This window comes from Podarcis tiliguerta, assembly GCF_965153285.1.
Source record: "Podarcis tiliguerta genome assembly, chromosome: 14".
Classification (NCBI taxonomy): Eukaryota; Metazoa; Chordata; class Lepidosauria; order Squamata; family Lacertidae; genus Podarcis; species Podarcis tiliguerta.
The window spans coordinates 23,238,327-23,310,415 of record NC_139547.1 but is presented as its reverse complement, the minus strand read 5'-3'; the positions used below and the strand labels follow the sequence as shown (position 1 = coordinate 23,310,415).

The window sequence follows — 72,089 nt, the reverse complement described above, 5'->3', positions numbered from 1 at the left end:
TTAAAGTGGCATAGTACTGCTTTAAATGTATGGGGGAAATGGAGCAATTATGTTACCAGCCCTAAGGATTCAATCAAATAAGCACGGTGCACTCTGAGTTTTATTTGGTTTTTATAAATATGGCTGATTCATCATATGGCAAGAAAGGAGCTGTCATTTCTCAGCAAATGCAAGAATTCATTTACAGAAGCATGTATTTGTCTAAGAACATCTTTGCAATATTACCAAGAGATTCAGAACGGGGAAAGTAGGCCAGGAGGTTGAAAGAAGTTTTTGATTGACGTATGGGATCTCTCTCCCTCTCAGGTTAGTAATACTCTTCTAGTCAATTAATATTTTTTTAAAAAAAGTAAATCAAACAGTTCTTATTATGGAAGGAACAGATGGGGAGAGAGTGCCCTGTGACTTTGGTGAGGCTAAACAAAGATTTGCTTGATAGGCAACTGGGAGGAACTCCACAGAATCAGAAGGATCTCTAATTGTGTTGACATGAGTCATTCTGATAACATCTAAGAAGCCAGCCTTCCCCAACCTGGCTCCCTTTAGATGTTCTGGACTATATTTCCCATCAGCCCCATCCAGCACAGCCGTGGCAGCTGGGACTGTCAGGGTAGCTTCTCAGCCAGTAGTGTAGCAGCAAATTCAGAAATGCAGGGGCTCTTGGTGATAGTCACACCCAGCGGCAGAACATATGCTTGCGCTGCCCAGGGTGGGTGCACTCCTGAGTGTGGTGGGGTGTGGAGGGTGTCCTCCCAGGTGCTGGATAGCTGCTCGGGTGCATGGAGCAGAGTGCGCGCCCTACAGCTGGGAGCAGAGTGAGCCGCCGATGGTGGACATTTGGCGTGCTGCCTACCTGCGACTGCCAATGTCACCCCCTCAGCGAAGACACCTGGGGTGGTTCATCCTCACCACATCCTCCTTCCTCTGCCCCTGGTCACACCCATGCCCCCTCGCAGCCACATCCCTTCTAAGATTATACAACCACCTTACAATTATACAACAATTATACAACAGCAATCAGTGCAGATCTCAGTCTAGCTAGCTCTACTATTTTCTATGCACATACAAGAGCACATGATTTTGAGTGCTCGAGTATCTTCTCTTGGTGTGACTTAAGTTGTGCTTTCCGGGACGTTCCATTGCATGTAACAGAACTGTCAGACTCTTCTCTTGAAACGGAAGTGCCTTGTGTTTTCAGTGTCCCTGAATGATTTGTTTTAGAGCTTGCAAACAACTCCTTGGTGTTCTCCTACTCCTTTTCCAGAGTGAGCCTAGGAGTCAATCCTGAATGCCTAACTCAACTCCTTTCAATCTGATTGGCTCCAATCAATACAAAGGGTGAAAATACTCACTTTAAATGGCTAAAAAGCTCAGCTTTCATGCTGATTGAGCAGCTCTGGGATACTGGAGACTGAGACCTTCCTGTGGAAAGAGTAACGGGTCTCCAAAACTCCTCCTCAGTCTGTGACCCAAGACCATTACACCACCATAGAATCATGGGAATTGTAGTTTTGCTCTCACAGAGCGACAATTCCCATCACACTAAACAAACTACAATTTTCAGAATTCCTTGGGCGAAGCCATGCACTTTAAATGTGTGTGTTGAATGTAAACGTATGGCATGGATTTGTCCCCAAACATGTGGAGGGCACTAGGTTGGGGAAGGCTGCTCTGAGCAGTGGCCTTTCAACAGAACCCTCTACCTTCCTACTCAGAAGTAAGTCCTATTGAGTTCTATGGGGCTTATTCCCAAGTAAGAGGGTATAGGATTGTAGTCTTAAGCCTCTGAGGCCACCTTTTGGGACAAAACACTCTTAAAGCATAATACAACCATGTAAACCACAAAACTGAGGCAACATGACCTTACTTAAAATGTTTAAAATGGCAGAAGTCAAAGATAAGAAACATTTAAAAAAGAGAAGAGTCAGTATAATTATCACAAACCAGTGGCATAGCGTGGGTGGCCGGTGCTTGGGGCAGGCATATGTGTGCTGAGGGGGGCTATGGGTGTGCCGGGTGTGTTTGCCTCACCAGTCCAGCCCTCACTGATCCTACCTCCAGAGCCAAGCGGGGCTGCACTGTGCTGCCTGCCCTCCCACGCAGGGTGGAGCCAAGGTGGCCCTTGGTGGGTGAATCCCCCCAACACCCACAGAGAATCTCTGGGTCATGCCATGCTAGGGGTGCTTGCATGGGGGCACAAACCAGGCACCCCCACAAATTGTGCACCTGGGGTAAAGCCTTACTGCTCCCCCCCCCACTAAACCCCTGTCACAAACCACAGCAGTAAAGAAGTGCATTGGGGGAATATCTCTTAAAATTGCTACTTGGAACAGATACATCATGGGACCTTCTGCATGCAAAGCAGATTGAACTATGGTACTGGACGCCCCCCCACCTGACCCCAAATATGAGAAGTGTGAAGTGAATATGGAGGTTTCTTCACAGAAGAAAAATCTGATAATGAAAGTGAAATTAATTTTAGTTAGATGTGACAGTTTTGGGTAGGGGTTCACATATTCCAAATCAAGGCACTAGGAATTTATCAAACATTTACCTGAACTGAACATATACTAGTCTATAAATACTCTTTATTTGATAACTGTATGCATATACCCAGAACACTGTACAGTGGTACCTCGGGTTAAGAACTTAATTCGTTCCGGAGGTCTGTTCTTAACCTGAAACTGTTCTTAACCTGAGGCACCACTTTAGCTAATGGGGCCTCCCGCTACTGCCGCGCCACTGGAGCACAATTTCTGTTCTTATCCTGAAGCAAATTTCTTAACCCGAGGTACTATTTCTGGGTTAGTGGAGTCTGTAACCTGAAGCGTCTGTAACCTGAAGCGTATGTAACCCAAGGTACCACTGTAGTCGGAAGCAGTGTCTGGGCGGAAATTGGCAATGTCCAGGAAAATCCGGATGTGTGGCAAGCCACTGCAGCAGTGTTGTTTTTGCCGATTCCCCCCAAAATAGCTCAAAACCAGCTCAACAACTTTGGGCAAGACTAAAGAAAGCTCAACAACATTTGTGTCTGGATTTTCACTTTTTGAATTATGGCACCCTAGTTCTCCTAATGCGTGCACCTGCAGAAAGCTGGGGTTGTGCCCTGTTCTCCATTAAAGTGATGGTTTTCATGTTGGGAGTGGCATCTTTAATCCTGGGGATGGCTGAAGAGTCACCCTGGGACACAAAATTCCCCACCTCCCAAAGGTCCCACTAGTTCTGCTCAGAGTTTATTACCTGCCACAACACCTGGTATTCAAATCATCTTTAGTACTTCCTGTTTAACTCTTGCTTTTTTACATGTTCAAAGGACTCCTTGAATATGCACCCTTGATCTTGCCTGGGGATTTTTTGGTTTTTTTTTTTTACACAAGCCGTTCCAATTCAGCTCAGTTTAATAACACTTCACATGTATATCGGCATATTTCCTCTTCAAAGAGGCTCTGTATAAATACTGATTAATGTTCACAACACACCGTTTGCAGGAAGTGGAAGAACCTGTAGGCTGAGTGATAAGGGCACTTAACCAAACCATCAATGAAAAAAGAGGTGCAGGGCTGGAGTGTCCTTGAGCTCTGGTCTTCACACTTTCATGGATCCACCAGTAGTCCACCAACTACAAATAGCTATCAGTAGTGCAGGTCAACAACTAAGGACAGAGGAAAGGCAAATAAGATGCAATTATAGTTTCCTCTGTAGAGTCTGCCTGAACAGGCCAATGGTCCATCTAGTTCAGCATTTTTTCCCCTCACAGTGGCCACCCAGATGCCTCAAGCAGGACTCAAGCACAAGAGTACACTCCCCTCCTGTGGTTTCCAGCAACTGGTATTCAGAAGCATTACTGCATCTGAGTAAATCTCCAATGCTTGTGGGCTTTATTGAGCAGCTAGCTACATATAAAACCACACCTTCTTCTAACATGCTGTGTGTTGAGGAGTAGAGCCATCCAGCTAGCATGGATATAGTCAGGATTTATGTTGGGGTCTCAGTTATGTATATTTTATTGAGTTATATGCTGGGGGGGGCAGTTGCCCCCCCCGGCCACACCCAAGACTACAAACATATCACTTTTATCGTTCATTTATTTTGAGCAGGGGTAGCCAACATGGTGCCCCCACCAAAGTTGTTGGACTACAGCTCACATCATCCACTGGCTGTACTAGATGGGGGTTGATGGGGGTTGGAGTCCCGATAAATTTGGAGAGCACCACATTGGCTACTCCTGGTCTGCTTTGCTGAGCAGTTGTTCTCCAAGGGCCCAGGAGGAAACTCTTTCGTAGCTCTGTATCTCACATCTTGCAACTGGAATGGCTGAGGACCATCTACACACAATGTATGAAATCTACGATGATGTGCAGGGATTTCTCAGAAGACAAATTGCTATGAAAGGTGTTTCTTGAAGAGAATTTGAAAGCACTGCTTCACATTAATGGTTCATTTTAATTTCCAAGTAAATGAGTTCAGAACGCAGGTGTAAGGTGCTCACCTGTATGTCTACCTGGCTGGACCATCCCCTTAGGGGATGGAGAAAACATCCTTTTCATGTCCACCTCTTCCTTTCATTCTGAGAAGCCCAACAAATCATAACCAATTAGAGTCCTTTGTTATCAAGGCTGTCTATCCTTTGAAGAGATGAGCAAATGCCACCAGCAGCTAATTTTATACAAGCCGCCAAAGATCTGTCAAGTGTAAACCATCACATTCCTTTTCAAGCTGGGGTGGCCTTTTTAATTTGCCCAAAAGGCAAAATAAACCTTCTTAACAAACCTTCTGAAAAGGGAAAGGAACCTAGCCTTCCTCGCTAAGAAATCAGGCCCCTTTCTCTACAAGATTTCAGATTGTGAGGAGATCATAACTGGCCAAATAATTGTCAAAACACCAAAATGCAGGCTACTTTCATTGTTTGGCTAAGGGGGGGGGGAGAGACATAATATTTCAGGACTTGATTAAACTCATGTTAGTCACAGTCAGACTTGCAATTACTCAGCTATGGAAGTGCAATAGGACTCCTACTACAGATCTCAGGGATAGTAATCTTTGGAAAATAGCCATTGCAGATAAACCTACACATCAAATCCATGTCATCAAGGGATAAGTGACACTTTCCCCCCTTTCCTTTTGCGGAATGGGTTAGATTTGCTTTTTCACACTAATAAGGCTGATAACCCAGGAACACCTATGCCACAATTGGTGTGGGTGGGTGTGGGAGGGTGTGTGTGTTAATGATTAAAATGTAGGTGTAACAGCAGGGGTAAATCAGTGTGTGATTTAAGGGTTAATTATGTTATCAGTAAATCAGCTAAGAAGAGGGATGGTAAAGGTGGTTCTGGGGCTTCTGCAGCAGCCTGAGGATGCCAGGGGATGATGCTGGCCTTGGTTCAAGGCCGTTGCTACATCTTTATCCTAAACCAGGAGTCAGCAAACTTTTTCAGCAGGGGGCCAGTCCACTGTCCCTCAGACCTTGTGGGGGGCCGGACTATCTTTTGGGGGGGGAAATAAAAATGAACAAATTCTTATGCCCCACAAATAACCCAGAGATGCATTTTAAACAAAAGGACACATTCTACTCGTATAAAAACACACTGATTCCTGGACTGTTCGTGGGCCAGATTGAGAAGGCGATTGGGCCAGATCCAGCACCCGGGCCTTAATTTGCCTACCCATGTCCCAAACACTTCCAAGCAAGCAGAGCCAGTCTCAAAACCCAGATTAAGATGTGCAAGAGTAAGGGGGCAGAGAGAAGGCATGAAGCTCCTCTCTAGGTAGTAATGCATAGGGTAAAGTATGTGAGCCATGAAGGAGATATGGATGGAGGGGGATGGCTGTGGACCATACCTCTCTCTCTGATCCACCAGAGAGCTACTCCAAAGCCAGGCTACCAAGTCATTTCCATGACAAAATGTGTTTAAAGTGGGCAGCTATGTTTTTGCTTTTTGGAGATTTTGCTGCTTTACTTTTGTGTGTTTGTGTGTGTGTGTGTGTGTGTGTGTGTGCCTGTGCATATGGAGAGAGAGAGAGAGAGAGAGAGAGAGAGAGAGAGAGAGATTGTTTTGCTTATAAGGTAAATATAACAAAAAATTAATTGATCTCACTTTATTTCTAGTTCAGCCAGAAATAGTGATGACCTTCCTGCAAGTTGTCCATGACTATCATGAGATGAAGGTTTGAAGAAAAAGGAGGAGGACGAAAGGCTAAATAAAAGAATAATAGCAACAGCAACAACAACAGTACTTGACTCATTAACATTTGTACTTCAGCCTAGCACACAAGCATACTGTAAGTTGGACCAGATCCAGAAAGGGGCAAGAATAAGCACTTGTCAGAGCCTCAGGACCAGCCACCAAGCAATGGAGAGGGACTCTGGTGCCGGTCTAGGACTGCAGAAATCTATCTTCAGCACTCAGCAATGATGCTCATTAGGTGACACCTGGCAGATCACTTTCTTCCAGCCTATTCTACATCACAGGGTGGTTATGACAATAAAACAGAGGTGAGAACTGCATGTGCCACCTCAAGTTCATTTGAAGAAAGGCGGGATATAAGTACAGCCAAGAAATGGAGCATATGCAAAGACTGTAGTTTGTGAAGGTTGCTGAGAATTGTTAAAAGCTGTCAAATAAACCAAGGATGGTGCAATACCCTTACACAGTTCCCAGGATTCTTTAGGAGAACCCATGACTGCTCAGAGTGGTGTGATGCTACTTTAAATGTATAGTGCAGATGGAGCCAATATGCTACCAGCCCAAACCCCTTTGATTCCATCAAATAAACATACCACTCCATATAGTCACACTGTCTCCCAAAGAATCCTGGGAACTGTAGTTTGTTAAGGGTGCTGAGAGCTATTAGGAAACCCCTATTCCCCTTACAGTTACAGTTCCCAGAGTTCACTGGAAAGACAGATTGACTATTAAACTACTTTGGGAACTGTAGCTCTGTGTGTATGGAAATAGGGCCCACCTAACAGCTCGCAACACTTAAACTACAGTTCCCAGTATTCTTTTTTGGGTGGAAGCCATGATTGTTTAAAGTGATACACTGTTATTAATACACAGTGCAGATGGGACTATATGGGGCTATCGTCAGCTACATTATCAGAAGTGTTTTTAACAAGCATTAGTGGACAGCTAATACCCTATCAGCTTTTGCACTAATCTATTTCCCTCTACTCTTCTGACATAGTATGCTTGCTTTGGGAAGCTCTTTTGTTCTGGCCATCTAGGATACAGTGAACTTTTTTATTTTATTTTTGGAGGGGGGGGGGGAAGCATCCCAAGAGGTCTGGGCCTCTGTCAGCACACCTCTGTCCAATGCAGGCCGTGCATTGTGATGAGCGCCGCAGCCCAGCAGCTGAACAATATAAGTCTGTTGGACATTCCGTCTGGGCTGTCACGTTCAATTTGCACATGACCTCCTGGCCAAAAATCGGGAGAGAAGTGGTAGAATGCGGGACTGAAAGCTTATATTATTGCTTTGACAGCTTCAGTCATCTAGAAGTAATGCAAAATGCAATTTATATTTATACTCTCTGACCTTCTGCTCAGACAGGAAAACTATCTAATGATGGGCCACGGTAGCAAGGAATGAAACAGATCTCAATACGACTGGAATTTGTCTTCTTCCACCCCCCCACCCTCCCTTTCCAACAATTCAATAACAGTCAAAAGACAAATGAAACATGAAGAGAACCTTGGTTAGGTAGTGACACAATTATCTTATAGTGAGTAGGTTTGGGCTTTGAGCTTTAGTAAAGGTTGCTTTCTGTGGTTTTCTCTGCCACTCCTAAGACAAGCTTCCTGTTCCCACTAGTCCAAAGGGTTGCCTCCTTCAGAATATAATGCCAGACAGGGAACTGTTGACTCTGCAGATGTGGTTGGACTCCTGCAGCTAATAATGCCAGCCAGCATGACCAATGGCCAGGGAGGGTGGGAATGGTAGTCATGGGATGGTATTCATTCATGAATGCCATACCCATGAATATCATCCAAGGAGGAAAAAGCTGTCAATGGCTTCTAACCATGATGACCGTCTTCTGCTTCCATGCTCAGAGGCAGTAATGCTATTCAATACCTGTTACCGGAAACAGCAGGAGAAGAGAGTGCTTCTGTGCTTGGCTTCTACTTGAGGACTTTGCACAGGCATGTTGTTGGTCACTGTGAGAGCATGACGCTGGACTTGATGGGCCATTGGCCTGATCCAGCAGGCTATTCTTACGTAGTCCAGCAGCATCTAGAGATATGCTGATTGTGAAAAAGAATTGCCTGTTTGAGTCAGCCTCAAGAGACTCTACCCAACATTTGCTTTCTGCCAGCGCAAGGGCTCTAGTGATAGTGGATAGGTGCATGGGTGTAGCCAGGATCTATGTTGGGGGGGCATGACCCCCACCTGTCATCATCCTCTTGTCTGGCTCTGTCTAGATTCAGAATGAAAAGTCTCAACAACAGTTGCTTTAAATTACTATCTTTTGACCCCAAGCGCTCAGAAAAAGCTGTCATTTCCATTTCAAATATTCTGATTATTTCTACTGATAGTTAAGCATCTTTATTTATTTACTTGATTTAGGGGGCCAGCTGCCCCCTACCCCCTGGATAGGTGAGTTTTAATGTTGTGCAACAGAGAGATCCAAAGCAAGCATTGCACTAGCAGAAACATGTTGCGTAACGGATTGAACAATCAGTTATGCCACAAAGTTGCCAGCACCTTTCTTATACATGCTCTTGAACTTGATTCCACTGGTGGAAACATGTCACCAGTGGAACAAACATGCAGCTAAGTGACTAACTCGGTGCTACACAGGATACTGGCCAAGGTTCTTCTAACCCAGAACTTCCAATGGTAGCCAGCTGGATGCCCCTGGAAGCTCACAGACTTGAGGATGATGCAGTAGTGTTCCTACACTGTTTTCCCCTATACATCCTGCTTTTAGGGATACACTCCCTCTAACAATATGCTGTGAACCGCCCTGAGATCTTTGGGTATAGGGTGGTATACAAATTTAATGAAATAAATAAATAAAATAATAATGTAGGCACCGTTTGTGGCTCGTCATGACTAATATCCATTGACTGATTGGTTGTCCCTGTGACAAAAGGTTGCAGTGTATCCTCACCTCCTAAGAGCTACTCTCCTTTTGTGAGTTTGAGCCAGCCTTCCCCTGTCCCAGGATATTCCAGTCCATTCCCCAATCCCCTGCTTCAGGAATTCCATTTTACTTTTGCAACCGACACTCAGTATTTTATTTCTCTCTGAGATAGGTTTACTAATTCGGAGAGGAATAAAATTTGGGCCAGCTAGAACAGGCCTACTATTCCACCATATTCATAAGTTCAGGATTGGATGCTGACCTGGGAGAGGACATTCCCTTAGTTGTGGAACTCCTTCCCCACAGAGGTGCATCACTCTGTAGCTTCTATACCCTGGCTTTTGACCCTTGAGATGTAATTTTAGGACTCACCTTATTTCTGTGAGGGTAAGTTGTTTCCAGCTGGTTTTATTATTATGTTTCAATGCTGTAACCCACCTTGGAATCTTTGGATGAAGGGTGGGTAAACAGCAATTATACACCCCCACACATGTAGAGAAAGGGGAAGTGTTATGTATACATGTTTTTAAAAAACCACTCACCAGGAAGTTGTGGCAATGATTCTTCAAACACTGTTGCTGGAGCACTGTGGGGATGATCTATAGCAAACTGCAACTAGTAATGCATGAATCAGACTAGACTAGAGGTTGCCCCCGATGTCCCTCTTGCATCAACACCTAATATGCTCAGGAAGCTGTCAGTGCCCTGGCATGATCCACTCTTGATGCTGACTCTGGGCGCTCAGTGCTGGCATTCTAATAAGTCACAATTATACTGATACAGCATTACTCAGGAGGATAGTTGGAAATTAAGATGGTGACCCTCCAAATTTAAATGCCCCACAGTGCCTTAATGTGATGCCAAGGACTGTCCTCTGTAAGTAGGACACCTGACCACTTTAGTTGTGAAAACTGCATAGGAACATAGGAAGTTGCCTTATACCAAGTCGAACCCTTGGCTTATCTAGCTCAGCATTGTCTACACTGACTGCCAGCTGCTCTCCAGGGTTTTAGGATGAAGTCTCTCCCAGGGCTACCAGAAGATGCCAGGGATTGAACCTTCTGCATGCAAAGCACACTCTCTGCCACTGAGATGCATCTCTTCTCCAGGAGTGTTATTTATTGCCTGCCCCACCAGCAGCTAAGCTGATGTAAAAAAAAAATGGGGGGGGGGTCCACCCCAAGGCTAGGTTTATCCTCATTCCCCAGAGTGTGATACATCTCATTGTAGCAAGGAAGGCTGCAACCAGATGAGCTGTGTGCTTCCTCAGGCTGTGGTCCTGTTGCTGTCAACTATAGATGGGCATCTTGAAGCCACCACTCCACTCGGGCTCTAAGAGTGATACTATACACCTCTTCAAATAGAGGACACTTCTGTAAGTAGGACACTTGGCCACTTTCGTCATGAATATGGCTCTTGACATCTTAACTGGTGGTGTTTTGGTTGGAATCCCACTGTGAGGTCAATCCCTGGAATGAAGCCAAAGGTAAAAGGGGACTTATTCAAGGGGCCTGGCTCACTGCAGCAATGGATCCTTGTTGATCTGCTGCAAAGCAGTTGAGGCTAGTCCGTCAGGGCAAATGGGTTACTGCTCCACCAACTTCAGCCAGCCCTCAGCCAGCTCCTACTTGTCTGTACTCTTACTTGTATCTGGTCCTGGAAGTGGCACTGTCTGTCATCTTCCTCCTCCTCAGTCTCAGTGTTGTCCTTGTAGAACTCAGTAGAGAGGAGGGTGAAGGGGAAACTGGAATTGGTTGGTTCTGGCAGTCATTGACTCTGGCGCCCCCTGCAGTTGGCCTCCCTGCCTTCTGCTCTGCCAGTCCCAAATGGCACCGATCACCATGGTGCAAACCAGCCAGAGATATAACCAGAGATCCAAACCTACCTTGTGCTCACCTCTGATCTAGACTCTGAAACAAGAGTGTCCCATTATGTAGCTTGTTTGCCAGAAACTGAAGGAACCGCTTATACGGACAGCCACAAAGCTTGTCAATGTGAGGCAAATGGATAGTTCAGTTGGGGTAGAGTATGAGACTCTTAATCTTAGGGTTGTGGGTTTGAGCCCCACGTTGGGCAAAAGATTCCTGCATTGCAGGGGTTGGACAAGATGACCGCCGTGGTCCCTTCCAACTCTACAGTTCTATGATTCTATGAAACATGTGCAATGAGGCAGCTTCTGTGTAGAGCAGGGTTTCTCAAACTTGAGTCTCCAGCTGTTTTGGACTACAGTTCCCATCATCCCTGATCACTGGTCCTACTAGCTAGGGATGATGGGAGTTGTAGTCCAAAAACAGATGGAGACCCAAGTTTGGGAAACCCTGGTGAAGCAAAAGCCAGGAGATAAAATTCCTTGTGGGAGATATGATGATGGTGATGATATATCATATTTTGCAGTAGTAGTAGTAGTAGTAGTAATAATAATAATAATAATAATAATAATAATAATAATAGCAGCAACAACCCTGGGTAGAAGCACATATACACACATAATGGCAAAGCATTGAATAATTATTTCTTCCACGGTTATTAATCCACCCCTCTGCCCCCCAGCTGCCCTTATAATCCCCAAGCATGTGCTAGTGACATCACCCGGCCATCAGCTCCAAGTTCCTGTCCCCTGTAACTGTCATTAAGTGCTGCGAGCAAATGAAAAATGACTGGGAGACTCAGCGGCTCCCACCACTGACCTTGTGTATTATTAGAATGACCTCCCTTTGCTTTGACCATAGGAGGGAGAGAGAGTGAGAGCGAGAGCAAAGTCTTCCCTGATATCATTGCAGTGGCTGGGACTGAATCGAAGCTGTTTGCAAGGGGATGGTGATGGCAGAGAGAGGGGGCGGGGGCAGGGAGCAAAAGAGTAAGGAATGCCAAGTAAATGTTATGCAAAGCTGGGGGGGGGGGTCAATAAATACTTAATCAGAAGCGGAGTCTTTGGGGAGTTGCCCTTTTAGCAGATAGAAAATAACACAGGAGTGGGGCATAGAGAGGCCCAACATTTTGCCCTCTGACTCATGTTCGTAACAGAATCTTCCCCTGCTTTCTAAGGCAAAGATCAACAATCTTCTTAAGCCTGTGGGCACATCTGGATATTTGGATGAATGCTTTGGGTGCCCCCCTGCCCTGCTCAAGTCACATCTCTCCCCTGTGGATCTGTCCCCTCACCCCTGACACACAGAAAGGAGGATGCGTGCTCACTCTACCCCACATTTCCACAGGATATTGGTAAAAGCCGGATCCAGTGGAATTAATCTGTGTCATGGAAAGTACATAGAGCTGAAAGAGGAAGTGGGAAAGAGTGGCCCTCTTCTAACTTCCTCCTGTTCTGCATAGCAAGAGAACAGTGAGGGTGCTGGTGTCTTTGAGTCTTTGTGGGCACCAGGACAAGAACTGAAAGGCGTGATTATGTCATCGGAGGCCACACTGGCACCCCCAGTTCTAAGGAGTAGAACACCAGGGTTGGATGGGATAAGGGGTTGGCTTGTGGCAGAATTGGCAGCATCATCAACAGCATGATTTTCATTCCTTAAAAATTCTGCTTAGCCTCCAGGAATTCTTTAGCAAAATTCTCTTGCTGTGCTGTGCTTTTATGCATGATGGACTGTATGCATGATATGCCAGTCTGCATAATATGGTTACTGGGGGGCTGCCACTCTGAACTAGCCTAGGTTGCAAGGGTCTTTATTTGTATGCAGGGGCCCAGGTGCAGATTGAGAGATTTTCTCTATGCTATCACAAATGTCTACACATAGCTATTCTCCAGATACTTCTCTGCATTTTCTAGTGCTGGCTGACTACTCCATGGGAAAAAATGGAATACTTTCATTTAAACAGCAGAAGACATTTGGTGTCAAAATCTGATAGCTGCTGCACATTTGGCAGGACTTGGCAGCTACTAGCTAGCATGCAGTGACATTCAATTTCTGAGAACTTATGTCAACATTCCCCAACCTGGTGCTTTTGGGGTTGTTTCAGACTAGAACTCCTTTCTCTCCTGCAGCCTGTGTGCTATTGACATAGTATCATTATAGCGTTTTTCTTGGGGTGGTGGTTGTGGTTTCTAGTCTGGATGATGTCCAGGGATCACTTCCAGGCTTGTGAGTCTGTACCACAAAGGTTTAGAATCTAGTGGAAGATGACACTGTACCAGTCAGATCAGTTTCTTTATAAGATAGTGGCCTTGGCTGGTTTGTTAAGCACCAACATTCACATGTCCAAAGAGGTTTCCCTGTTGTCATGGAGACAAATAGGTGACTCTTTTCCTACCTCAAATGGCTGGATGCCAGCTTATCCTAGGATGGAATGGAGAACAATAGGCCAAGAAGTGCTGTGTATGAGAGACACAGAGAGAGGAGAGGGTGGGGTTGGTTGATGTTGGAAGCTGAAGACACAGAGGCTTTTCTTGCTATCTGCTGGATTTATAACTACAATTCAGGAATGTCCCTGGGCCAGGGATGCCAACTTGAATACAATATTGGGAGGGGGGCAGGTAAGCCCCGCCCCACATAATCGATCACAAGATGCAGTGCACACACACCATTTGTATGGCAATGCCCATCAACTGGGGGGCCAACCCCCTCAAATATTTTATTGGGTGGGGCAAAGCCCCCTCAGCCCCTAAGAGTTGGGTCCTATGATGGGAACTTAATGGGGAAGTAAGATCTGTGGCGTGTTAATGCTGCAAGTCCCTCCATCCTATTATCAGGTTGTATATATGTGTAAATAAAACTAGATAACCTAAAGACACCACAGTCTCCATTGACCTTCATTCCAAGGAAATGAAGCTCTTGATCATTGCAGGCATCCCTGAAGTCTCTCACTGCTCAGAGACTGGGATGCGCAGAATTTTAAGCTGCCTTAATGTGTATGTATGTTTTAAGTCATATACATGATTCAGTGTGCACAGTGCTTGGAGATTTTCAAATATAAAGCAGTTTTATAAATGTCCTAAATAAGTCCAACATACAAATGTTGGTGTGGTGCAGAGGATGGCGTCCACAGCATAGCTCGATAAACAACTCATGCAAATGCTTTTCCATGATTGGAGTATTGGATGTGCTGGAACATTGCCATGCAGACACAAATTTCTATTGCAATTTCTCTTTAAGCAAAATTGGCAATTCTTTGCCAGTCCTTTTGCCTGTTATTTACACACATACGCACAGTTAACAATGACAACAACACTGAAGACTGATTTAAGTGAGAGAGACACAGAGAATCTCAAAGCCTTGTCTTCCCATCAACTCCCTTGGTTGGAAAATAGATCTGATACTCTCTGGACTAACTCCTGGCCAGAAAAGGGGTCATTTTATTACAAGTTATGACAAGCTGCAGAGAGACGGGGAGAGAACTCAATAAGGAGCATCAGCAAGTGGAATAAAAAAAAAAAAGGAATGCTCTTGATGGTTTTGAAGGCAGACTGAAGATGACTTCAAATGATAGGTGTTAGCAGAAACCTTGATATAATCAACGGGGGGGATTTCAAACATGGCATCTTCAGGAAAGTGTTCCAGGAACGAGAGATGGAGTGCTGCTCACCAGTTGGATAGAGTGGATGCTTCTTCTCCTCCCCGCCACCAGCAAGTGCCTGAGCATGCTTCAGTATTAATGTGCCATCTCCTCTTCATAAAGGAGTGAGTTGCATGATTACAGAAGAGCCCTACAACTATGGGTGCCTCTCTCTTCTTGAAAGTGCCTTAGGAAATGACGGGGATGTTTGGGATTTTCTTAGCATCTCAGCTTTCAAATCATAACCACAACAGAGGATCTCTCTCCCTCCCTCCCTCCCTCCCTCCCTCTCTGTCACACACACACACAGAGAATTCATGAAGCAACAAGTACCATATGTAGGCACTAAGATGGTCCTTTTGTCCCCAGGGATCCATAAGGTTATTTTCAACTATGCACAGCAAATATTTTCATAAGGCAAACCTACACAACTTGTGTCCCACCAGGCTAAAGACACTGAGCTACATGCATTGTAGCCAGAGCTTTTTTAAAAAAGAAAAAAGGTGCCACTACTCACTATGAAGTTGTTACAGTACATGCCACACATTAAACATTTTGTGGGGGGAGTGCCGGTACTGAGCACCCTTGAGTACCCCCAGAAAAAAAAATCCACTGGTTGTAGCACTAAATTGAAGTCACTTTGTGCTATACTTTTTCTGCTGGCAAAATCTTTTACATCCATGGAAAGTTGTTGCACAAGGGAATGTGTAAACTGTTCCACAAGGCGTTTCCGCTGGTTCAACTATGGCACAGGATTCCTCTGTTGTGCAAAATTAAAATTCATCCATCTCCTAACTCATGGTCAGTCTGTCCTCATGCTAGCGGACAGAATTTTGGATACAGCCCCAGACGAGGGCTGTCTCGTTTAGCTACCTGAGGCGAAACTGCAAGGTGCCGCCCTCTGAACACACTGTGCACCACAGTGGCGTAGCGTGGGTTGTCAGCACCCAGGGCAAGGCAAGTAATTTGTGCCCCCTAACCCGTGGATTTGCGCCCCCTAACCCTAACCCCCAGATGTTGCGCCCGGTGCGGCCGGGCCCCCCTGCACCCCCCACGCTACGCCACTGGTGCACCATGCTTACCGGGGTCGTGTGGCTGAGGCTTCCAGCGAGATCCCGCGAGAGCCCTGTGTGATCGTGTGGAGCCCTCTTGTGACCTTCTCAAAACCCTGGTAAGCAAGGTGCTCTGCCTCGCTCACCGGGGTCTCTGGAAGGTCATGTGAGGCATCCAGGCGCCTCCTCAGCATCTTACGTGAACTTGGATGGTGCTGCAGCCACTTCTTGTGTCTCCAGTAGTAGGGGCAGTGGTGCTTGCCTCCAGTCAGTAGAGGGCAGGCTTGAGATTATCAGACAGTCAGGGAATGTACACTTTGTGGTTTTGCCACTAAATGCCTAAGCTCCACCCCATTTCCTCCTTTCTGCTCTCTTTCTCCTTTCTTGCATAAGGATACCGTGAATGTGGCTCCAGTAGAATCTGAAGCTGTCCTCCCCCCACGCCTTTACCAATGGAGCTCTGGTGTGTTATATTTTCCCCTTTAAAGCTCTGGGAGGGGGAATAGGGGTCCCCTAACAACTCTCAGCACTCTTAACAAACAGCAGCTCCCATAATTCTTTGGTAGATGCCAGGACTTTGATATCACATGGTGCATGGGTAGGCAAACTAAGGCCCGGGGCCCGGATCTGGCCCAATCGCCTTCTAAATTTGGCCCGCGGATGGTCCAGGAATCAGCTTTTTTTTACATGAGTAGAATGTGTCCTTTTATTTAAAATGCATCTCTGGGTTATTTGTGGGGCATAGGAATTCGTTCATTCCCCCCCCTTCAAAATATAGTCTGGCCCCCCACAAGGTCTGAGGGACAGTGGACCGGCCCCCTGCTGAAAAAGTTTGCTGACCCATGACATAGTGCATTAAATGTATGGTAGGAATGTGACCCAAAATACACCTTGTACCTAGAAAGCTAGAATGTTTGTGGGGAGGGTGTGTGAATTCTCTAGTATTCTCATTAATGTATTAGTTTTCTATGTTCAGGGTTTGTTAGTCCGGACTGAGTTCACGCTACACTTTCTCCTTGCTGGGATAGCCCAGTTGGTAGACAGTGGGACTTTTAATCTCGGTTATGGGTTTGAGCCCCATATTGGGGTAAAAGATTCCTGCATTGCAGAGAGTTGGACTAGAAAGATGACCCGTGTGGTCCCTTCTAACTCTATGCTTCTTTGATTCTATGATTCCCCATTCCCTGCCTCTGTGAGTGGTACAGTTCAGGAAGTGGGTCTTATTATTCTAAAGCAGCAGTTTTATAGACACCTGGGAGTAAGTCCCAGTGGACTGAGTGGGGTTATTTCTGAGTGGACTTGCCGAAGGTCCTGCTGTGAGCCTTCCACTGCTTTTGAAAGACATGGGTCAGGGCAATGATGGGGCATGTTTGATTCTGAGATCGAGCCCCACAGGAAAGTGTGGGAGGAATTTTGAGGGAACACACATGTTGTGTCCCTAGGAAGACTGTAGGAAGACAATGGCTTTGGCTGGCGATACCAGCTCCAAACAATCGAGCCTTTATCTCAGCAAAGATAGAATGGCATCATGCACATTCTTTAATGGAGACTAAAGGCATTCTTTCTAGCAGCTTGGGATGCTTTCTTCGAGTCATGAACTTTTCTGTATTTCAGCTGAAATGAGTGGATTCAAGTGCTTAGCCTGATGTTGACGGGGCATTATTCGTATTATTAGGTTGTATTAGGTTGTATTCAGCTTACTCAGAGTTGACCAGTTGAGAAGGAGAAGGAGAAGGAGAAGGAGAAGGAGAAGGAGAAGGAGAAGGAGAAGGAGAAGGAGAGGGCAAATTCCGAGGTCCCGGAATAATATTGCATTGTGTTCAGAGGATACTATTAAAATTGGTTGCCGCCCTGGTAAAACACAGCTGGATCGGTCCAGCATTCTCTTCTCACAGTGGCCACCAGGTGCATCTGGGAAGCCCGCAAACAGGACGTGAGCGCGGCAGCAACTCTCTCCACTAACGAGCCACGGCAACCGGGATACAGCCAGTGGCATAGCGTAGGGGGTGTGGGGGGGGCGGCCACACTGGGCGCAACATCTGGGGGGGTGCTCGCACTCGCAGCTCTCTGCCCCTACCTGGCCCACCCACGCGTTAGGGGGCGCAAATTACTTGCCTTGCCCGGGGTGCTGACAACCCACGCTATGCCCCTGGATACAGCGGCAGTTCTGAGCTACATGAATCGATTCCCTATAAGGCGGCTGATGGGCTGGTTTAGCGTAAAGCGGCTGGTTGTGTTCTAAATCAGCCTTCCGCATGCGAGTTGCTGTAGTCCAGAAGAAGAGGAAACTTGTAGGATCAGGCCAGTGGCCCATCTAGTCCAGCCAGCATTCCTGTTGTCACAATGGCCAACCAGATGGTTGCTGTAAGATACCCTCAAACTGAACCTGAGCCCAACAGATGTTGGAGGGTGAGCATAGCTGTCGAGGCTAGCAGCCATTGATTGCCACATATAAAGAGGCACAGTTCAATAGGTAAGCAAGTCACACTGAACTCCGTGGGTCTTACTTCTGAGTGTAGGCAATGATCAGGACTGCACTGGTAGAACCCCCCAGTCTGTAGGCACTGGTCATAGCATTTGCCCCTGCGCCCAACAAATCCTGAGCCCCCTTCTCACCACACACACGTCAATGCCATCTCAACAAAAGAAGACACCTCCTCCCAGAATAAAGTCACATTGCAAAGTTATTAAGAGACACCTCCCGGTTCCAAAGACGACCCTGGAACAGGGCGAAGGGAGGGGAGAGGCATGGATTCAACGGGCCAGAAGAGTCTGGGCAAACAAAAAGGGTTTTTGGGAGGGGGGGAGGGAAATCTATGGGGGAAAGCCGATAAGCCTGTCTGACTGTATACAATCGTCCCCCTTTTCTACAAAGTTGCGGAAGCGACACTCGGGCAGATGGTAATCTCAAAAGCAGATAGGGGGGCTCCGGCGAGGGGGGGGGGCGGCGGAGAGAGAGGCAGCGTCGCTCTTTGTCGAGGTCCCCTTGGCTGGCTAATCAGCTCCAGCGTCTGCGGCGGGTCCCTGAACCCTCCCGTCTGCTTTCGACGGCTTGAAGGCCTGGAAAAAACGCGGCACCTGAATTATTGAAGAGGAAGGCAGTTGACTTCTCACCCTCTCCTTCGCTTTCTCTCTCGGAATCCATCACCTGAGCGTTGTCTGTGAAAGGCTAGAAAAAGCGGGGAGTACACGAGGAGGGATGGAGGGCCGAGCGAGGCAAAGACTGGGACCGGACAGAGACTCTCTGGAAACACCAGGAGGGCACTGCCGCCCCCTCACCTGCCTGAACAGACGGCGCACGGGGCACGCGGAACAACGCCTCTCCTCGCGGAGACCAGAGGAAGGAAGTCCCAAAAGACTCTGGATCCGTGAGAAAGTCCCATGCTAGACTCAACCGACTTAAAAAGAAGGGGCAGGTTACAGAGGGTGTCTGTGTGGAACGCAGGTGGTTTTGCTGAGAAGTCTTTATATTCATTTAAAATAATCCCTCAACTGATCTAAAATCTTAATTCCCAAGCATGTTATTTCCTTTCCCCTCCAAGGGGTTTTGTACCCCCCCTTCCCCAGATCAGGGCGCAGGGCGGCTTATAACACAAGATGCAATGCAGACAGCAATCTAAAACAGAAAACAAAACAATAAATCCATACATCCATTATAGACTGGAAAATACAGCAACTGCCATAGTTAAACTATGGAACTCGCTCCCACAAGAGGCAGTGACGGCCACCTGCCTGGAGCAGACAAATTCATAGAGAAGTCTATCAGTGGCTAATGGCTATGTTTTCCCTTTGCACTATGCTTCTGAGCAGAGATGCGGATGGCGCTGTGGGTTAAACCACAGAGCCTAGGACTTACTGATTAGAAGGTCGGCGGTTCAAATCCCCGCTACGGGGTGAGCTCCCGTTGCTCGATCCCTGCTCCTGCCAACCTAGCAGTTGGAAAGCACTTCAAAGTGCAAGTAGAGAAATAGGTGCCGCTCCGGCGGGGAGGTAAACGGCGTTTCCGTGTGCTGCTCTGGTTCACTGGAAGCGGCTTAGTCATGCTGGCCACATGACCCGGAAGCTGTACACCAGCTCCCTCGGCCAATAAAGCGAGATGAGCGCCGCAACCCCAGAGTTGGTCACGACTGGACCTAATGCTCAGGGGTCCCTTTACCTTTACCTATATGCTTCTGAATACTAGTTGCTGGGAATCGCAGGTGGGAAGAGTGTTGTTGGGTTTAGCTTTTGCTTGTGGGCTTCCCATGGGCATCTGGCTGGCCACTGTGAGAACTGGATGCTGAACCTAACAGCCAGGCTTTTGTTAGGTTCTCCTACAACACCAAGACTCGACTCCAGCCAGCATCCGCATCATCAGAATTCCAAGGGCCTGGACAAACCATGGTCTGGAAAAGTGACATGGTAGAGCAACTGGGACGCAGGCATTCCATATGGCCACGTGCTGAATCTGAAATATTTATATTACAAAAAGGCTTTGCATGATGGACCTCCTGTGAGCAAGGGGTACTTTGGAGTTCAAATAGGATTGCGTCTATATTTTACAATTAAGCTGGGAATGTTAGTTACAAACCCCCCAACACCAACAAACATGCCAGAAGGACGTCTCAATCCTAAACATGTTCATTAGAGAGCAAGCTCGGTGGAATCGTGGGAGCTTGCTTCCAAGTAAACATGCATAGGATTGGGACCCAAAGGGACCCAAAGTCGCCTTCTTCTCCTCAGCTCCTTCATTGGAATGTCCCTAGATGTCATCCTTGCCCTTGAACCCAGGTCTTCCGAATGGAATATATCTAGTGGAGTGGGAGTTGGAGTGAGGTGCGTGAGGCCGCCTGCCACCTTAAAGGAAAGGGGTCCCGATCCAACCAAGCGGCAGCGCTTCGAGGCCCCGCTGGTTTCCATAGGAGAGAACTGGGCACTTACTCAGCTCTCCCTCTGGAAATGAAGGTGGCTCCCAACCCCTTAACTTCCACAGGATGGGACCCAAACTCGCTTTAAAAATCTGTTCGAACTTTCATTTCCAGGGCTGTCTAAATGGGACTCCGAAGGCGCCCCGCGCCCCCTCAAATTCAATTATTTTATTTTATTGTCAGCACGGGAGGAAATAATTCATCTACTGGCAGTGCTATGTGGGGATCTTCGGAAGTCAGGGTCACTATGTTCAGAAGGGTTTAACCCCCAGATAGTTGTGTGTAGGATCGTAGCCTGAATCTATACTGAGTTTCAATCTATACTGTCATTTCAACAACAACAACATGTTTTAATTGCAGGAGAAGGGAGCTTCCATACTGATGAACCGGGGTCCATAGTGAAGATTTTATGAAAATCCACCACTACCATCTTGCATTGATCAGACCTATCATCCTTTCTGAAGACCCAAAGGAAACAATATGTGCGCGGCGTGTGTGGCTCCTCATCGTTGCCAAATAAGCAGCACGTAGTTCACCTTAGCGCGCGCGCGCACTTGCTAGTAGGATAATCAAACCGCAAAGGGACATGTTAAAATTTGGGGACATATTAAAACCTACCGGCAAGGGACCTGATAAAATCCGCCAGCCAAGCCTTTCGCATTTCCCCGATCTAATATATATGATTTCGGTTCCAAAATAAAGGAACGTCTCCAAATCTCCCCCTCCCCCCCTCACACATATCAAGCGCCGAAAAGGGGGAGGTATATATATTGAAATTAAGGTAGCGCCGATGTGTGTGTTTTAATAATGAATCTAATTAGCATCGGGGGAAACCCATTAGGCGCAATCGCGTGAAAATCAAAATCTGCCTTACGACTTGGACAGCTTGACGCCGGAGTCCTTGCACTTACCCCTCCCACTAGCCTCCCCCCTCCTCCTAATCATGGGGCTGGACCACTCAGCCTCGCCTCCGTTGACAGGCGAGGCAGGAGGGCAGCGATAGATACCATTGTCCAGCCCTGACCCTCCATTAACACTCTCTATCAGCTTCTGTGGGCTGTCCCCGGTTCCCATCCCGTCTCCAGATTCGAAAGGCACCCGTGTGTTGATGATGATGGTGACGATGATGATGATGAGCTGGACCCCCTCGCCCTCTCCCTTTCCTCTTTGCCTCGACTAAATGGATGGAGTGGATGATGACCTAAAAACCTTGCCCCCTCCCCAGCTCAATTTGCCTTATTACCCTCCCTCTAGAGAGCTATTGTTCCGCAGGTGTTTCCAATTTGCACCCCCACACACACACACTCTTAGCCAATGGCTTCTCTGTAGTTCTACATTCCGATTCTTCTGCTCCTCATTCAGCCCTTTAATCCCGAAAGAAGAAGAAGAAAACGTGCTTTGCGTCCATTGAGGATAAATACATCAATAAATGCTGAACAAATTGCATGTGTGATTTTTTTTAAAAAAATGAAAACTGTAAAGTAAAAAATGGAAGAAGAAGAAGAGTTGGAATCCCTACTCCTCAATGAATCCTCTGATTGTCTCTCTAATTGGGGATGAGGAGGGGGAGGTGGATGGGGAGGTGTAAGAGAAACAGCTGACCTGTTGGGGTGACAGACACAGGTTGGGGAGGGTGACATTTGATTGTAAGCCTCCCTTTGAAAAGAAGAAAAGGAGAGGACCAGTCCAATAGAAGCTGGGACCGAGGGAGCCGGAGGGTTGCTAAGAGACAGGGATGCTGACGAAGTTCTATCAGAAGCTCTACCCTGACCTTATGCAAATGGCTGCCAGCTCTTTGTAGGGAGGTGAAATTTCCACCCACCATGTCACCCATACCTGGCACTCAGCCTTTTATTCAAATGTCCTCTAAAACACACTCACAGAGAAAGAGGTGACAACGCATGACACACTGGAGGAGAGAAGGAGAGAGGGAAACAAATCAGAGTTGGGAGGAGGAGAAAACTAGATTTCAATGTCAGCGCTTTCTCTTTTTTTCCACTCGCTCCTTGGCTTCGAAAACTAGGCATTCCCTCTCCGCGCGCCCCCACCCCGCCCGCCCATCGCCTTTCCCGGAAAGGTCCTTCGATTGCCTTCATTCACATCAAGAGGCTATCATAATAAACTCGCATTCTTGGTTCTAGAACGCTTAATACGCCGTTACAGGCTGGGTTGGCTTAGCAACAGCCAGGCACAATGCAGAGGAGCGGAATGTCGTTATTTAAGGACGTAAGAGGAGGGCCCTGCTAGATCAGGCCTATCCTATCTAGCCTAGCATCCTGTTCTTACAGGGGCCGGCCAAATGCCTGTGGAAAGCCTGCGAGGTGGAGGCGAGCGCAACGGCACTTTGGCCACCTGCGATTCCAAGCGAGTGGTTTTCAGAGGCATATATTTCTTTTGGGACATTTACTTCCCACCTTTTCCCTCCCCTCCCAACTCCCCAGCAGCTCAAGGTGGTTCCCCCCTCCCCGTCCCGCCTTATCCTCTCAGCAACCCTGAGAGGTAGGATAAACTAAGAGTGACTGCGAGTCTCCTAACCCTAATCCCGGTCGCTTTATATAATCCGAGGAAGAAGATTCCCAACCTAGGGAATCTTTCTAGTCCGACGACTAGGAAAGTTAACGTATCTGTTCTCTCTCAGCCTGTTTAGCTGTTATCCATAAAAGCACCATTAGAGTGGAAATAAAGGTGGCTTTTGCCCCTGCTGCCCTGACAATACCTGACTATGTGTTTTGATCCATTAGTATTTGTGAAAATGGGAGGATCGAAGAGTGTACAGCGCGCATTCATAGAGAGAGAGAGAGCTTTCTTGATTAACAGGAAGAAGCGCATGATCTTGGCATAACTTTAACCGGAGGCTGGGGCAGAAAAACTTGTTCTTCCAAGTCAGACTGCTAGTGAGAGTTCACTTGACCGAAGGCTCCCCATACACCAATCCCTGCGCATAGAAAGCTAGCATGTCAACAGGGAAAGCCCTGAACACAGAAAATCAGCACTTCACGAAAAAGGCTAGACTAATACCCTTCCAAGTATCTAGTTTTCTATATGCACAATTAGATAGCATCTAGTAATGTGATCTCCAGTTGCAGTCTTTTGTGGTGTAGCCAGACATGGCACAGGTTACTGAGAACCTTGGACAGGGCCTGCTATATAGCTAATGCTTTTTTGAAGGTTGTGCGGGTATTTCCCATTACAACAATCCGGCAAGACACATTGGCATTAAGAGAAGCTTACTTGTCCAGAGTAACGCATTGACCCCACATCTGCGTCCTAGGAGATTACCCCTCGATGTTCCGAGCTTTGTCCCCCAAAACCTATATGCACATTTGCTAATATGCAAAGCCCTCTTCAACCTAGGAAAAATTCTAAAATGTGGACCATCTTCAGCTTCAGTTTGAGAACATCTGCCTCTCACACACAAACATCAATGGACGCCATTGGTGCTAAGATGAACTGAGTTATCTATCTGGGCAGGGCAGGGAAGCGTTTTTAGATCCGGATTGTATCCGACTACGTCACACTCAAGGAGAACCACTGAAATTAATGGACTCGTTTTTAACGAAGCCGAGGCGACGGGAGAAGTAGAGGCAGCCGCTTAACCAGGGTCCGAGGGGCGAGGCAACCATCTGACTAGGGTTTCTTCGGATCTAAGCTAAACTCACCCCGGGATAAATCAATACCAGCGTCCAGCGTGGACAGAGTAACTGGGTTTCAAATGCAAGTCGAGAAAAAATTCTTTAGGAAGAAGCGCTGGGCTGTTCAGCCACAATCCTAGACACACTTATCTGGCAGTAGGTCCTATTGAATTCAGTGGGACTTACTTCCGAGTAAACGTGGCCTCAGGATTGAGTTGTGAGACTGAGACTTGCCAGGCTACCTGTGACTTGCAAGGGATCTTACCTAAACACACACGCATGGTGGTGTTGATGTTTATAATTTCTTTGACCCCCCCCCCTTTATTTCCTCTCGAAGGGCCCCAGGGTGGTCTACCACAAAATATAATAGTGAAATCAAATTTAAAACATTTTCAAAATAGAGCACCAGTAACGCATCTTTGGGTCAGACCAACTCCTGTAATCACCTTGCAGTTTGAAGAGCGAGTCACCGGAGAGGCGCAAAACATGAAAACAATGCCCTTCTCCGTTGGTTTCTCCTAAGCATGATGTTATTCAGTGATATACTTCTCTTGAATATGGAGGTTTGGTCGAACGATTATGAAAGACATCGACAGACCAGGAATTTATCGAGCCCCGCAGAAAAAGCAGTCAGCTTGTAGTGTAAGGATGTGGCCATGAATGAGAGAGGGAGCGTGCAAGCCTAACCATGTCATTCTGAAGAAGTACTACTGAAATCAATGGATCCTGCTACCAGGTAAGTGAAAGTACGATTTACTTGGGAGTAAGCTTCATGGATCATAGTGGGAGTCACACCTGAGTAAACATTGATTGGAACAATTTCCCAACTCTTGACAATCCATTTAAGTGAAGAGTTTTTACTCAACAAATTAACGAGGAACTATTAATATCCGAAGTAGCTAACTGCTTTACTTTTTTTTTAAAAGGAAGGAGTATGAGAGCTCGTTCCGTAAGTAGGAACTGTGGTAATATTTACTTATTTAGAATTATTATATACCGCTTTATATTGGTGCGGGGGAGATCCAAAGTGGTGTACAAAAGAGTAACAACAGCAAGAAGAAAAACATAACAGAAACATAACAAAATAACACGAATGCATGAAACACACAGCCAGATACATTATAATAATGTGCATTTTCAAATTTGCTGTGGAAATCTGAATTGTAATTGGTAATAATATGTTGTTAGGAAGTTACGGGGGGTGGTTGTGAAGGTACCTAGATCCTAATCCTAAATCGCTTTCAAAATTCCCATTGATTTCAATGAAATTCAATTCCATTAAGAAAATGAGTCCCCACCCCCAATTTAGAAGGAAGAAGCTCCGAATCTATTTAGCTATGCGAGGTGAGTAGGGCTGCCCTCTTCACAGACAAAGCGAAGTGGGTTTCACTGCCACGCGATCACATTGAGGGCCAGTAAGCTTCTGAATTCATTGACCCCTCGATAAGCTTATAAAGTTACCATGGTCCCCGACCCAAACTGTTAGGAATGTAAATGAAATAAGAAATATCAATATATAATCAACATTTATTAGTCATTTATCACCATTACCAGGAATCATAAAACGTTTTAAAAGATGGTGTAAATAACTATACCATACAGAAATTGAACACTGGCAAGCAAGGTTCACTCTGTACATGCCCATGATCTAGGCTCATGTTTTCTAATTATATATATATATATATATATTTGCACGATACCTCATAAACTTCTGTCCCACCTCTAGGCCCTTTCTTAACTCCCTTTCGACCCCCAGGTCTATATCCATCTACTGCACTGCATGCATGGACCCGGGAGAAACAATATCGACCACTTTGGGAAACCCTGAATAAACAAAGGATTTGGTCTGTATTGAGTCCAGGATCGCTAGAATAAAGCGTTCATGTTCAGAGGCAGTGTACCCCAGAACACCAAGTGAGCAAACAGCGAGGGAGGCCTTCCCACGCTCTGCTTATGAGCTTCCAGGGACATCTAGGCTGTCCGCGGTTGGAAACAGGATGTCGGGCTAGGTCGATTTTTTTTAATATAAAAAAAATGTAATCCAGCGGGGCTTCGTGTATGCTCTCAGAAGAACGAAAGACCTCTGGAGACATCTTCAAGCGCTCCCACCGGGGTTAGCAGAGCAGATGTAAGAGCAGGACTGGGGGGTGGGGGGCGGAGGCCGGGAAGCTTGTTTGGCTAGACGCGGGGCCTGACCTGTGAACTCAAAGCTGCGATCTCTCCTCCCAGGCTGAGCCGGGTGGTAATAAAAGCGCCAGGGAGACAAGGAAGAGGCCTCCTTCGCCCCGGGGCCATCCTCACACTGCAGGCTGGCTGCATTTTTGCAGGCGCTAGCTCCCTGCAACTTGCAGGCAAAGCGAGAACTTCATTTCATATTCCATCAATATTTACAAGGCTCGATTGAATTTCCCCCTGACAAAGTTCACACCAAGCAGGCGCGCGGCTAAGATGAAATATTAATAGCCAAGGAGGCGCCTTATGAAATGGCTGGTTATGTTGTTGCGTTTAAAAATAAAAAAAAATAAAATAAAATAAAAAAAAATAAAAAAAAAATAAAAAAATAAAATAAAATAAAATAAAATAAAATAAAATAAAATAAAATAAAATAAAATAAAATAAAATAAAATAGCAACAACAAATTTCTTCTGCATCCTACTCTCCTGCGCTCCCTTCATTCTTCTCTTGCCCTGGAGACCTTCGCGGCTTAGATTTGTGAATTCTGAAAAAGAGAATGTGATGGTTTGTAACCCGAGCGAGGGCACAGAAACTGGGTTCGCACGTGCCTGTCATCCAGCTCTCGATTTCTCTACACGCGGCTGCGTAAGCGGCAGCTGAAGGTGTGAACAGGCTCTGTTGTAAAGTCCCGCGCCCACCGGGGCAGTTAGGTTGCGCTTAGTGCAGGGACTAGCGAAAGACGTGGGCCCCTTCAGACGTTCCATGCAGGACTCCAACTCCCATCAGCCCCAGCCAGCGTCTATGGACATTGCTCAGGGGCGCCGGAGTCCAACAAGACCTGCAATGCTACTGTTCCCCCTTTTTTCCGGGTTTCTTTCCCTTACACCTTGCCAGCCACCCTCTTATTTCAGGAGTTAATGTTAGTCATTCGGTGACATAAGAATGTGGTTCTCCAGCCGTGAAGCGTTTGGGGACCCTCCCATTTGTTCTGCTGGATGGGGCCCCGGACTTCTACCCTAAAGTCTTACTCTGGCTGCACCACTATCAAGGGCCACAGGAAAGCTGATATCTCTGGAAAGGACTCTCCCTCCCTCGTGGTCCATCATCACTTGACGTTGCAGCTATCGCGCGGATTACATGGGGAGGGATCAATCGCGTATCGGCACACGTGGGAACGCAAAAACCACGGACAGGGGTGCCAACTCGGAAAAAAAATACATTTTTGCATAATCAATCACATGACTCACACTATTTGAATGGGAATGCTTATCAACTTTGTGGGGCCCGCCCCCCTCAAATATTTTGGCCCCTAAGAGTTGGATCTTCTGCCACGGAATCATGAATTCCTCCATGCACTCCGCGGTGAAGCGAGCGATTACCCTCCCAGAGGAAACAATCATATTTCCATTAAGGTGGAATCCTGCCCTTAGGATTCCTTATCTGTGCCCCGCCCAAATCCAGCCCCGCGCAAAAGGCATTAAATCCAAGGAAACATCTCCTAGAATTAGGAATAACGTGGCCTGATCCGCTGCATTTTGCCATGGAGTGGGGCGTTTGCCCGATGCCTCCTGCTCACAAAGTCTGAGCGTTATCCATGCCAAAACAAACAAGCAAACAACAATTCAAGTGTTTTAAAACCCGACTGATTTCTATGGGATTGTCTGGGTCGTGGCCGAGTCTCTCTCTTTGAAGTGAGCAGGTCTCTAAGGCTTCTGCTAAACCTGCGGGCAGACCTAACTTCCAGCAGCCTCCCTCGGAAGTAAACCGTGTTGCTTCCAGTGAGATAAACTCCTAAGTATGTGTGCCCATAGAAAGGTCGCTGCGAGACTAAGGCGAGACCGTCCTATGGACACACTTACTTTAGAGGATATGTCGCAGGAATCAATGCTACTTACTTCCGAGCGGTGCTGCAGGAGGAGGTTGGGGCCGCCTGCACGTTTAGCAGAAGCCAACAACCCAGAAGAGTAGAGCAGCTTTACGCGCAAGTAAGAGCGCAACACGTTTCAGCTGAAATCCTCTTGAAGTGGGAAGAGCTTTCTGAGTAACCTGTGGGCAGGGCTGCGCCGCAATGAGCTTCGCCACCCTCTTTCACAAGCTCATTCTTTGTCCCTCGGTCTTGGGACACCGCGATAGATAGATTGATGATAGATAGATATAATACAAAAATATATGAATTTATTTACATGTTCAAGACAAGAACCCCAGTAAATACACTTTGATCTTGCTCTGACAACAGAAAACAGGTTGATCATTGTCTTTTTAGGGCAAAGGATAATAAATGTATTTTAAACTATTAGACAAACACCGGATCTTCACACCTGGCAGTTTCAAGACCTCCGAACTGCCTGCAGCTCTGTTCTGTTTATTGACAGCTTCGCGACGCAAGAAGCCCCTGCGACGTATCTACCTGGAGCTGTCTACCTGATTCGCCTTCTTAGATGGATTTAAATTCTGAGGGTTTAGATATATATGCAGGAATAATAATAATAATAATAATAATAATAATAATAATAATAATAATAATACAACTCTTCCTCCTCAGCATCACATATTTCTGACGGTCTTGCATATGTTTCAGACATGGCCTGCTCTAAAGCAGCCGGAGTGAGCTGACGGTAGATCTGAATCTACTGGAAGATCTCTGACGGATCTCTAACATATCAGCAAATATATCCGGCTTCCAGCAGCAACAAAAACGACTTTTTTCTCCAACTAAATTGGCTGCGGAAAGGAAGAAAATTGGGAAAGGAAGAACTGGGAAAAGCGCTGTGGGGAAAAGATCCACAGAATGCTCAAAAGTCAGAATGTGCTCGGAGACACCCTGTTCTTTCTTTCTAACTGTTTCTAACTTTATTTCTAACTTGGCTCGATTGGTAGATCTCGGGGTTTCTGATAAAATAAATCAGAGTAGATCAGACAAGCTTGAAATGCGCGCACTTCTGCACTAAACCCTTTGATAACATATGACAAGCGAACACCTTTCTTCTTTTAAAACAGGTGATACTGGAGTTCACAGTCCTTTCCTTTCTTCTTAATTGTTTTTCTTGGCCAACACACCAACTGTACTACTGATCGCGAGCAGAAATTTGGGGTGTTTGGGAGGAAGAGGGAATTGTGCTAGCTTTTAGGCCACCTAAGCCCAAGGGCGTAGCCGGGGAGGGGCCCCCTAAATCAATAAAGGTCAACAAAAAGACATAGCTAATTGAGGTCCCCCCCCCCAAGAAAAGGCCTTCCCCCCTAACAAAAATCCTGGCCATGCCCATGAGCTGAACCTCTATGTGCTTGTTTGTTTATTTTAACTCATATTCCTACCGGGTTCAGTAGAATTTACTCCCGAGTAACTATTGAGGAGGTGGGGCAGATGGGTGAGAAAGAACGGATCTTTGTGATTTCTGATCTGTAGCCTGACCAGGCGGGAGAGGAAGAGCAATACAAGAAAAGTGATGCAAACTCCCCCCCCCCCGCCCCCAATTGCAGAAAACGACGGGAGTGGGGCGAGCGGGCAGGTATCTACTCTTGCGAGTCAAACAAGCAAGCTTTGGGGGGCAGCACGATACCCACCCCATATTTGGGGGTAGGGAAACGTAACAGCTCCCCCCGCCCCAGGACTGCAGCTCGCTTCGGCTTGAAGCCCTTTGGCAAATGGGAGAGGTTTTCAGCAAGTGTTTCAGGGGGTAATTCAAGGGCGTGGTATGGACAACTGAGAGAGGCTAGTTCTGTTGGGCATCCAAACAGTTACCTGAAAGTTCACTTTGATTACAAGTCAGCGTGAGTTTCTCGCTCTGGCACAGTCAGTCGGGCTGCTTAGCTTTGAAACGTTGTATTCTCTCTCCCCCTTCTCCGTCAGCTTCCTAACTTTCCTTTGGGATCTTCTCCCACCAGAACTAACCTCCTGTCAATATGCGGCTCCCCCCGACTTCGCTTTTGATTTCCACTCGGGACCGACTTAAAATGAGACTAAGCCAAAGTGGAACAAATAACAGGGGAGCAATCATAACTTTGTCTGCTCAGAAACAAGTCCTATTGAAGTCAGTGGGGCTTACTCCCAGGTAAATGGGAGCTATCATTGCAGCCTCTAGCCCAAAGGCCTATTAAAAAAAAAAACATGTTTCTAAATTTGTTATTGCCAGCGCAGGGGCTGTCACTTAATTTATCTTTAAAAAAATGTCAATGTAAGGGTATCGGGACTGCAGTCCCCCCCCCCCAAAAAAAACACCAACCCTCAGTCATATCGGAATAACTGGGTTGTGTTGTAATCCTTATCGGGTTGAATGAGAAAAACCAAGTGCCTATTAATGAGACACAGAGGAAGAAATAAATCGAATGTATATTGTTCTAACCGTCCGCATTATAAACCGGTTTCAGCCTTGAATACGAAGGACTCTGCCCATTTGGGGTAAATTGAGTTTAGGACTATTATTATTATTAAAAAATTATTCTGACTGCGACAACTCCGTCTTCGCAGGCTAAATGGAGCTAGAAAATATTTGTTTTGGAACTGGAGATATGTATCTCCGTTTATTAAAGGAGTCGAACGTAAAGTTACTCAGGTGTAAAAGCCTTGATTTCAAACGCGGATGGATTTATTTCGGAGAACACCCCCCCCCCCCCCAGGTTTTGCAGAACCTCCTTTCTTCGCTTCTCCCATGCAAAATGATAATGACTGGAAGGTCTTCGGGGCAGGTTCAAAGCTATTCTGTGCCCACTGATGGTGCTATATTTTGGTTAAATAAAAAGGTAAAGGTAAAATACATACCTACAAAATGCGGCCATCGCTTTAAACCACAACGTGAGCGGTTCAAAAAGTTTTAACGACGTGTATCTTTGAATGCTGAAATTATTTTTGTATATTGTTGGGCTTCTTCCTCTTTTTAAAATCGGAATAGAAGACGTTAATAAAAGTCAAATGTGAAGCATGCACATTTATACGCACACGCAGCATGCACAAATGTACGCACACGCGTTCATGCACTTGGAAAGAAAGTCCTGCTTGATTTCTGCTGAACCTACTTCTAAACTGTTCGTTCAACTTCTTCTTGCTTGTTTGTTTTTTGAAAGGAGAGAATATTTCTTCTGCTAGCCTAGAAAAAGTCTGAAGTCCGGAGTCAGCTCGAAGGGGAGCGAAATTGCACCCACAACTGAGCTCAGTGGAGCTTATTTCATAGGATTTCAGTGGTAGGTTGTATTCGGTCCTTGTTTGGTTACTCTGCTAACACAGCGCAAGCCTATCCATGTTTACTCAGAAGTAAGTCCCACTGAGTTTAAGGCAGCTTGCTGACTAGTAAAAGTGCATTTAGGATCGCAGCCATTGTCACTTTACATGCAAAGGTGTTCCTGGTTTTACAGCGCAATCCTAACAATGTCTACTTAGAGGTAAACACTTCAACGGGGCTTACTCCCTAACCAGGCAGATGTGGTTTAGCAATATTCCGTAACATTTACCTAGCTGAATCCAGGTAGTTTTGCGCCTGAAAGCATTTAAGCAAAATGTCACGCTGCATTTAAATAAACGGGTTTAAGAATACAGACAGGCTGAAGCTCTTCACTGCTTTGATTAATGGATTCTTATTTTTTATATACCAGTTCCCGGCTAAAGGAAAGTGAGCCAAACCGAGGCTAACCTCGGTTGATGAACACTCTATCGGCTCAACCTCAACCTTACTCCTCCTTGTCCGTAAAATGGGAACATTAACCCTGGTCTACTTTGCCGGGATTATTCAAAACGCGGGTGTGAAGCACTCAGATCACTCTGACAGCGCTGTGCAAACGCCAGCTATATTATTAGCCGTTTCCCACCAGTAGTTATCATTAATTATTGCTAGTTAGGTGAACAAAGGGGCCTTAAGAGGGAGCGAGGCAGAAAATGCGATCATCTCTGACCTCATGCAAGAGATGTTTGCGAGCAGGGCTGTCAGCAGCGCGCCTTTCGCCCGCATCCCACGCAAGCGCGCGCCTCCTCTCAGTTCAGGTGAGTAGCTGCGCCCCAAGGAGCCTGCGAACTCCGCAGCCCACCTGAGGCGACGCTGGATCAGGCGGCCAGGTCTTGGGGTGCGGCAAACGGCAGGACGCGCAAGGGAGGCAGGTTCACACAAGCACAGAATGCAGGCAGCTCTGCGGGGGGCGGGTTCCCTTCGTACAGAGCTGAGGGGTGAGGAGGGATCAGGCTTCACATAGCTCCTTGGGGTGCGTAGTGTACTGTATACACACACACACACACACACACACAGATGTACACACAAACATAATTACACACAAACGTAGTATGTGTGTTTCTGAGATCTATCTTAGCTCTATCATATATTCGGTGTATGTGTATCACACACACGCAGTATGTGTGTTTGTTTGTATATTAATATCACAGCATATACTTGACATATGTGTGAATTCGATTGATCTGTATATCGATATGTATTTCAACATAAAACATACACAGCATATATTATATATTAATATAACACACAGGTAGTGTGTGTGATAGAATATATTCCAATATTTATTTGGTATACAGTATACACCAAATAGTTCTGAGAAGCCTGATCTCTCTCCCTACTGTATATATTTCCTAAAAATCTACTGCCCAGAGCCAAGGGCAATAGATAAATGATATTTAAAGCTAAAGGGTTGACTGCCTCTGAGCACACTCCGAGCCTGTGGATTTGTTTTCGGTACCAGCCTTGAGCCCAGTTCGCAGTTTGTCCGCATGCACAACCTTGCCCCCTCCGGCTTAGCTGTCTTCATTGCAGCAGTTTCATTTTTGGGGTGGGAGCTGTTCTGTTGCCGCTGTTATTCAATTGGGAGTCAGGATCCCTTGCCGATCTACTGTGGATCATGCAGAGATCTGCCAGCTAATATACTTCCTGACCCAACCCGCGCTTCTCTGGCTTAAGGCCCATTGTACTCGGCGAGTCTTACTTCCGAGTAGACACGTAGAGGGCTGCGCAGTAAGTTTTCTTTTTGGCAAGTGGCCTGGATATTTAGGGTGCGGTTTGAAGCCCAATGGGAGATATATACATAAATCTCCCAATACAATAGCAGAGCATAATATGGGCTGGATCAGGCTTTCCAGACTCATAATTGGTGTTCCATTTCTCACTTTTCTTATATACATTCCTCAGAATACTGGGACCATTTTTTTAAATGTCATTTCCCAAACATCCTTTGAACTTTTCAGTATCCTTGTGAAATGAGCTTTCTCTTTCTCACACCCACCTACACTGCAACTAGTGGATTCCTGCTAGCAGACACACTACTAGAAGATGTCTACGAGCTGCTTTGCAGTAGATCGGCAATGATTTCTTACTGAAATGAAGAAGGGTTCAACAATCCAGGAGTGGATTTCAGTGCAGAAGGACTGTAATCTGTGATACGTTCTGGTTACTCAAAACAAATCCTTGGGCTCAGAATTAATTCTAAGCGTAGAATCATAGAATCGCAGAATTGTAGAGCTGGAAGGAAGGCACCACGAGGGTCATCTAGTCTAACCCAATGCAGGGGGTTAGACTAGATGACCATCGTAATTTGTTTTTGGTTTGTTTTTTGTCACAGGTTCTGGCGAATGGATCTTGAGGTTCTAGTAAAAAGACAAACAAAAGCAAAGTAGATCCTGGAGTCTACAATCCGTGCATTGGTGTCTTCGAAAATCTTTATTAAAAGGTGAGATCTCTCTCTCTCTCTCTCTCTCTCACACACACACACACTCATACACACTCACACATCAACACAACGGGGGTGTCAAATTCTGAAGTATGTTCGATCAGTGCATGTTTACTCGGAAGTAAATCCCTTCGAGTTCAAGGGGACTCCCTCTCGGATAAACGTCCACAGGCTTCGACTATATAAGGCTTCAATTCCTGCACCCCCTTTACCAGAGCGTAAGTTTCATTGAACTCATGAGTTCTGAGCAGATATGCACAGCAGGGGCAGGCAGATCGGGATCTGCTGCGGGATTTGTACCAGATCGCTAAGGGCTTCTGACTGACTCCCGTTTCTTCAACAACTGCAACAACACAATGGCACCCCCTCCACACACACCTAAATTAGGCTGCTGAAGTGAATAAAACTACCCAGGAGTGCACTTTGTGTCAATCAACTGGGAGCTCCGTTTGTGGGACTGAAAACAGAATGTGCTGGGAGTATCCTGCCCTTTAATTCCAATTGTTATCTTTTGCACCTTGACTCCCCTTGGTAGATCTTGGGGTTTTAGTGGAATGATAGCAAATATATATAAGAGAGAGAGATAACGAGCCTGAAGCTTGCCCACCTCTGATGCGTAAAATTGTCAGAGGAGGAAGGTTGCGATCCGGTGCGCAATTGCTTGGGAGCAAGCTGCATTCAACAAAAGGAACAGGTCGCTTCTTTTGAGCAAGGGCTCCTCTGTTTGCAATCCCTTGAACACATTGGGATTTACTCTCGAGTAAGCAAGTGCCTAGGATTACGACGTGGAGCCGAAAGTCCCCAGCGCAAAGTTCCCCTCTCTGCCACTTATCTCAGAAGTGGCCATAGTCAAGACACCCACGGCTTTGCCTCTGTAATACGGGGACGGGATCAATGTAACTGACCTATCCTCCAGCAGCGTTGCAGGATGGGTCACGAATACGTGCAAAGCGCCTTCAACGCTTCAAAACCCTATTAAATCCTGACTCCTTTCTGTGCTTCTCCATCTATCCAAACGTTAGAAGCTATCTATCCCGGGCTTGTGTGACAGATCAATCCCTCCAGACTGCAAGTCACTTCGCAAAGGGGATTTCTCTCCCTCTGCCTGTCAATACCTAACGACAAACGCACACATGCTATAATTAACGATATGTACCTAAGCCTGACGGGCTGCTCTGTCTCTATCCGTCCACCGTGTCTAACTTATGGAGGCTGAGTGTTTTGCGTGTGTGTATCCATATAAACCGTTTTGTGTTATCTACTCCCCCGGGCGGGGGGGGGGGCGGGCGGCGGAATATCACTCTATCGCTTTTTCTCTTGTCTAAAGAGGGACATTTTAAAAATAATAGTAATAATAATAATTAATCATAATAGGTTTCGACTCTCATTTTACTTGAGAGAGAAAGAGACAGAAAGAAAAGCAATTGTGTGTTTCTCCACCCCCCCTCTTGTTGTAAGTGTTAAATAACTTTCCCAGCGTGTATGAAAGGAAGATTGTATTTTATCAACAGCTGACTGAGGCTGTCATCTGATCTTCTCCGTTTGGTCTTCTGGTATCATATTTATTTAACCTACTGGGAGACCATGAGCCGGGGCAGCTTCTCTCTGCTGGAAAGAGCAGACGCATTACACACTGCCCCAGGTATCCTGATTGATTGTTCCCACCCCAAAGTCTCTGGATCATAATTTAACTCAGCGGCAGGCCTTGGAGGCTGGTGTGTGTGTGTGTACAAGGGGAAGGGTGGGGGCTAATCGGGAAATACGTTGAGGGGCTCAGGCTGGGAGGAATGAGACATGATCGTTCCCCAGGTCTTCCTATTATAAAGAATGTATGTTGCAGGTATATATTGCCATTTATATGAATATATTTGTGTGTATTATATATATATATATATATATATATATATATATATATATATATATATAATATAAATTTATGTATGGCATGGAGAAAGTGGATACACAAAAGTTTTTCTCCCTCTCTCCTGGACCTCCAATGAAGCTGGATGTTGGAAGATTCAGGACAAATAAAAGAAAGGACTTGTTCACACAGTGCAATAGTTGAACTAGGGAACTTGTTCCCACAGGAGGCAGTTATGGTCACCAACTCTGCTGGCTTTCAAAGAGGATTGGGCAATGTTATAAATGGCTTCTATCTAGGCATGGTGGGTTTGTGGTTTGTTTTTTTTGACTCTGCCTTCATAGTTGGAAGCAGCAATGCTTCTGAATACCAACTGTTAGAAACCCCAGGCAGGGAGAGTACCCTTTTGCTTTGGGTTTCCCACAAGCATCTGTGTGGCCACTGTGAGAACAGGGTCTTGGACTAGATGGGCCATAGGCTGATCTTATGATTTACTGATATTTATTTTATTTGGACCCTTTTGTCCCTGTATCTTCCTCTCCTAATTTAATCCCCACAACAACCCTTTGAGGTACGTTAGGCTGAGAAAGGCAGTGATTTGTCCAAGGTCACCCAGAGAGCTTCAAGACTGAATGGGGATTTGAACCCTGATCCAAGTCCAGCACTCCAGCCACTACACTTCACCACTGCTCCTTTATAGCTGGAGTTCCTTTGAGTTCTCCAAGAATTTAACAGCCTTTGACGTGTTCTCCAGGTATAACCTGTTGCTTAGACCTTCAAGCTTTTTTTGTGGGGGTGGGGAGAGGGGTGGAGTAGACCAGGAGAAATCTGGCTGAGAAGGCTAGCCAAGATTGGTGCTTTCTCAATGCTCTCCTAAATTAAAGACAGGCCTGCATTTACTCCTCAGTTTTTCATCACACATAATTTGAGACCCTCTGGATCAGATCTAGGGCTCCTCTATCCCAGCTTCCTGTTCCCAACAATGACCATCCAGGTACTTTTAGGAAGGCCCCAGGCAATGCCTGAAAGTGAGGGCCCCCACTGTAGTCAGCCCTCTAACAACTGGTCTTTTTGTTTCAATATAGGAGTCTGAGAAGAAACACACTGGCAAACTGGTCATTGACAGGAGACTGCAGCAAGTGTTGAGATGGATACAGGGAGCTGTCCAATAGATAGTGGTAGTGTTATCTACACTTAGCCCTTAGACCCTAAGGCAGGGATTCCCAAACTGTGGTCCTTGGCTTCCTTCAGGTGGTCTGTGGTGTGTTCACATTAAATATTCATATTGATTAACTGTATTTTGATTGCTTCTTTTATTTCTTGTTCTGTATTATATTACAATGTGGATTCCATAGAAAGCAAGGTATAATGCAACAAAATTCAACCTAAGAAATAAAAGAAGCAATAAAAACACAATGAAAAATCACAAGCATCTAGCACGGCATGTTGCAATTGCTACAACAGACAGAAAAATCATTAAGTGGTCCAAGACCATCAGTAACTTTTAAGTGGTGTGTGGGAAAAGAAAAAACTGCCTTAGCAAATCACTGCCTTAAAGCAAAGGTACGGAAAGCAATGATGAATCTATGATGCTTTTGCATGAGCAACAGATTCATACAGAGGTTTTTGCTACCCGGACACACAGCCAGCCTTTCTAACTGTCATTCCTGAGCATCCTGTGGACTAGCTCCTGCACGTACTCACTTCTCTTTTTTGCTGGAATTGTTCCCCTTTGGGATGCTCCAAGCAATGATTCATTTACTGTGACTTTTAGTGGTCACATTGCCTTTTCTCTTGCACTCTTCACCGCCTCTGGTATTGTAAATCTAGAAGTGCAGGTCTTCAGCTTCAGGTGTTTTTACAAAGGAAGCAAGGCCATTAAAACAATAGGCCTCTTCATTGGTAGGAAGAGTATCATCTTCTTGGACTTGAAGTATGCCTGGTCCTAGATGATGCTCCAGCAACACGTTTTCCTTAGCTGAAGATAAGATGGAGCACAAGACCTGTGATGAGAAGGTAGCTCAGTGGTAGAGCATTTACTTTCCATCCCCAGAAGAAAGGACTGGGAATGGGGATGTCTTCTGCCTGAAACCCTGAAGAGCTGCTGGTAGGGTCTCAGCCTGCCTACTAGATGAAGCTGGTAAACAGCTGCCTTGGAAACAGAATTGACCTGTGCCTCCATGGACAGCTGTGAGTCCAAAATGACTCCCAGGCTGTGCACCTGGTCCTTCAGGGGCACAGTTACCACATTCAGGACCAGGGAGTCCTCCACACCCGCCTACCCCCTGTCCCCCAAGAACAGTACTTCTGTCTTGTCAGGATTCAACCTCAATCTGTTAGCCACCATCCATCTTCCAACTGCCTCCTGACACTCACACAGGACCTTCACTGCCCTCACTGGTTCTGATTTAAAAGAGAGGTAGAGCTGGGTACCATCCACGTATTGATGAACACCCAGCCCCAATCCCCTGATGATCTCTTCCAGTGGCTTCATGTAGATGTTAAAAAGCATGGGGGAGAGGACGGAACCCTGAGGCAGCCCACAAGTGAGAGCCCAGGGGTCTGAACACTCATCTACCAACACCACTTTCTGGACATGGCCCAGGAGAAAGGAGCGGAACCACTATATAACAGTGACCCCAGCTCCCAGCCCCCCCAGACGGCCCAGAAGGATGCCATGATCGATGGTATCAAATGCCGCTGAGAGATCCAGCAGAACTAGGAAGTAGCTCCTAGCCTGTGGAAGATCATCGACCAGCGCAACCAAGGCAGTTTCAGTCCCATGATGAGGCCTGAATTCTGATTGGAACTGATCCAAATGGTCTGCATCCTCCAGGCGTGCTTGGAGTTGTTCAGCAACCACCCACTCAGTCACCTTGCCCAAGAATGGAAGATTTGAGACTGGGCAATTGTTGGCCATATTGGTGGGGTCTAAAGATTTTTTTAAAGAAGCAGTTTAATGACTGCCTCTATCAGTGGGTCTGGGAAGGCTCCCTCACAGAGGGAAGCATTCACCACCCCACAGAGCCCATCGCCCAGCCCTTCCTGGCTTACTTTTATGAGCCAGGGTGGACAAGGATCAAGAAGACAGGTGGTTGTTTTCACTAATCCAAGCAGCCTGTCCACATCCTCAGAGGTAACAGATTGGAACTGATCCCATATAACATGACTAGACAGGACTCCAGCACTCTCATACCCCGGCCCTGCTCCCATGGTGGAGTCTACCTCCTTCTGAATCTGAGTGACTTTATCTACAAAAAACTTTGCAAAAGCATTGCAGGAGATCTTGGGGTCCTTACCAGGCCCCAATGACAAAGGTGGTTCTGATAGATTGTGTCTCCTGATGCTGTTTTCTGAAGATGCAATAGAGGAGGTGAAGAAGGGCCTCTTCGCTGTCACCATCGCCACTTGGTAGGCTCGACGTTGAGCTCTAACCCATGTCCGGTCTGATTCAGAATGAGTTTTCTGCCACCAGCACTATAGCCATCTCAATGATTGTTTCATCGCCCTCAACTCCAGGGAAAACCATGGGGCTGTCTGGGCTTGTTGTTGTTGTTGTTGTTATCACTATGAATTTATAGAGGTGTTCAACTGTCATAGTTGATCTGTAATGGATCCTTTGAACTGATGCATTAAGTGAGTATGAGAAAATATATGGAGAGAACCAAGTTCGCGAAGAGTGATGCAGACAATGCTAGTTTGGATGAGTAATGATTGATGAAACAAGAATGTAAGAAGATCCCTGCTGGATCAAACCAAAGGCCTACACTGTCTGGTGGCCAACCAGATGCTTGTTAGGAACCTGCAAGCAGGACCTGAACACAACAGCACTTGCCTGTGCTGTGGTTCCCAGCAACAGGTATTCAGAGGGACACAATCTCTGACAGTGCAGGTAGAACATAGCTGTCATGACTAGTAGCCACTGAGAGCTTTCTCCTCTATAAATTTGTCTAACCCTCTTTTAAAGCCATCCAAGTTGGGGTCCATCACTGCCTCCCTTGAGAACAAGTTCCATAGTTCATCTAGCTTTAACTAAGATGGTGTAACAAATAAAAGGCAATCTCATAAAAGCTTATTATTACACTGCAACATATGTGTTTTTTAAATACGATTGTTGTTATGGTGTTACTGTTGTTCTCAGTATTATTATTATTATTATTATTATTATTATTATTAGCAGTAGCACCCTTTACTGAGCAACACACAGCACAAACAAAACATCTCTGCCCAAAGGATCTTACACCAGAAACTTAGAAGATGGGCTGGCTGATACCAGAGGTTGCTCTGGTTTGCCTTTTAATCAGATACACTGTTTCATTTTCCTATGGGGAAATGAAACTGACATCTGAGAAACCGTAATGTGATTTATCACTTGCCTGGCTCATGCAGTAAAGGGACACTTGTTTGAAAGCATGATTTCCGGCCTCTTGTTAGAAGGAAGCTTGTATTTTCCACCACCCTCTGAGTTTGCAAGTCAGGCATTACAGATCGACTTCTGAATACTGGGCCCTTGTAAGTTGACTTGCAGAGGTAAGCTGTGCAAACAGGACCCAACAATGCCTTGCGGTTTCCTTACACATGCTGCCTTTTCACCTTGCCACATCAAACCCTCTTTCCCTTATCTCCAGGCCACCAAACTTTCCTACCCCTTGCTAATCTTTGCTGTTCCTTTCTTTCTTTTTAAAGGGAATATTCACTAGGAAATCGGCAGAAAAGGATCAAAGAGCAAGCGCAGATGATAATGTGCCCCCCACAATCAATCAAAATCCACAACCATCACAGACATAAAAAATCATGAGAGTTTTTTGGTCTTCACAGTTTACCTGCAACAGAAGAATTTGTGTCCCCACTGAAGCTTTCAAGTGAGAGACTAATTCCTCCCTCTCTTTGGAAAACCTGACGGGATAACTTCTCTTTAGATTTGCCTCTGTTTCATCTTTCTTGGAAAATGTGCTTTGTTCTGTATTTCACTGTAATAATAATCATACTTATATCAGAATGGTACCAAGGCACCAGAACCCCCAGCAGACAGTACAAAGTCCTCCTAACAGGGGAAAAGATCAAGCAGTCTTTTTATTTTTATTTTTTACATAATAATAGTAAAAAAAACCCTTTCTCTTATGGGAAGCAGAGATTGTTCTCACTCCCCCGGGCTCTCATGCCTCTTTCTCCCCACCCCCAAGCTTTTGTTCCTCAAGAAAGAGTTAAACTAGTTTACACAGCACAGAGTGGCAAACACCTGCCCTCCCCACCTCTTCAAAAAGCACACTTTCCAAAGCAAGCACACATTTTTTTTTTAAACTAGCTTTTCTGTTAGGCTGCCTTTAAAAAAATAATAAAAAATACAAAAAGATTGCTTTTTCATCGTGTGAGTAGCAAAATCAGATAATGACCCAAAGAGCTTGAAACCTAATCAGCAATTTCTTTTTTTGCCTCTTTTTTAAGAAGTCAAGAAGAGATTACAAGTTAACTCCGGTGCTGTTTGTTGGCTGGCTGTAATGTTTGCTCAACCACATTATGATGGTGAGAGTAATGGATTTATCTAGATAAGGGGAAGTAGAGCTTGCCAACGAAGAAGGGGGAAAAATATCAAGGTCAAACACAAGATAAGGCCTGACACTTTCCCCTATTTTTCACACACTTGAAAGCAAGTGTGACAATACGAAAGGGGAAGCGGAGTCGGCTCCATAACACACCTACGCGGATCATAAGGAGAATGGAAAACATCCTAGCACAAATCATTCTTACCTCTTATTTAAAAATTAACTCTATTTTTTATTTAACTGACTATGCCATGTTTGTTACATGATGACATTTTAAGGGGGGTGGGAGGAAACACTCTTTAGACGACATCTGAACGCAGCTCTATTTAGGGAAGTTTTTAATGACCGATGTTTTAATGTATTTTTAATCTTTTGTTGGAAGCTGCCCAGAGTGGCGGGGTAGAAATAAATTATTATTGTTGTTGTTGTTGTTGTTGTTATTCCATAACATAATTTGCATGCTTGATCAAAACCAGAGTTTCCCAGATTTCTGATTGCTGCAGCACACTTCTTTTTCATGAATGAAATTTCAGGCAAGCATTCACGCAGTGCATGTAAGAGTAGGAACGTTATCAAAATTAACACCACCTGTATCACCACTGATTCTCTTCTCATTGCAGCCCTCCTTTTACAACCCTGATTGATACGAGATGGAAAGAAAAAAGACTTGTACAGATTGGTTCACTTCTGTGAAAATGACACCCCTCTTAAAGGAGGGCAAATCATGGAAAAGCTGAAGGGATGCAAGGTGAACTGGCTATTAGTCCACCAGGTATCACATTTTATTTCAAATTCAGCAGTCAAATCTCAAGCAATTGGACCATTGACACCATTTGAAAAACTAATTTTGAACATGACTGGAGTCTAAAAAAAATTACTATCAACTCTATACAAAATACTGAGTGACTTAACCATTGGACAATGTTCAGCTAGCAAGCAAAATTAGGAAAGGACCTAGACACAGAAATTGAAGAACAATCTGTGGACAACTCCCTGCCCCGCCCCCCAAATTAACATCAACCTGAAGCAGAGAAAACTCTTTTAAGTTAATACACAGATGGCATCTAACACCTGTAAAACTCAGCTACCTGGGCAAAACATCCTCTTCAGTATGCTGGAGAGGGTGCAAGTTAACTGGTATAACTTTCCACCAGCTGTCAGAAAACATCAGTAGTCCTCTTTTGGCACAACAGTGGTCTTTAGTGTACAGATTGATAACCACCAATGCAGATAATCTTATGAGTCACTTGAAGCTCTAAAGGTGGAATAAGCGGAAAGAATAAATTTCAAGAACTACCAGTACAGAGCTAAACCTTCTGAAACCTACAGCTTACCCAAAGAACTTCCAAAACAGAAATGTCTTAACCACTGAAAGGCAGGCAATGGGTCATCCTTGGAAGATAACTCCAAAAGATGGGAGACTACCGAAAAAGCCATGCTCTGGCATCTGTCCTCAGCGGCTTCAGTTGAGGGATTTCTCTAGGTATCATGTTCCCAAGGTGTTCCTGCTTATTATCTTTCATGTGTGTGCTTATTCTACTAGACTTGAACTCAGACTGGTTCCAAAATGGGTTCTCCTTGATTCCCCCTTCCATTACATGAGTATGTCTACAGACCAAGAGGCCTTTCTTATAGGAGTTCCAAGCATTTTTCATATCTTGTCAAGAGATTCCAATGTGTGTTATACATCTCAGCTGTGCAGAAAGGTTCGTTTTATTTCTTATATGGCGGCCAACTCCATCCTCCACCCCTTCTTTCAATGCTTCCCTTTTAATAATCTCTATCAATATTGGTTTTTAGCAGATTTTAATGTCAACTGGGGATTAATGTGCATTAATTGAATTGACTGTATTTCCTTTAATGAGCACAAAAGGATTTGGTGTTAATACTGATGATCCTAATAAGACTCTTCTGTATTATCAGAATTTTCTCAACATCCTGCAATAGTTTATTAGAAAAATGAATTAATTTCGTTACTGTTGCCTGGCTGCTTCTTTTAAATAACAATGCAAGCAAGGTTGATTGCAAATTGAATTTCTTTTATGAGATTTAGGAAAATGAAGTCAATGCACAGCTGGCAGAATGGTTGCAATGGAGCTCTAGACTCACATTCTTCAGCACATCACATTGCCTCTTTTGTCAATTGGTTGAAAGTAGCACCTAGAAATGTAGGAAGCTACCTTACATCAAATCAGACCATCAGATCACCAGACCATCTAGCTCAGCATTGACTCTCCAAGGTTTCAGATAGAGGGGATTACCAGGCCTACCTGGAGATTCCGGGGATTGAATTTGGAACCTTCTGCATGCAAAGCAGATGTTCTACCACTGAGCCATGATATTTCCCACCTTTTAAGATAGAGGCTCTGGCTGTCCTTAGTTCCTGTTCCTGGAATCTCTACACCATGGCTTTCTGTCTTCAGTGTTATGATCTGTAAGCTGGCAGGCAAGCAGGTGGTCAAGCATGGAAGATGGAACTGGCAAGTCAAGAGCATCTCAGTCTGCACCTGAGTCCTTTATAGGACCCCATTCGTCCCTTTTGTCTCATGGTCTTCATAGAATGGTAGCTGCAATACCAACCCCACTGTCATTTACAGTACTAGTGCTATAGTGAAGCGGTGAGTAGGTCTATTGGGGGAAAGGCAATGTAGTTGTTCTGGAAGAAGTTGTAGATTGAACCAAGGACCTTATGCAAAAGAGTTCCATGCAGGATCTAAATGCAATATATGCAGATCCTTTCCCCAGCAAACTGCCACGGTGGCACAGAAAGTGAGGTCCCTGGCTTCTGTGAATCATCTAATTGGGGATTCCTGTTTTTCTTCCTTCAGGCTCCTTTCTTTTATTTGGGGATCATATTGTCATATCTCAAATTAGATTGATTATTTGTCATGATGGGACTCCCCACGTGGACAGATTCTGTCTTTGCAAAGTTTGTAGGGGCAGGATTTATTTTTTTTTAAAGGAAAGGGAAGTTTGGTTTATGTATCCTCTGAGCATGACTATTTGTTTAGCTATTAAAATATCAAACGTCTTTTGGCCTAGTGGGTATACAGCCTTTTTTATATATAAAAAATAAGTTAATGCAGTAATTAATATGCTGTTTAGAGCCACCAACTCTTCCCCTACAAACAGTCAATGAGTCCCAAAGTCTCTCTCAAGGAGAATTGCCTTCAGGGGGGCTGCTTGTTATGGAAAATATTCAGGCTATGGACCCATAGGCACAGCTTTGCATTAAATCTGCCTCTGCTAATTTATGTGCATTGAATTTAGAATTTAAATGTCACAAAAGACAATCTGACTAGTTCTCCATACAAATTGCCCCATGCAAAATGTCCAGTTAATTTGCACCCCATCCCAGGTCACTCCAATCAGTTCCCCTTTAATTCAACTACTCCCAGCTTTGGAGCCAACAGGTCATGCTCCAGCTCACTTCAGCTCCCCACACACATCATCCCCATATCATTTCTAGATAAAGTCACCACCCGCCACACTTCCGTGGAGGGACTCACAGCATGGCCTCATAGGAGATCTTGAAACACATGTAGGTCCATATGGGAGACATGTCAATATGGTGGAGAGGTCACTCAGAGCTGGTCAGCTCCTGGATGGGCGATTCATATTAGCTAGGAGTGGGGAACCTCAGACGTGGGGGCCAAACATGGCTCTTTTCTATATGACCCTTGGACCTCTCCCAAGGCCACACCACCATTGCAGGCCACACCTCTCATTGGCCTTGTTTCACTTCCTCTTTAATTGCTGTTGGCTGGCTGGAATGTGTACTTGCCCTGTGATAATGCCACTTGCTTGCCTAGGTGGAATGGTGTGGGGGTGCATGTAGAAACCTCTGATTTTGCTGCACAAAGATAATAGTCACACTTGTTGCTCCACCCACTTTTTGCCTCTTATGTTTAAGACGCCCCCAGGAAGCTGACAAGCTGTTCACATGCATCTCATGCAGTTTCGCCTCAAAGCTTTGTGTTCAGAGCTAGACTACACTACAACCCCAGAAGTTCCATTTAGCTCAGTTGACTGGTAGCCATTGATAAACTAATCCTCAGTAATTTTCTAACCTGTTTTAGTAAGAAAGAAATTTATTACATATCTTGTTGCAGGAACTATTGATTTTATTCTGGGTCATACGATACAGTGGTACCTCGGGTTACAGATGCTTCAGGTTACAGCCTCTGCTAACCCAGAAATAGTACCTCGGGTTAAGAACTTTGCTTCAGGATGAGAACAGAAATTGTGCGGCGGCAGCGGGAGGCCCCATTAGCTAAAGTGCTGCTTCAGATTAAGAATAGTTTCAGGTTAAGAACAGACCTCTGTAACAAATTACGTTCTTAAGGTACTGAGGTACCACTGTAGTTGCCAATTGTGTGGAATGAAAACAGTGTATATGTGTGTGTTTACATATGTGTGTGTGTATATATAAACACATTTAAAATCTTTCACTCATATCCTGCTCTTCAAGTTCAGCAGCCAAACAAGGGTTAACTTCATAGCATTCCACGTTGTACCCCCCCTCCCCAAAGCCCCAGTTTTCTTTATCTAGCACACCATAATAAAGGATCAAGAGTTCCTGCTTATTATCTTATCCCCCCCATGCTTGTTTTACTAGGCTTGGGCCCAGACCAGTTATGGATTAACACTGTGATCAATAGCCGGCTTGCTGTCTCTCTCTCTGCAGGAGAAAATGAACTGAAAATGCAGTCAAACTCTTATTGATCAAGGATATAGGTCTCACTTTCGTTGCCTCTGTCTCTTGATAACCCACAAATAATGTGATGAGTTGCTAATCTCTCTGATTTTCAATGGACCCTTCACCCCTCTAGACTCTGCCTAGCAGCTCTTATGGTTTGGCTGTGCTGCATTCTGTTGTGTAATACATGTAAGCATCAACTTCCAATCTATTCCCATCTGGCCCGGTCAATTGAGTCACTTAAAATAGTTCATAAATAGAGATGGGCCAACAGGAATATGCAATTATATTTGGCTTTCTCAGAACAGATGAATTATCCTGTAATAACCAACAGATCAGTGGAGTGGTAGAGGATATTGCTTGATTTACTATGCTCAGTGTGTGTTTGTACTTGTGTTTACCAGTAGTGTAGTGGCAAATTCAGAAGTGCAGGGTCCTTTCATGAGAGTCACAGTCCATGCCCCCTTCTAAGATTATACAATCTAAGATTATCCAGCAATCTGTAATTATACATAACCAGAGATGCATTGCAATGATTAATGCAGTTCTTAATGTGTTGCCATTCAGCCAGGTCTACTATTTTCCATGCATGTACAAAGGCAAATGAATTGGATTTCTTCAATACATTCTTTTGGTGTAACTTAGGTTGTGTTTTCCTTGAAGTTCCATTGAAGCTATCTTGAAACCGAAGCGCCCTGTGTTTTCAATGTTCCTAAATGCTGAACTTTGGAGCATAGTGAACAATTCCTCTTCTGGCTTCTTCCCATACACCTTCTCTAGAATGACCCTAGGAACCAATCCTCAGTGCCTGACTCACCTCCTCTCACTCTCTTTGACTCTGATCAGCACAAAGAGGGGGAAGACTTATTTTCAGTGGCTGAAACCCTCTCCTTTCATGCTGATTGTGTAGCAGTAGGATACGGGAGACAGGGATTGTCCTGAGACCTTGCTGCGGAAATAAACCACTACACAGTGCTATTTTTCTAGAAAAAGAGGTGCCAGAACAAACCAGGAATGCCTCCCTGATTCTCTTAGAATGGCAATGGTGCCTACCTGAGAGATGCTGGAACTGAGTTCTGGCTGAAAAAAAGCCCTGATTAACCCTATGCAAATCTGGAATGCAGTCCCTAAGATGGTTGGATGGTGCCTTGTACGCTTCCTTCCAGCAACTCCTGCAGCCAAACAGGTGCCAGTTATATTGTCCTGCTTTCCTTTAGACCACATCAGCAAGGCCAAGAAGGGGTGGGTGGGTCCAGGACCTCCATACACACTGCCCAGGCTTGTGCCATGTGATGGTTACTTACATGCTGCTAATGCAGCAAAAACAACATGGGAGGTAGCAGTTAAAAGTTACCAGTCTCTGCAGCCACAGAAGACAGTTGCCAGCAGCAGCAGCAGCAGCAGCAGCAACAACAACAACAACAACAACAACAACAGCAACTACTCTTTCTCTCCTATCTATCTCTATCTATCTATCTATCTATCTATCTATCATCTATCTATCTATCTATCTATCTATCATCATCATCTATCTATCTATCTATCTATCTATCTATCTATCTATCATCATCATCTATCTATCTATCTATCTATCTATCATCTATCTATCTATCATCTATCTATCATCTATCTATCTATCTCAAACGTTTGTTGGAGGAGACCTAGGTTTTTTGGGGGGGAGTTATTAGTCCTGTCTTCACACTTTTTATGATGCAGGACCGCTGTAGCCATCCCCAACGACACGTTCTCATGATGGAGGGGGAGGGAACAGCTGCAGTCGCCTGCAGTTCCTGCTCAATGCTTGCCATCTTGCCAAAGGTTGCAGGCAGCTTTACATGCAGCAATTGCATGTTGATTGCCCTCCTAAAAGACAAAGTCCAGCAACTGGAGGAACGTGTAGCTACACTCCAAAGAATTAGAGAGCTGGAGCTCTTCTTGGAAGCAGCAGAGCACACCGTCTCCACCAAGGAGGAGACAGGAGACTCCCCTGGGGAGGAGGCTAGTTCACCAACACAGGAGCCCGATATGTGGAGAAACGTGACTCAAAGAAGTAGGAGGCCCAGGGTTCGCTCTGATTGTTTAGAAATACACAATCGCTTTCAGGTCCTCTCCCCTAGCATGGAAGACGAAGAGCAGACTCCATTTGAGGATCTCTCCCTCATTACAGTCGATCAGGTATATGAAGATGAACAGCAAAGTCAGTCCTCAGAGAATGTGCAGGCGACCTTGGAACGGACCGCTCACGGAAGAACCCCGACCAAACCTAAGATGAGGCGTGTAGTGGTGATAGGGGATTCCCTACTGAGGGGAACAGAAGCAGTGATCTGTGGGCCTGACAAGATGTCTCGGGAAGTGTGCTGTCTCCCCGGGGCTAAGATCCAAGATGTAACTGAACGACTGCCAGGAATCATAAAACCCACTGACAAATACCCCTTCCTCTTGGTTCATGTGGGAACCAATGACACTGCAAGCAATAGCCTCCAGAAGATCAAAAGAGACTACGAGGCTCTAGGCAGGAAATTGAAGCAATTAAATGCACAAATCGTCATCTCATCTGTCCTCCCAGTTGAACGACGTGGCCCAGGGAGAGAGGGGAAAATAGTGGAAGTAAACAGCTGGCTTCGCAAATGGTGTAAACAGGAACGGTTTGGATTCTTAGATCACGGACTGCAGTTTCTTGAAGATGGACTTCTGGCAAGCGATGGGCTGCACCTCACAACGGTTGGGAGGAATGTTTTTGCCAAAAAACTCAGAAACCTCATCAGGAGGGCTTTAAACTGACTAATGTGGGGGAGGGAGACAGTGCTCCTGAAGGTAGGAGTCTATCAATTGATGAAGATGATCATCTAAATGTCATAGACCAAATGGAGCAAACAGCAAGCAGACCTAGTGGTGGGAGGAAAAAATCCTTAAATAAGAGACACGGGGGAATGACTAATGGACTTCAATGTCTGTACACTAATGCACAAAGCATGGAAAATAAACAAGATGAGCTTGAGCTCTTGGTACAGCAAACTAAATATGACATAATAGGCATCACTGAAACCTGGTGGGATAAGTCCCACGATTGGAATGTAAAAATGGAGGGATACAATCTATTTCAGAGAAACAGACCAGACAAGAAAGGAGGAGGAGTGGCGTTATATGTCAGGGATGTGTATACCTGTGAAGAGATCCAAGATTTAGAACCTCAAAGCCAAAGTGAGAGCATTTGGGTCAAAATTAAGGGAGAGAAGAATAACAGAGACCTCATTGTGGGAGTTTACTATAGATCCCCAAGCCAAACGGAGGACATAGATGATGCCTTCCTGGAACAGATGGCCAAGCATGCAAAAGGAAGGGAGATAGTAGTAATGGGGGACTTCAATTACCCGGATATTTGTTGGATGTCAAACTCAGCCAAGAGCATAAGGTCAAACAGATTCCTCACTGGCCTTGCAGACAACTTCATTGTCCAGAAAGTGGGAGAAGCAACAAGAGGAACAGCCATTTTAGATCTGGTCCTAACCAATGTCGATGACCTGGTTAGTGGGGTAGAAGTGGAAGGATCATTAGGCGCAAGTGATCATGCTCTTCTGAAGTTTACTATACAACGGAAAGGAGCAGCCAAGCATACTAGGACTCAATTTCTTGACTTTAAGAAAGCCGACTTCATAAAACTTAGGGAAGTGCTGGGTGAGATCCCATGGACAGTAATACTAAAAGGAAAGGGAGTTCATGATGGCTGGGAGTTTGTTAAGAGGGAGATAGTAAAAGCACAACTTCAGGCAATACCAATGAGACGGAAACATGGAAGGTGCCTAAAGAAGCCGGGGTGGCTATCTAAAGAACTTTTAACTGAGTTAAGATTAAAAAAGGATGTGTACAAAAAATGGAAAAGGGGGGAAACCACCAAAGAGGAATTCAAACAAATAGCCAGCACGTGTAGACACAAAGTCAGAAAAGCTAAAGCACAGAATGAACTCAGGCTTGCTAGAGAGGTTAAAAGCAACAAAAAAGGCTTTTATGGGTATGTTCGTAGCAAAAGGAAGAACAAAGAAACAGTGGGGTCACTCAGAGGAGAAGATGGTGAAATGCAAACAGGGGACACAGAAAGGGCTGAACTCCTCAATGCCTTCTTTGCCTCAGTCTTCTCCGATAAAGAAAACAATGCCCGACCTGAAGAATTTGGAGCAAATGATTCAGTAGAGAAAACTCAGCCCAGAATAACTAAGGAGATAGTACAAGAATACTTGGCTAGTTTAGATGTATTCAAGTCTCCAGGGCCAGATGAACTGCATCCAAGAGTATTAAAAGAACTGGCAGATGTGATCTCAGAACCACTGGCAATCATCTTTGAGAATTCCTGGAGAACAGGCGAAGTCCCAGCAGACTGGAGGAGGGCAAATGTTGTCCCTATTTTCAAAAAGGGGAAAAAAGAGGACCCAAATAATTACCGCCCAGTCAGTCTGACATCAATACCAGGGAAGATTCTGGAGCAGATCATCAAGCAAACAATCTGTGAGCACCTAGAAAGGAATGATGTGATCACCAATAGTCAGCATGGATTTCTGAAAAATAAGTCATGTCAGACTAACCTGATCTCGTTTTTTGACAGAATTACAAGCCTGGTAGATGAAGGGAACGCAGTGGATGTAGCCTACCTTGATTTCAGCAAGGCATTTGACAAGGTGCCCCATGATATTCTTGTAAAGAAGCTGGTAAAATGCGGTCTTGACTATGCTACCACTCAGTGGATTTGTAACTGGCTGACTGACCGGACCCAAAGGGTGCTCATCAATGGTTCCTCTTCATCCTGGAGAAGAGTGACTAGTGGGGTGCCACAGGGTTCTGTCTTGGGCCCGGTCTTATTCAACATCTTTATCAACGACTTGGATGATGGACTCAAGGGCATCCTGATCAAATTTGCAGATGACACCAAACTGGGAGGGGTGGCTAACACCCCAGAGGACAGGATCACACTTCAAAAAGACCTTGACAGATTAGAGAACTGGGCCAAAACAAACAAGATGAATTTTAACAGGGAGAAATGTAAAGTATTGCACTTGGGCAAAAAAAATGAGAGGCACAAATACAAGATGGGTGACACCTGGCTTGAGAGCAGTACATGTGAAAAGGATCTTGTAGTCTTGGTTGACCACAAACTTAACATGAGCCAACAGTGTGACGCGGCAGCTAAAAAAGCCAATGCAATTCTGGGCTGCATCAATAGGAGTATAGCATCTAGATCAAGGGAAGTTATAGTGCCACTGTATTCTGCTCTGGTCAGACCTCACCTGGAGTACTGTGTCCAGTTCTGGGCACCACAGTTCAAGAAGGACACTGACAAACTGGAACGTGTCCAGAGGAGGGCAACCAAAATGGTCAAAGGCCTGGAAACGATGCCTTATGAGGAACGGCTAAGGGAGCTGGGCATGTTTAGCCTGGAGAAGAGGAGGTTAAGGGGGGATATGATAGCCATGTTCAAATATATAAAAGGATGTCACATAGAGGAGGGAGAAAGGTTGTTTTCTGCTGCTCCAGAGAAGCGGACACGGAGCAATGGATGCAAACTACAAGAAAGAAGATTCCACCTAAACATTAGGAAGAACTTCCTGACAGTAAGAGCTGTTCGACAGTGGAATTTGCTGCCAAGGAGTGTGGTGGAGTCTCCTTCTTTGGAGGTCTTTAAGCAGAGGCTTGACAACCATATGTCAGGAGTGCTCTGATGGTGTTTCCTGCTTGGCAGGGGGTTGGACTCGATGGCCCTTGTGGTCTCTTCCAACTCTATGATTCTATGATTCTATGATTCTATCTATCGATCTATCTATCTATCTATCATCTATCTATCATCTATCTATCTATCTATCTATCTATCTATCTATCTATCTATCTATCTATCATCTATCTATCTATCTATCATCTATCTATCATCTATCTATCTATCTATCATCTATCTATCTATCTATCTATCTATCTATCTATCTATCTATCTATCATCTATCTATCTATCTATCTATCTATCATCTATCATCTATCTATCATCTCTCTCTCTCTCATCTCTATCTATCTATCTATCTATCTATCTATCTATCTATCTATCTATCTATCATCTATCTATCATCTATCTATCTATCATCTATCTATCTATCTATCTATCTATCTATCTATCTATCATCTATCTATCATCTATCTATCTATCTATCATCTATCTATCTATCTATCTATCATCTATCTATCTATCTATCTATCTATCTATCATCTATCATCTATCTATCATCTCTCTCTCTCTCATCTCTATCTCTCTATCTATCTATCTATCTATCTATCTATCATCTATCTATCTATCTATCTATCATCTATCTATCTATCATCTATCTATCTATCTATCATCTATCACCTATCTATCATCTCTCTCTCTCTCATCTCTATCTCTATATCTATCTATCTATCTATCTATCTATCATCTATCTATCATCTATCTATCTATCTATCATCTATCTATCATCTATCTATCATCTATATCTATCATCTGTCTTTATCTATCTATATCTATCTACCATCTCTCTCTCTCTCTCTCTCTCTCTCTCTCCTATCATCTATCTATCTATCTATCATCTATCATCTATCTATCTATCTATCTATCTATCTATCTATCTATCTCTATCTATCATCTATCATCTATCATCTATCATCTATCTATCTATCATCTATCTATCTATCTATATCTATCTATCTATCTGTCATCTATCTATCTATCATCTATCATCTATCTATCTATCATCTATATCTATATCTATATCTATATCTATATCTATCTATCTATCTATCTATCTATCTATCTATCATCTATCTATCATCTATCTATCTAATATTATCTGTCTTATCAATTGTATCAATGATATCAATCTAATCATATCTTACATGCCTTATCTATCCAATCAATTTATCTTATCTATTTCATCTAATATCTGTCTATCCACCATAGAAGAAGAAAAAGGCATATTTCTAAAGAGAGGAGAGAATGGGTTAAAGAAGCATATGGCCATTTATGCTACAGCTAATTTGAAGCAATTGGTAAGATCTTAGAAAAATGTCTTACAAAACATCCCCCAATTAAGCTCTGTGGTGTTTTTTTAAAAAAAGAGAGTTGCTAACAAAAACAAGAAAAACAACAACAGAACAAATAACAAATCGAGAAACCCAGACTCTTTCTTCTTGTTCCGAGATGTCCTACCCAACCCGGAGCATGGCGTTGCCATCCGGGAGCTGAGCACATCCATAATTAATGCAATCTGTCGACTATTATGACTAGGCCTGACAGCATGGAGATGACAGCTCCTAAATATGTAGACATTTGGTAGTCGTCTGCATGGTGCTCAGTAAAGGTTTGCTGCTTTTCTGGCCAGGCTAGGATGCCACCAGTGTGGCTAACCCATGGCTCCCAGCACACAAACATTTCAAGGCTGCCCTCTTTGGCACAGCAGCTGAATGTGAACAAGTCCTTTTATGTCCGTCCTCCTCTTTTTCTCCCTCCCCCCTTCCCCAAATCTAACGCTTTTATTTTTGTCAATAAACTGTGTCATTTATTCTAGTGAAGAAAACTCTGTCGTTTGAGGTCTTTATCAGAGTTCTTACAAATCAGGTTAATTGGTGATCAACAGAGCTTTTCTGCTTTTAATGAGGCCTGGTAGCCTAAGGCAAGGGCCTAGCTTTAGATAAGGGACTTTCCCTTCCCTTCTGCTGGACTCTTTGATCACTCCCCCCCCCCCCAGAACAACAACAGGCAAAAAAATATAAAAAAACCAGGAGAACAACCGCCGGGAATGTCATTGTTTTTTAATTGCCTGATTACCAAATGTTGGAGATAAAAGATAGATGTTCTCAATTAATAACATTTACATAGATTAGCATCACTAACAAGCCTCATTAGGAGCGCCTGACTTTTTGTTTAGACGGTGTCCCATGTCATTTGTGTGCTCTGATTTTGCTTGCTGGAAGGGCCTTCTGCCCATGTAAGGCAAAGGACCGATTCCGTTTCTCATCTCATGCTGTTCTTCCAAACGAAGACGACGTTCCAAGCGGGGTGGGTGGCAGGAAGAGATTTCGCTCCTTTTTGACACTTGTTATAAATGAGAGCTTTTTGGTTGTACTTCCATAAAAACCGCTAAACCTCAAGGAGGAGTGATTTGCTATTATCGCCAAATCAAGGTGGGACCAGGTTAATAAACAACATAGGTAGAGACTTGGGTACCTAAGTTCAACAGGTGCTAAGTTAAATGGGTAAACACTCAAGAGGAACAGTGCCCTGCCTTTATAGTCTATATCTGTCTATCTCTATCTATTATCTATCTATCTATCTATCTATCTATCTATCTATCTATCTATCATCTATCTATCTATCTATCTATCTATCATCTATCTATCTATCTATCTATCTATCTATCATCTATCTATCTATCTATCATCTATCATCTATCTATCATCTATCTATCTATATCTATCTATCTATCTATCATCTATCTATCTATCATCTATCTATCATCTATCATCTATCTATCTATCATCTATCTATCTATCTATCATCTATCTATCTATCTATCTATCATCTATCTATCTATCTATCTATCTATCATCTATCTATCTATCTATCTATCTATCTATCTATCTATCTATCTATCTATATCTATCTATCATCTATCATCTATCTATCTCTATCTATCATCCATCTATCTATCTATCTATCATCTATCTATCTATCTATCTATCATCTATCTATCTATCTATCTATCTATCATCTATCTATCTATCATCATCATCTCTATCATCTCATCTATTTAACATTTATCTTTATTCTAGGTATTTATATTGCCTTCCTTAACCAAAGTTTTCAGGGCGGCTTATAGGTATAAATAAACATATTTTAGCTTGCATACAATAAAGCAAGGCAGGCAGTTATCACGGTTTGGGCCTGTTCAATAGTGTTCACAGATGTGGTAGTCTGGGGTCATGGGAGATCAGAGACCCCTTACTGTTTTTGCAGTTGGGTCCCAGCAGGATCATGGTCTCCAGCATCCTAGAGAGAAGCTTTTTTTAGCCATTGAGAAGACTTCTCAACCTTTGTGCTGATTGGCTGCACTTCAAAACATCTGGAGGGTGCCAGGCTGGGGAAGGCTTATGTCATATAATATGGCATGACTATCCAGGGAATGTCCGTAGTGTGGGAGGATTCATCTGCAGCCAAATCACAAATGTATGATTGCCAGAGAGTCACAAACAGGGGTACGATGTCATATCCTCTAAACTTTTGTGGTGGCACGGGAAACAATAGAAGTTTAATCTTCTTCCTATCACTGCATACTCTTCTTCTTATCTACAATGGGATAAATTCTGTAAATTCTTTTAGAAAGCACACTCCATTTTGAACTGGACTATGGACTTTTGTAACTTTTAAGGGTTATCGTCTGCCTGATTTTCATCACTGTAGCTGTTCAGTCCTGGCAAATCTTCTGATGTGAGTAAACCTTATATTTTTTCTTGTTTACTTCAACAGTCTGAGAGTGTTTTCTTTGTTAAGGGGGAAATGTAGAAGGGAGATGGTCCAAGTCTCCCTGAGCATCCTTGGATTTCATAATAGTTTGAGCAGAAGGTTATACAACGTTGTCTCTGAAAGCTTCTAGAGATAAGCTACACACAGATGGTGAATTTACCCTGCTGAAATAGGTATTTGTATTCTTACACAAGTAAGGAAAGGGAGGATAATTAATAAATAAAATATCCTTTCCTACTCATTTAAATCCATCCGACATGTTGCCCAGTGGGAGAACACCTGCTCTGCATGCATGGGGAGAGACACATGTCTGAAACCCTGGAGGGCTGCTGCCAGTCAGTGTAGGCAATAATGAACTAGATGGGCCAATGGTCCGATTCAGGATAAGGCAACTTCCTGTGCTCTTAATTAGTATTTCCATGCCTAATCTATCTTGCAAGGGTGTTGTGAAGGTCAAGGCATGGAGAGGGGAGCATGCGTTCCACAGAAGGGATATAAATGCAATATTATTATTATTTTAAAACTATTCCTTTCATACACATCCACAGAGGGAAAACTAGTTTGTCCCAGCCAGATAATGACTTGGGTTGTTGCTGGTAGCAACTCATACACATTCTAGATGTACAGTGTGCCAGCTGAGCTTCCTCGAGAAGGCAAGTGGAGTTCACCTACAGAGCCTCCATTTGAACCAACCTCAGGTTATAACCTAATTGGCTTCTTCATCTCAGCTCACTGTCTTCAGGTCAGGGCATGGAGAGATGCCAAGGGATTAAGAGAAACAAGCTGTGGAGTTGCATTGCCTGAAGACAGACAAGTTGAGTTTGAAGCAATTCTTGTTGCATAGCCCTTGTCAGTCACACCAGTCTGCTTGTTAAAAAGAATGTCTCTCCCCCCTCCCCACAAAAAACACCCCCTGCCACCCCCCCCCCCCGGTTCTTTTCTTTGAGGAAAGAAAGAAATGAAGTCAACATTACATTGCTCTATACGAGCCTTTTGCAACCTGGCTCCCTCCAGATGTTTTGGATTCCAGATGTTTGGGGAGTTGTAGTCTCCCTGAGGCAGCTGCCTCATTCTGCCTAACGGTAGGTGGAGCCTGCCTTGGCCTCGTGAAGGGTAAGAGGGAAGTGTTTCCCCAGCCATAATTCAGAGAAAAGAAGTATGCTATTGAGTTTTGTGTCTGACACAGCGAAACAGCCTTTTTCAGATGTGGAAACATTATGGATTCGAATCCTCCCTGAGTGTGGCACCAATTAAGTCACTTCTAAGATGGGAAGGGAAGCTCTTGGTTGGTCAGGCTCATAACAGAATATTCATTGAACGTAGCTACTCTGCTTCTGTCTTGCTACAAGGAGATTATTTAGTCATGCAGCACCATTTGCCCTTTTTGATACATCACATTAAGTTTAGCTGAAAATGCCACATCTGATCTACACATGAAGTGAGCCTCTTGGTAAATAAACGCCTCTGAGTGTCATGTATTAGCAATCAAGTTAGGGCATGTCTATTAGAAGCCTTGAATCTGAACACTGAAAAATGTCTCCAAGTCAAGAGATATAGAGGAAAGAGAGCAAGAGTAAAGACAGATGTTGGGCTTAAAGATCAATCACAGCTGGTTGTCCAATCTTCCTGTGGATCTATCATGGCAATAGCTTACATTACAGCCTTCCTTCTCACACCTCCTGTTATATACTATGTGAACTGTTCACATTTTCTATAGTTTAAAAAGATACAGACATGCACACACACTCCATGCGGGGATATTTTAGGCTGGTCTGGAGGTTCCAGCTGGTGCAAAATGTTGCAGCTAGACTGTTGAACACAGAATCTTAGAGTTGGAAAGGAACCATGAGGATCATCTAGTCCAACCCCCTGCAATGCAGGAATCTCGGCCAAAGCATCCATGACAGATGGTCATCCAACCTCTGCTTAAAAACCTCCAAGGAAAGAGAGTCCACCACCTCTTGTGGGAGTCTGCTCCACTGCTGAACAGCTCTTGCTGCCAGAAAGTTTTTCCAAATGTTTAGTCAGAATCTCCTTTCTTGTAACTTGAAGCCATTGGTCTGAGCCCTACCCTCAAGAGCAGGGGAAAACAAGCTTACTCCCTCTTCCATTTGACAGCCATTAAGATATTTGAAGGTGGCTATCATATCTCCTCTCAGTCTCTTCTTTTCCAGCCTAAACATACCTATCTCCTTCAACTGTTCCTTCTAAGGCTTAGTTTCCAGACCCTTCATCATCCTGATTGCCCTCCTGGTGGGGACAAACTACTGCCAGCACATAACTCCAGTAATCAAGGTCTGCATTGGCTACCTATATGCTACCAGGTGAGGTTCAAATTCTTGTATTAATTGACAAGGCCCTTCACAACTTGGTTCCAGGATACTTCAAGGCAGTGCTCCCCCCACCACGATAGGCTCTGGTACAGTACTCACCATGAAGTTGTTACAGTAAGTGCCACACTTATTAACAACAAAAAGAGAGAGGTGCCAGTGAGTACCCCCTGAAAAAAGCAGTGCTTCAAGGGCTGCCCAATCCCTTAAACTCCAGCACAACCACTGAGGACTTCAGTGGTCACTGTTCTTGGTCCTCTGGTGGTTGGGATACACAGCTTATATCCACCAGTATTGTGGGCCAGTTTTATGGAACTTCCTTTCAGACAGGCCCTGTCTCTACTGAACTTCCAGCACCTAAGAAAGATTTTTTATTTTACGTTATAGTTTTAACTGGTTTTTATTTTTTGCATTGTACCTTTGTAAACCACTTAGAGTTAAGCAGTATATAAATTATTTAAATAAATAAATAAAGTAAGTGTGTTCATTCTTTACTTCATCCCCCCTTAAATATTACTGTTAGGGAGGTGAGTTGGTGATGTCACAATACCGCTCAAAGCCATTTTCCTCCTATTCACTCCAAGCCACTTTCAAAACAGCAGACTGCATTAGAGTGAGAGAGAAAGAGAATGGTGATTTGGAACGGAAGCTGATTTGGAATGGATTTCTTTAGGTACGAGAGTTTCATTCAACATTAATGCAAAGTTAAGAGGTGGCATCCCATTATCCAGAAAGTGCCCACCATGTTATTTGGGGTGCAACCACTGTACATTAAAAAGAGACACCCCAAATCTTGGTACCTGCAGTGAGCAATCCTTTGAGAAAGGCAACTGTTCAAAGGAAGTTGCCTCATTTTCCTTCCACTGTCCACAGCCAGTTCAAAAGTCCAAGATGAAAACAAGTGTAACAATAGGATATTCATGTGCTGCGTTCAAGGAGAACCCACTCCTGACCAGAGCACTGGATGAATTGCTCCAATCCTGCTCATTATGCAAAGGTTATCTCTATAATGCTGCCAAAAGCAGCTCAGTTTTTTTGAGTTATCTGCCATGTAATTGCCAGCTGGTTTCAGGGGCAAATTTAACTCAGATATTTCTTTCTTTCTTTCTTTCTTTCTTTCTTTCTTTCTTTCTTTCTTTCTTTCTTTCTTTCTTTCTTTCTCATGTCTGGCTGTAGGATATTGCTGTCCCTTTGAATAGCTATTTGGTGCATATCAGAGGTAACCGCTACCGCAAGTACTTGCATTCCCGAGAAACCTATTTTGATGTTTTGATTTCAAAGGGAAATGGAGCATCATTTACTTTTAATCGAATCAAGAAACGTTAGTCGAATCAGATGTTGCCTATTAATGTATTGGTTATATCTGCAAAAACATGTATCTGGCTAAAACTGAGCTAGCCTGAGGAAATGAGGAGAGTTAATCTTGCTGATAATGGGAGGAAAATTCTTAGTTCAAGAAGAAGGATGCCTGCAAAAGGGCTGAGGACAGCAAGAGAACTGCTCCCTCCTTATTTTTGACCCGCAGGCATAATCCCAGCAGTGCACTGGATGAAGGACTAGCCCAAGGTATTTTTCTGCATGAGAAAGATGGCAAGTGGGCACCCCTTCCCCGTTCCCCATAGAAAGGTTGCAGTTTGGGCCAATGGTTGAATGTTACTTTGACCCTCAATACAGAATAGTGTCCTTCTCCACATGGGGCACAGCAGGCTATGTTAGACAGGTGAGGAAGGACATGGCCTGTTAACCACACAGCCCCATGTCCTCCATCAAAAGGGGACAGCCAAGGGCTGCTGCCACTGCCACCCAGTAACTGCCACCTGAGGCAGTCACCTCAGTTTGCCCAATGGAAGGGCTGGACCCAGTTGGATGGGGTGGTTCAACCACCTTCAGTTCTTTCCCCTTTTAGGATTGCAGCCTGAAGCCTACAGTCTTTGAACCTATGCTGAATTTAAGGATAGCTTATCTATCAATGGTCAGAGAAGTGCAAAAATCAGGCTACTATGAGTCCACTTTAGAGGTGGATAATTTCAGGCCTGGGACACAAATGCAGCCTTCCAGGCGTCACTATTTAGCCCTTTGACATCTCCCCCAGCCACTGATTTGCACCCTCCTAGAGCGTGCCTAGGGCTTGCCGATCGGAAGGTCGGCGGTTCGAATCCCCATAATGAGGTTAGCTCCATTGTTCGGTCCCAGCTCCTGCCAACCTAGCAGTTCGAAAGCACGTCAAAGTGCAAGTAGATAAATAGGTACCACTCTAGCGGGAAGGTAAATGGCGTTTCCGTGTGCTGCTCTAGTTTCACCAGAAGCGGCTTAGTCATGCTGGCCACATGACCCGGAAAAACTGTCTGCGGACAAACACCGGCTCCCTCGGCCAGTACAGCGAGATGAGCACCGCGACCCTAGAGTCGTCCACAACTAGACTTAACTATCAGGGGTCCTTTACCTTTACCTTTTAGAGTGCTTTTGCCTGACTGGATCTTGCCATTGAACTCTGATAATGCCTGTTGCTTGCCTGGATGTGTGTGCAACTAGTCTACCGTACAAAAGTAAACTAGATGTGTGTGGAAACTAGTCTACTGTACAAAAGTAAAATTTGCATTCAGTGCTCCACCTACTTTTGTATCTGACCCCGCCCACCACTGGCATGTTGCTCTGGGACTAAAAAAGGTGGCTAGCCCTGTCCTAGTTAGTTCATTGGATTTGTGTGGAAACAAAGGGAGTTAATGATGTACATTATATTGTCCAGAGAATGCGGGAGACAAAACACTACACTACAGAATGTCTGAAGCCCCCTAGCTGTCAGGAACAGCACAACGCCCCTTCAGCCACTCCAGCACACACACTTTTAAAATTCAAAACAGCCTTCTTCAGTTTCTCAGGATCCCTCCCTGCTGCCTTTTTAAGAAGCAAAGCTTGCTGGGTATTTCATGCTCACAGGTGGTCAGTTCAAGGACTCATTAAAAGTTTTACAACTTACCTTTGGCTACACACACCGGAATTATTGTCAGGCTGGTTTAAGAAAACTCAGCCATTAAAAAGGGAAAATAACAAAATTATTATTTAATGAGATGGCTAGTCTTCCCATTGTTACTTGAGTTTCAAAATAGGCTCCCTGGTGTTTCTAGTTTCTGGCTATTTTTTTTGTTTTCCCCTTGCTCATTATTAATTCTTTTTTCATCCCCTCCTTCCTAATCAGCCAGAGATTTGAGAGCGTGAATATTTTTTGCTTGTTTTGTCCTCTCTGCCTCTCTTTCTCCTTCCACCTTCCTTTGGATTTAACAGTTACTTGCAGACCTGGTTGAAGATTTAGCAGAGGGTCTGAAGCAGAGGGCATTCCTCGTGACCACCCTAACACACTCTGGGCATGCATGGTTGATGTGATGACTACACCTTGAGGTCAAAGTTCTTCAGGGATTTCCATAAATCCAATGGGGTAATGTGCCAAATGAGATTAGAGGAGGCTTCTTGTTATTGCAGAATCCAATGAAAATATCACCTGCTAATCTCCTTCTGGGAGGGACCAGGAGCAGGTAGCTAATTTGAGGCTCCCGAGCAAAGGACAGGGCAGGCTGCCTAAGGAGAAAGCGGGGGCTTTCAGCATAACTTGGCTTGATGCAATACATTGATTTCTCAAGGAGGATGCAGAGGCTTCCTTTGCTTTGTTCATTTTAGCTGGCTCAAATAGTTTTGTTTTTTTAATGGGCACTGCTAGTGTACCATACACCAGGGTGTGCCAGGACTCAAAGTGGGACAGCCCTAGTTTGTGCAATGATGCCCCTGTAGCAAATCAAGGCTGCAGCATGGATGGAGAGGGGAAGACTATATGGCCATCCCAAGCCTATCTCTGCCTCACAAACTGGTTCATCCATCTGACCTGGTCAGGCTAGAAATATTTCCCAGTCAAGTTACCTGTGTTTTGTCTTGGTCTTTTGCCTGTTCATCCTCTAGCCCAGGGATGCGGAATCATTTTCACCTAGAGAGCTGCTTTCTCTTCTGCACAGCTTTCTTGGCGCCACATGGAAGCCAGGGGCCAGAGGAAAAAGCGGACAGCTCAATGACTGTTAGGTTTTGTACAGTAGGCTATTTTCTACTCTCACACAACACAGCCTGTATGCTCCATCTAGGCAAGCAAAACACATCCTCAGAGTTTGATGGTGCATTCCAGCCAGGCAACTATATCAAGGAAGGTGGAAAGCAAGACCAGTGAGAGGTGTGGCCTGGAGAGATGAGTGCGGTTGGTGAGGGATAGTGGCCTGAGGAAAGTCTAGAGGGTCAGATAGTGAGGCCTAGAGGGCTGTACCTGACCCCTAGGCCTAAGGTTCCCATTCCCTGCTTTAACCTGCCAGCCAGCTTCCTGCTCTTATTGCCTGCCTTTCCTTCCCAGGCTACCCCAAATTCTCATTCCTATCACTTTTGTTCAGACTTAGGAGCATCCCAGCTCAGGAGCATCTTAGACCCTGAGGTTTCAGGGCCAAGTGATGACACTGGGGCATTCCCTGCTGATTCTTCTTCTGCACTCCCTCACATCACTGAGGCTGGAGATGGAGGTTAATTGGGAGGGTGGAGGAGGGATCAGAGGAGAGCGGACCATCCCCTTGAGACAATGCAATAATTTACAGCTGTCTCCTGTTGGGATGAAATTTACAAGCTGCATGCATAGACTTCTTCTTCTTCTTCTTCTTCTTCTTCTTCTTCTTCTTCTTCTTCTTCACATTTTTTAAAAAGGCACTTTTAAAGGCACACACCTGGAAATTCATGCCTTCTCCCTGCCACCTGGAGGGGGCCAAGCAAACATGGAGACTTCAGGTCAGCCCTGGGGGTCTGGAAACCCTAGTCTCAGGTCACATTCACACCACACTTTTAAAGCATATTTAGACCGCATGGATTCCTCCAAAGAAACCGGGGAACTATAGGTGGTGAAGGGTGCTGGGAACTGTCACACCAGGGGGTGGTGGTAAAAGCTACAGTTCTCAGAATTTGGGGGGGGGGCAAGTTTGGGAAACCCTGATATATCATGCCACTTGGCTCCAATCACAGACCCTCCAAGTGTCCCAATTTTCCAGGAACAGTCCCAGATTTACAGAAGCTGTCCTGGTTTCTGATTTGATCCTGGAATGTTCTGCTTTTCCTTAGGATGTGCCTATTTTCATCGGAGAAATGTTGGAGGGTATGCAAGTGCCACTCAAAACCGAAGCTGATAAAGGATAAGGCTTGAGGGAGCACCTCATACCCAGTGCAAGACTTGTCTGTCAGAGCAAATGGGGCACTGCCTCAGCGATTTCAGTCTACCCTCAGCCAACCCTAACCTGCCTGCCTTTTTCCTTACAGCCCATCACGAGGTGGCCCTGCTTTTGTTGGCTCTGGATCCCCCTACTGTTGGCCTTCCTGCCTTCTGCCCTACCGGTCCCACTGATCCCCATGGGCTCACAGCTCCCCTCGGAACATCTCATGCCTCCACATCCTTAAAGGAAAAAATAATCACAGTTCAGTTTTTGGAAGGGCCGGTTCGCATAAGAGCTAAGTAGCCTGTTGATTATCCTTTCTTTGGGTTGGCTTAGGGGATATTTTAAACCTGTTTCCCAAGGGGTCAGTGAAAGTGGCAATGGTCTGTTAAGGCTGGCAGATCTCATATTAGAGCCACAGGAGGACAGAGTGAACTTTACAAGGCACTTTTAATCTTTTGGCCTTTAAAGCAGCCCAGGGACACGGAGTTCACATCAGGATAGAGGCATTAGCCAAGAGGAGTTTACAAATCCATCCTCCTCATCCTCACCCCACCTTCAGCCCCACTCCCAGCACAGTCCCATCCTTGGATGCATCGGCCCAAAGCAGATGCTGCTCTTGCTGTCTTTGTGTCTCCCTGTGTCTTGGGTTAGTGTAACCTCCTCCCCACCCTGGCTTCTTAGATAATGATTATGGCCAATTATGCAAGATGGCATGCTCTTTAATCATATCACTCACATGTTGGCTGAATGGCATTGACAAGAGTTTGGTGGGGGGAGATAACAGCTGTCCTGGGATAGGGGGGAAACAAACAAACAAACAAACAAACAAACAAACAAACAAACAAACAGAAAAAGAAATAAAGTGATTGAAAAGCAGAGGGTGTGTAAGAGAGCTTTAATGTAATGTAATGTTGTTGTTGTTTGCCTAACCCACTTAAATGTCCGTTCCTATTTTTGCATGACATCTCAGTAGCAAGGAATCCTAGCCAATAGGTTTCTGTAGCCAATGCTATTCTTACTCAGAGCAGACCCATTGAAATCAATGGCCACATACCCTCCAACATTTCTCTGATGAAAATAGGGACGTCCCATTCCACAACGATAATTTTACTATTTATACCCCACACATCTTACTGGGTTGCCCCAGCCACATTTGGCTAACATATATAAAAACATAATAAAACATTAAACATTTTTTAAAAAAACACTTCCCTATACAGGATTGTCTTCAGACAGCTCAGGTGTTGGAAACCTCCATACCCTCCAACATGTCTCCACTGAAAATAGGGACATTCAAAGGAAAAGCGGGACATTCCGGGATCAAATAAGAAACTGGGATGGCTTCTCTAAATCAGGGGCGCCTCTGGGAAATAGGGACACTTGCCCCTTTAAACAGCCATGGCTTCACCTAAAGAATTCTGGGAGCTGTAGTTTGTTAAGGATGCTGTGAGTTTTCAGCCTCCCCCTCAATTCCCCTTGAGCTATAATTCTCTGAGTGGTTTCACAATCAATTCCTCTTGAATTGTGAACTCTTAACATCTGTAGCTTTGGTAGGGAATAGGGAGGCTCCTAATGACTCTCAGTACTTTTTAACAAACGACACTTCCCACAATTCTTTGGGGGAAGCCGTGTCTGTTCAAAGGGGTATCATAGTGCTTTCAATGCATGGTGTGAATGTTTCATTAGTTGAATACAACCCTGAATGTTCATGTTTGTGACTATATTTAGAAAAACATATTCATAACCTTATTGTTGTTTCACCCAGTGAATATCTGTGCTGCTTTTTTTTAAAAAAATCTGATATTACAAGCCAGTCCAGTGTGCCTTCTGGGAATCTAGTTCTTCTGTGGGTAGCCTCAGTAGAGAAAACTCTGGTTGCCCTATGAGTAATCCTTAACCCCTGCCTGCCCATTAGGTGGACTGAGGCAGCCGCCTCGGGCAGCACAGTCCCAAGGGGTGGCACCCCCACAGGCACCCTGCCTGCTCCTGCTGCTGCCATCCAAGTGAGGAGAAGACTGACTGCTTCTGGCTTCTTGCGAGATCTCACTGGAACCCAGAAGCCACAGCCACGTAACCCTGGTAAGTGAGGCTTTGCTGGTGGTGGTGGGGTTAGTGATGGAATGGCAGCTGTGGAGGGCAGCACCTTCCTGTTATGCTTAACATGTCATGCTTAATGGCATCACCAATGCTGCCCCTAGACTTGGGCCCTGAAATCTCAGCGTCGTGATGACAGGTGAGACTTTTGACAAAATGTTGAACCACACCTTTGCCCCTTAACAGTAGTGCTCCTGTCCATGGTTTGAGCCAGCCATGCCCTCCTTCAGGACACTCCATTTCCCCTCTCCAGACCAATTTCCTTTTCCAACAGACACTCGACGTTATGTGGCCACTGAGCATACTCAATCCTTATGGCACTGGTATTTTGGGGAGTTGGTTTGGATGGTACAATATTTTGACACCCCAATGCTTCCCCCCTTTTATATTTTAATTTATAACTATAACAATAGCAACAACAGATAAAACATAAAGATAATAAATAATACATAAAGTAAGTAAATCAATCAATCAATCAATAAATATACAGAAGTAACGAGAAACAAACTCCTATTGCAATATTGCAACAATCTAAATAAATCATATGGCTATTCATCACCCTGTACCTTATCATTCCAAAACATAATAGAAATTGACCACTATTCTAAAAACCAAGAACCTTTCTCTCGCTGATAGAATATGCAAGTTTCATTTAACCTTATTTTATTTCAGACCCTTTCAAGCCAATCCAGAATTGATGGTACTGGACCTCTCTTTAGTTCTTTAGCAATTGCTATTTTTTGCAGCTATCAGTAAATTTGAAACCAATTCCAAAATCTAGCCTTGGAAATATCCCTTGTAAGTAATTTCATACTCATATCTTTGAATCGTAAATATTCAATCATTTCTAGATTAACGTTTTGAATAGTAGACCTGTATGTCTGAACTACCAAACAGCTCCATAATACATGCAGGCAACCTGCCTATTGGCATCTACTAACCCTGAAGTTACATTCGGATACCCCCCCTCCTCCCACAGCGACCTTTTGGATCTAATACCAGTGGCACTCACCACCTGAGTTTGCTGTGATAGGGAGTGATAGGAGTCTCTCTGAGCTGGGTTGGGGAAATCACAGGAGAAGTTCATTGCCTTAACTTACGATCACCCACCCAACTTACGATCTGGCTAGCTTTTGTTGGAAGCAGAATGCTATCGTGGAACAACCTTTGGTCTTTTTCAGTAGGGCAGCTAATCGTGGCTTTCTTTTTTTGAGAAAGAAAAAGAATCAGGAATGTGTATGGAGATATATAGGACCCTAATTGCTGCCAAACTGTAGTGTGTCCTGCTGCAGAGAGCCACGGTTGCCTGACCATGTTTGCTTAAGCCGCCTTTCCTCCCCACTTAGTGGACGTCCATGCCTGCCAGAAAACCATGTGGAATGCATAAAAAACAGGGGCATAAAAGAGGAAGAGAGATATAAACGTAATTAAAAACAGCACCTTAGACACTTGAGCTCAGTGGTTTTAATGGTCCGCTTTATAGGGCCGTCGCAGGCCCATGCAATAATAGATGGGTTGACCGCATGCCATAGGCTACATGGGCGGAACACCACTCCAAGTGATTCACGACGGGTAATAAATCCATGCCATTAACAAGATAAAGATCCCCATGCCACAACCTTGGCATCCTTCCTGTTATGTGGCATTTTGGAAGTTGGCAGGCAGACCCAAAACCCATGAAAGCCTTCTATTCCTTTTTTTTTTTGGCAATGTAAGGAGGAACCAACCAACAAAAGAGATGAGCTTCACCACTTCTCTCCTTTTTTATTTTTGTTCAAATTGCAGGGGGTGTGGGAAAGGGTAAAAAAAGAAATTGCATCCTTGAAAGCTCCTATTCATATGTGGAGAGAGGTGTATGGGGTTTCGAGTTTTGTTTTGCAAGTGTAATAAAAGGCATCATGCATTGCATGCGGTTGCTAAAACAAAAAAACCTTCATATGCAGAAGGTCAAGTTGAGCTGAACTAATACAACAATCAGAAGTCAAGGTTTTTTTTGTTTTTGTTTTTTGCCATTACATCACTGGCCCTTTGATAATACCACTCTTCACCTTGAGCCGCTCTTGTGTGGATTGCCTGAAAGGGAAGATAGCGAAATCTGCATGTGACAATATTGGGACTGAGTCATCCCGGCCTTGGTTTTCAATTGGGCAAAGCAGCTATGCAAAAAATAAAAAAGGTAGAGAATCTCTTCAAAATTACTTGAAATTAATATATGCTTGAGGAATGTTTGCCAGCTTTCTGAATATGACGCTGTTTGCCTAAAAGAATATAAGAGTCTCCTCTGGCTACTGTTTTATGAAATATTTATCAACACTCCTGAATGGTGATTTTCTTTTAAGCTTGAAAGCCAGCAACAGATAAACAGAGCAAGTATTGATACAGAATCTCAGGCTTTGAAGTCAGCAACGGAGAAATCACACAGTAATTAAATATTGAGTTCAGGCCGCTATCAAAGCATCTCCTTCGACATCTTGCATTTGAGGGCTATGTGTGATGTGCCACCTTGGGGCAAAAATGGGTTACTTGGAGGAGGATTTGTGTTGCCTTCCTGGGATTCTCAGACCCCCATTTACACAAACAGTTCATCGTGTGAGAAAGCTGTTCCTCGGTTGTACAGCTTCAGGCTGTAAGTGGAGCATTGCATTGTATAAATTCCCTGTGCATGCAAGAAATTAGAAGTCAGGGAGAAGAATTCTCACCTGGTTGCTTTTCCGGCATGTTAATTTTTCTACTTGTAGGGATTTTGTTTTTGCAGGGAACACTCAAGAATGCAACCCTCATCTTTGGTTTGAAATGGTGTGATCCAAGAAGAGCAAAATACAATTCCCAGGACTTTATGAGACAGTGGATATATAATTCATTTGAACTGTTTCTGCCCAGAAGGCAGAAAAAGTTGCATTATACTCTAGAACATCTTTCCACAACCTGGTGTCCTTTTAGATTTTTTTTAACTACAGTTCCCACTGGCTGCTGCCTGGGGCTGATGGGACCTTTAGTCCAAAATTTCTGGATGGCTTCAGGTTGAAGAAGGCTGCTCCAGAATAACCTGTGTTTCCCCCCTTGAAAATATCTCAGGGGAGGCAGATGTGAAGTACAGGTTGATCTTGCAACAGAAACTTTGCACTGAATTTCTGCTGGTCAGGGGTGAATCCATGCCATAGCTGTAATGTTTGCCAAGAGCTGAATTTTGGGAACTTTCCTTCAGTGACAAAACAGCTGAATAAGTGTTCTCTACAGTATAGCTACAGGTCATAAGGAGATGGTCAACAGCTGTTCCTCATTTGCTTCCAAAAGGACAGCCACAAGTGTAGATTTAGGAGGGTTCCCATGGGTCACTAGTTGAAATCTTTGCCCCAAGGCAGGAGTCTCTAGAGACTTCTCCATCTCTTCCATGTCAACCTTCAAAGAAGGAGATGCCACAGTCTCCTTTAGTAGTTTGTCCCTTTGCTGAACTGCTAGGAGAGTTAGTCAAATGGCTGAGCACTCAAATAGCATGTGTGTGAGAGTGTGTGCATGTGCTGTGAGTTAGGTGCATGTTTCGAAGCCTTCTTTCTCCTGATCTGTTACTGTAATAGGAGAAAGAAAAGATAATCTTCCAGAGAGCCTTTCTTCCTAACTATGAGTTTACCAAATTGTATGTTATGTTTATTAAATTCTCTCATGTCCCTTACAAGCCTATAATGAGGTTTTTCCCCCATAACGGCAAATATACTAACCCAACTGATGAATTAAATGATGATTTGGTTTTTAAAAAACAACAACCAAATGATTTCAATGAACTCAAGTTCTTGAACCCATTGACAGCTCTAGAAAATTAGGAGATGGCTCACAAGCTGGAATCCACAACAGAGCATGGGTGAGATCCATTCTTCATATAGATCCCCTCTCAAGTTATAAACATGGTGGCTCTGAGTTTCCTCCACGACTTTTGGAGGCAATGCACTCCTGAATACCAGTTGCTGAGAATGACACTTGAAGACTCTTTGTAGGCTTCCCATTGAGGCATCTGGTTGGCCGCTGTGAGAACAGAACGTTGGACTAGATGGGACACTGGCCTCATCCAGCAGAGCTCTTATTCTGTTCTCAGTACTGCCAAGGACTCTACTGTAGCAAACATTTCCTCCTGGCTAATAAAATTCATCCCAGATAGTACATATAAATACTTAATGAACTGGGGATGATGGTAAGAAATCCATCTCCATTCAGATATATCAGCAATATAAGCTGTGTACTGGGGCATATTAAGAAAATGCATACATGCTTTTGAGCGCAGGAAGAAAGCTTGCCTTATAGAAGAAAATTAAAGTTATTTTGGCGGAAGAGCCATATCTCAGTAGCAGAGCACCTGCTTTGCATGCAGAAGGTCCCAGGTTCAATCCCTGGCATCTCCAGGTGGGGCTGGGATTGTCCCATATCTGAAGCCTTGGAGAGCATCTGCTGGTCAGTGCAGATAGTTCTGAGCTAGAGGGCCAATGGTCTGGCTCAGTATAAGACTACATACACACAATACCTTTAAAGAATATCCCCCCCAAAGAATCATGGGAACTGTAGTTTCCCTCACCACAGAGCTACAATTCCCCGTATTCTTGGGGGCGTGCATATACTGTTCCTAAGTGGACTCAGATCTTAAGATTTGGGTAACACTGAAGTATGCTTGGGGAAATGGTTGATAAGGGTGTAAATGATTGTTTACCCCCTTTCCACTCTCGTGATACCAGCTGCTTTATATGTGTGCATGTGCATGTCAGTGTGTGTGTTTATTTCATTTTTGCTGTTCCCTAGAATAGGGGAGGCAATGTGAAGCCGACTAAAAATAGCCCAGTACAGAATGAACTTTTGAACTGTGAAAGCCGGGGGATGTAATCTTCCTGCTTAATAGAGTATTACAGTAGATACTAAACGGTCTGATAGAAGCTTCACTGAGGACTGCACTGTTTATATCAGAGGAAGGGAAATGAGGGTGAAATTATTATTATTGCTTAAAAGCAACTCTCCTAGATGACTAGTGTTGTTCTTCACTAATTATTTATTAGGATATTACCCACTTATTTGCCTATTTGGGATGCATTAGGATTTTATTGGGAGAATGTTGACTCCCTCTCATTTCCTTAGATTTCTGGTTTGTACAAGATAATATTTTCCCCCTTGCCCAGGGGTGCCATTTCTGAGTTCAGTGTTTGCAACTGTGTACACGCCACGCATTTAAAGCACATAATACCCGCCGAGGAACTGTAGTTTCTTAAGGCTGCTGGGGATTGTAGCTTGGTGAGGGGTTTGAATCCAGGTCCCAGGATTCTGTAGGAAAATTCATAGGCTTTAAATGTTCTTTAAATATATTGAGCATTTGCAGCCTGTGTGTTGGGACGTGAGATTTCCAGGAAGGTGCAAAGGCCTGCTCTTAGATGCATTCAAGGTGAAAATTAAAAATGGCCACCAACTTGGATAGCATTAAAAGACAATTAGACATATTCATGGAGCCTTGGGCTATCATTGACTACTAGCCATGATGGGAGGGTTCTACCTCTTCTTTTAGTGGCAGTATGCCTCTGAATACCAGTGGCTGGGAATCGCAGGTGGGAAGGATGCTGTTGCATTCAGGTCCTGCTGGTGGGCTTTTCATGGGCCACTGTGAGAACAGGATGCTGGGCTTGATCCCTTTGGCCTGATCCAGCTTGAATTTGAATTGCCACCAACACCCCATCCCCAAACAACAAGACAACACCCAAAAGTCTTTAAACATCTTTAACAGAACATTAGAAAAGTTTTTTTTTTTTTGTAAAGCAACATATTGTAATGGAAATATTTACTGTTGTTGTTGTTGTTTCTTATCTGCCATTCATCACAAGTTCCAGGGCAGGTTAGAATCATATGAAACCACAATACTATAATATTAACTAAACCCGTCTAAAAACTAATGACAATGTTATCACCACAGGGGGAAACTCTTAGGCGTTTCTGAAGCCAAGTGATTGGTTTTCATGGGCGAAGAAGAAGAAAAGATGTGAGAAGAAAAGAGCTTGGGGAGGGATTTTGAATTTGTTGAGTGTGTGCATGTATTTTGGGAGGGGTGGGGTTTATTAATTCATTTGCTGCCTTACATTTATATCCCACTTTTCATCTGCTGTGGAACTCAAGATGGTATCCATGTGCCCCCAGGCCTTGGCTAGACTTGGACATGCTTAGGTTTCAACAAGGTAGTGGCCCCATATACTTTCACACCACCACCCTGGGACCTCCCTTTCCCATTAGTCCTCCGCTCAGGGTGCTAGCCTCCAGGGTGCACAGGCGTCCATGACAGCTCTTCTGCAAGGTGCCCTCTATATTGGGGTGAGACACACTTCAGTGGTGTGTGTGTCTGGTGGGCCCAATGCACTGATAAAGTGCCACCACCCCAAAGTCTCTTTCGCTGATTCCACTCTATGCACCTCATTTCATGCAGGTACCACCAGGAGAGCTTGCTTTGCTGATCTAAATGCATGGGTGGGTTGATACGGAGCCACACTACTGTATAATTCTGTCTTATTCATACTGGGGCCTGGGGAAGTTCATCTCTTTGACCTGGGCTGGGTGGACTGCGGCCAGTCCTGTCATGGCTTCCCACACTCCTCCCAGACCCAGAGCCCATGTTTCATTACAATATTGTGCATATTTAGAAATAATTCACTCTGTCTATTGGCCTCTATAGAGCAGTCTCCATAGCTGTGGCAGCTGTAGTTAGATGAGAGTCCTGTGAAGATTAATACATTAAAGAATATGGAGTCCTTAGATATTAGACCGGGAGAGGACAGGCGGGTGTAAT

The 72,089-nt window shown here is 44.6% G+C and overlaps 2 long non-coding RNA genes across 2 annotated transcripts; both read left to right on the top strand.

Annotated features, from left to right (window-relative positions):
• Positions 1-18,034: 18,034 nt before the first annotated feature.
• Positions 18,035-21,039, top strand: LOC310663949. Its single transcript, XR_014504708.1, has 2 exons — positions 18,035-18,115; positions 20,910-21,039. It is a non-coding gene; the product is annotated as an uncharacterized lncRNA (long non-coding RNA).
• Positions 21,040-33,908: 12,869 nt separating this feature from the next.
• Positions 33,909-43,166, top strand: LOC310664125. The gene is made up of 3 exons (XR_014504788.1): positions 33,909-34,009; positions 40,557-40,732; positions 42,034-43,166. It is a non-coding gene; the product is annotated as an uncharacterized lncRNA (long non-coding RNA).
• Positions 43,167-72,089: the final 28,923 nt, after the last annotated feature.